The sequence below is a fragment of the Zingiber officinale genome, chromosome 8B (assembly GCF_018446385.1).
Source record: "Zingiber officinale cultivar Zhangliang chromosome 8B, Zo_v1.1, whole genome shotgun sequence".
NCBI classification, from domain to species: Eukaryota; Viridiplantae; Streptophyta; class Magnoliopsida; order Zingiberales; family Zingiberaceae; genus Zingiber; species Zingiber officinale.
Window position 1 is genome coordinate 22,461,483 of NC_056001.1, and position 68,284 is coordinate 22,529,766.

At 39.3% G+C, this 68,284-nt stretch overlaps 2 protein-coding genes across 2 annotated transcripts; both read left to right on the forward strand.

The window, feature by feature from the left end:
• The first annotated feature begins 891 nt into the window (after positions 1-891).
• Positions 892-32,597, forward strand: LOC122013595 (sodium/hydrogen exchanger 4-like). Its single transcript, XM_042569851.1, has 12 exons — positions 892-1,000; positions 5,430-5,489; positions 5,661-5,707; positions 5,815-6,006; positions 19,053-19,099; positions 19,169-19,235; positions 19,512-19,612; positions 28,464-28,565; positions 31,251-31,392; positions 31,512-31,574; positions 31,643-31,726; positions 32,181-32,597. The coding sequence occupies exons 1-12, from the start codon at positions 892-894 to the stop codon at positions 32,424-32,426; spliced, it is 1,260 nt and encodes a 419-aa protein (XP_042425785.1). The 3' UTR covers positions 32,427-32,597.
• A 2,584-nt stretch (positions 32,598-35,181) lies between these two features.
• On the forward strand, positions 35,182-39,852 carry LOC122015208 (carboxyl-terminal-processing peptidase 3, chloroplastic-like). The gene is made up of 12 exons (XM_042571972.1): positions 35,182-35,595; positions 35,849-35,930; positions 36,316-36,446; positions 36,779-36,865; positions 37,158-37,236; positions 37,935-38,023; positions 38,388-38,417; positions 38,552-38,671; positions 38,768-38,854; positions 38,942-39,091; positions 39,245-39,352; positions 39,453-39,852. The coding sequence occupies exons 1-12, from the start codon at positions 35,263-35,265 to the stop codon at positions 39,699-39,701; spliced, it is 1,545 nt and encodes a 514-aa protein (XP_042427906.1). The 5' UTR covers positions 35,182-35,262; the 3' UTR covers positions 39,702-39,852.
• Positions 39,853-68,284: the final 28,432 nt, after the last annotated feature.

Here is a 68,284-nt window from a genome sequence, read left to right on the forward strand (position 1 = left end):
TTTCAAAAACTATTCAAAAACATCTTTTAAAGTTGATTTAAAAGCAATTTACAAAAATGGAAACAATTTTCAAAACATATGATTTGATAAGTATCAAAATTTTTCAAAACATGTTATTTTTTCAAAATGTGTTAAGAATGATTTTGAAGATGATTGTTAAATATCCTCCCCTGAATATGATATTTAAAGATATTTAAAATATTCAGAATAATTTCAAAAGTATATGATTAAATTTGCCTTTCAAATAAGTCTCCTCCTTAATATGACATTTCCTTAGGAAACTCTTATTAATCACCTATGTGTCTGGGGTCTAATTGTAATCATGATTCAATTTTCTTTTCCTAGCATCTAAACCATTCTAGATTTTCAAACATAGTAATCTTACGTGTTTAGAGAGATGCTTAATATGTATTATCTAAGGCGGACATAATTGATTTTTTTTTATTTTTTTAATTCTAACTTAAATAATCCAAAATTAATCGTGAATTAAATTTGATTAATTAATATCTTGAATCATTAATTAATCATGGATATATGCTTGTCCTATGCCTTAGAACTTTTATTCTTAGGATGCACTAATTTATAATTATACTTCTTTTCGTCTTTTAGACTTAGCTTCCACAGTCTACTTGAGTAATACTATACAGGACTTCCACTGTAGTGGTCTTCTGGGTTTTTAGGAGAGTTTCCACACTTAACGGTGAGAGCCACTTTACTCATAACTCAACTGCTCGGCCTGACTCTCTAAGACTTGGTCACGGAACAATCCTTTTTACGAGACGGCTGATCGGCTTGCTTAATAACAAATCACTGTCGCTTTCTTAATATAAGCCCTTAAGGCTTCCTTGACCCCTGCTTAAGTGAAAACAAATTCACTATCGTTTTCTGATAATGGCGGCGACTGGCAAAGTGCTGAAGGAAAGCCGCTTGGAAGTCCTTGAAATTGTTGATGGACTCGGCAGGCAGTCGTTTAAACCATCTTTGCGCCGAGTCGGATTAGGTAGTGAGAAATACTCGACATTTGACTCCATCGATGTACTGATGGAGTGTGGCTATATTGTCAAACTTGAGTAAATGATCCTTGGGATCCATCGATCCTCCATATTCTTTGATTGACAAGAGTCGAAAATGAGTTGGTAGCTGGTCGTCAAGGATTTCTTGGGAGAACTGGACGTCGGGAGAATTGCCAGTTCAGGGTACTTTGCCCTTACGAACATCGCGGGCTGGCACGTTTTTGAAGGACGATCCTTGTGTCCTTTCTGTAGGATCGAAAAGAATTTAGATATCTCCACAATGACATGATATTGTCCACTTTGGGCCTAGGTCCTCATGGCTTTGCTCTTGGGCTCTCCCCAAAAGGCCTCATGCCAATGGAGATATCTTTTCTCTTATAAACCCATGATCTTTCCCATGTGTTTCCAATATGGGACTATGTTTGCAACCTTCCAACCCCAACAATCCCCCCCTCAAACAAAGGACCATGGGCTTCCCACGTCCGATCCTCGACCCACCAGGTCTTCCTGCCCCTCGGTCTACCCGACCTACTAGGACTTCCTACCCCTCGGTCACTCGACCTACTAGGACTTCCTGCCTGGTGTCTGGTCCTCTTGATCCGAACATAGGAGCCCCCATTTTTTTTTGTTCGAGGTCAATATTGTACTCACATGGTTCAATCAGACCATAGCTCTGTGCACAGTCGGCGGTTAAACCTTCTAGCAGTCCGTGCTCTGATACCAATTGTAGGATCGAAAAGAATTTAGATATCTCCACAATAACATGATATTGTCCACTTTGGGCCTAGACCCTCATGGCTTTGCTCTTGGGCTCTCCCCAAAAGGCCTCATGCCAATGGAGATATCTTTTCTCTTATAAACCATGATCTTTCCCATGTGTTTCCAATATGGGACTATGTTTGCAACCTTGCAACCCCAACACTTTCCACTCGGACATGCTATTTTGAAGGCGTTCTGAATAATGCTCTATGGTATGAGATCGGTGCATTAGGCACTGGTGGCAAGCCGGTCGATGGGACGGGTGCTTGATGGAAAGGGCCCGTTGGCTGGTGGTTCGGCTGACTCCCTGCGGGACCCTCCACTCGGGTTCCATGTTTAGCGTGTTGGCCTGTATCAGATACGGCCGAGTCATTCAGGGTTCGTCACTTGGCTGCTGGTTGTTGTTGTTGTTGCATCATCTTTGCAGCTTGAGCGTTTATCAGAATCTCTAACTCTTCTGAGGCTAATGTCACTATGGTGAGCCGCCCAACGTCCTCCATCTTCACTTCTCAGATGCGGGTGAGGTTCTCATAGATGGCCCCAAATGATTCTGTCCGAAATCAATTAGCGTTAGCTACATGGATATTATTATCATTTCACGCTAGTATATTTAAATTTTTTAAATCACTTTTTATTTATGTTAACTAGTGTTTTTTAGTTTTCCTCTTACTCATATGGCTATAGCTTAAACTTTAATCTATTCATCTCGTGTAGTCATATACTCTTTATCCCTTTTTTGGCCATTCATTGCTCACATTGTGAAATGTTTAACTATAATATGCTTGGTTTTTCCATAGAAGATCCATAGCTTCTCATAGCTACAGTGGACTTGTCTTGGTAAATGTTTAAGGGTTCACTTGCTTCTCACCATAACTATGTGGTTCTCCTTACAGTTACTATGTACGTTGGTTGTTGGTAGTGCCATCAAGTTTGTTTTCTGATACACTAGCTGAAAAGCTTTTATCATCAAGGAAGTAGCAGGTTATCATGTTACATACGTATACGTCAGCCCTTCCCAACCGTTGTATGTAAATATCAGAAAATTTTATTTATTGCGGTTTATACACTATATTGTAGTTCAAAGCATCCACTTAAATCTAATACAATATTGATTAAAAACCATGATACAAACATGGAAAGCAACTATTTCATGTTGAAAGGTCACTTAACTATTTTATGTTAAAAGGTGATGTGGATGTGATTAAGATATGCAAATGTGAAGGAAGCTTCAATATTCGTGTTTGTCTATAAGGGAGGGTAAGTGAACAACTTTTGCAATGAAATCCTAAGGTTATAAGGCAAATTGTGTAGGATGTCTTCAACAATGAAGTATTCTTCTTATTCTAGCTTAAAGAGATTAAACTCATGAACAAGAGAGGAAAACATGCAAATAAAGTTCAATAAATCCCTATAAAGTTAATCCATCGCGTGCCACTACTCACTAGCTCTCTTGATTTTGTCCACTTTGTAAATCTCTATAATTATTCTCATTAGCAACTCCAATTTTTCTGTGCTTTACAAGAACCTGCCAACAACATTGAAAATCATCTATATCAAAGTAAAAAGTATTGGAATATCTGAATTATCATATTATGCCCTTATAAGTATTGATTAAAGTTTAGGTGTAAAATAATGGATATCCAAACTTGTCTTCTCTAACCATCCATTCAAGCCATACAACTTGCCTTTGATATTCCTTGTCTTATCAAACTCATTGATTACATAATAGCTCGAGATGAAAATAGATATATTTTAAGGATCAACTATATAGTAAATTGAAAAAATCTAAACAATGATCTTTAAGTGTGGTAGAATATTGATTCCAATTTGAACACAGAATTGTATATAGTAAATATGACAATGAACACACAATTTCACCAGCAAAAAACATACAAATCTATGTTGAGGCGAAATTAAAGATCCAGAATTGACACCTTTGAAGATAACATCTAAGTTCCCTTGTTCATCTAAAGAATTTTTAAGAAAGTCAAGTCACTTGCTTCTCCACTAATCATAAAATGTCCAATGCTACCATCCCTTAAGGGATGTTTCTTTTGATAATGAAAAACATTTGATTGAACCACGAGACTTGACTCTAGAAGAGCCTATGCTGACTTAATTGGTTTAGAGAACGTACAATCTAACATTAACTATGACTTACTTAGACCTACAGATAACAACATGTTTATGTTTCCCTTAAGAGGCCGAAAGAGGATATTGAACATGGTAAGCCTAACAAAATAAAGATGCAAGACATCTATTTAATAACAAATCAATTAAGAATTTTATTGCTATTTCTGTTTGTGATTATTTATGACTCTAAAGCTTGTAAACTTAAGATGGTTTTCTTGTGTGCCACTTGCCATCATGTTGAGATTTCTACTAGGAAGATGCTCACATTACAAATGAAATTGTATCCTGATTTATTATTAAGTTCCTACTAATATCATATATTATCCACTACATTCGTGAATCCAAGTTGCCTTATAACTACTATAAGAGTATTCTTGTTGATGTTTTTTGAAGTTATATTGCAAGAAAAATTAATTTCAATACATGTTTTATTTAACTTAGTAACTTATTTAAACATTAGGTTGAAATTTGAGTTAGTGCATATGCTAACTTATGGGGAGATATTTGAGCCTTCGTCTTTGTAACATCTTGATTTTGTAGCAAGAGAGCTACAAAGGACATTTTCACCTTTTGACAAGTTATATTGTTTTATTATTCTAAGGAGTGAACATGAAGAAAGAGGAAAAATCAAAGCTTAGTTTTTCAAAAATATAATTGGAAGGGACAATAGAAGAAAAATATAATGTAGAAATCATGTTTCTTGAAGGTCAAGAATCAAACGGCATTAGTAGTACTCTGAGTCATTGGAAATGACATCTAAATTGAAATGTTGTCAACTCACTTTGAGTTAAGTTTTCTTTGGTGGGGGAGATTGATGAGTTTAAATTAGGAAGTTTTAAATTTGGAAAGTGTTAGGAAGTTTGAGATTTGTAAGATTTTGGGGTAGTATTGTTCAAAGTAGGGAAATTTATATTTTATTTTCATAGGATAAGTTATTTTAGGTATTAATTATTTGTTTACCAAGACTATAGATATATGTTCATTTAGATTGAGTCATGGTTGACTCTTTAAAAGGGACCCCAACCTTGTCTTGTTGCTTTATCTTTCAAATTCATAAAAAATGATTTTCTACAATTGTTCTTTTGAGATTTTGGTTAAGGCACGCAACTCCATGAAATTAACAAGTTGAGGCTCACAGATTTATCATCTTCCATATTCAGCATCACTTTTTCTATCCTTCATAGCCATGTAAGGTTTTCACTGGCTCTTTTATTTGAATAACCATGACAGTTTTTGGTGTAGTATGCTTCCACAGTTCCTCTATGCAACAGATTTGTTTGATTAATTACTTACAAAATAGCCACATGTTGCTTGAAGAAGATAGTCACATTGTTTGATAGTTCATAGGATCTCATCTAAAATGCGTTGAAGTAACAACATTTTACATTTTGCCCCCAAAATCTGTACTGCTTGAAGCTCCATTTATTGTTGCACTCTATTGCTCGGGCAAACATTTCTTTGTTGATTAAATCGAAAGCTGAAAGTGTTATTTTTTTGTGTGTGATATATTATTTCATGGCTCAGGTAGCTGGAAGTTGTTTCCGAAAGTTGGGTTTCAAGGACTTAGTACTCGGGATTATCTAGGTTTGAATTAATTGTCTGTTGATATTTCTATTCAGTTAAGGTCATACATGAGGACATAAGTCAAATTAAACTTAATTTCTTTTGTTCTTATTTATTGTTTAAATTACATATTTTTGTAATAAAAATTAATTGACAAAAAAACAACTGAGCTCTTTCAATTTTCTTATTCAGCTATTGGAGCCATCTTTTCATCAACGGATACAGTCTGCACGTTGCAAGTCAGTATGCTTTAGAATATATATTTTCTTCTTCAAGTGCTTCAAGTTTAGTTTAAGTTGTTACTCGTGCTATGATGTTTCCAATTAAGCGTTTGCAATTTGACAAGGTTCTTCATCAAGATGAGACTCCTCGTCTATATAGCTTGGTATTTGGTGAAGGAGTAGTAAATGATGCTACATCTGTTGTGCTTTTCAATGCAATCCAGAAGATTGACGTTTCTGAGATAGAACAGATTACATTTGAAGTTCTTGGAGATTTTTTGTACTTGTTTTTTACAAGTACAATCTTGGGAATTGCTGTAAGCTTCTTTTCCTTCATCTCTACGAAAGACCTATATTACATGCTATGCTTGTCAGTCCAGTAATATTTTAATTTTTGTTAGATGAAATGGAATAACCTGTTAGTAACTAGTTGCACTGATTAGTAAAAACTAAATAGTACATGAAACTTAGGAGAGGGAAAGATACAAAGAAGGGAAAGGAGGTTGTGCAGCATTTTTTGAAATATTCTTAAATTCAAATTATTGAGGCACCACAGCAGAGAGTGGAGAAAAAGCGGCACAAGTAAAACAAGTGAACAGAGTCCGTTTTTCAACAACTTCATGACACTGAATTAGCTGACGAAAGTGGAGAGTTATCTGAGCAAGATAGGAAAATGAGATTATTTGTCAAATGTTGGTCAAACTAGGATTACAAAAGAACAAGTCCTAACTTGGCAGAGAGGCTAGGAAGCCGTGTAAAACCAACGGTACACCTGTGTGAGCAATCTTGAAGAGGAACTGCCCTGCCTTAATAAACTGGTACGTTATGTATGATAATTAAATATCTTAAATTTGGGAAAAAATCATACAAAACTGATATAGTAATTCCCGAACATCTGACCTTGAGTACCTTGACCTAGCCTCAACCCCTAAAGTTTCCTCTAATCAACTAGCCCATAATCTTTCTGTTGTATACGATCGCACTTGTTTATCATCAAAGGTTCATTTGAAAAACTTTAAGCTGATACTTGAGCGGCTCCAGAAGCTTGAAAAAGAAATATTTAAACTGCAAACTGCTTTGAAAAATTTAACAGTTGTCTATACAGAACATAGACCTCTAACAAAGCAGGAAGTACGAGAGCTGGTTGCGGAAATAGCCGAGCAACCAAAGCTAGTGGAGAAAGAAGCTCTGCAACTGACGCTTGGGAAAGTAGAAAGTGTTAAGTGGGTTGCTTCATGAGCAGCTACTCAATTACAAAGAGCACTCTTTCATGCAAGGACGTTGTAAAGGCCACAGAGCAGATCGAATCCCCTGCAATTGGATTCGCCAGACCAAGTGATTATCAAGGTCCCACCTCGGGAAATTCAGCAATAATCAGGCAGAACAACACACAAATTCAGCTATTGGTGCAGATAGCAGAAAACCTAAAAGACATACAAGCTGATCTGAAAACAATTATTGAACAGACAAAGGGAAGTGTCAAGGCAACCCCTATACCTGACGATTTAGTAGAGAAATTGAAGAATCTAACTTTAGGCCCCTCAGAGAATCCTAAAGAGGGAAGGAGAAAACTCTGAGTATTCAAAGATCCATACAAAATCCTTAAGGAAGAACAAGAAAAGTTGAAGAGCTAATGGCGACTAGAACCATCACGGAGCAACCATCTACTTCTACCCCTCTATTCAAGGACCAGATCAGAGATTACCGGAGGAATTGTATAACGTTCAGCAAGCAACAAGAAGAATGAGTCGACGCCTTACTGGTGGGTCTACACCTGCACATACCTTGGAACAACAGATAGATCCCCAAGAACAACTCCGACTATCTATGCAGGAAAGAGCAGCATTAGTTCCTGCAGAGATACTGTATCATTCCAGACGGGATGATGCACATTATCAGGTCTACATTCACAGATCCGAAGAAGCTATCTTGGTTACAGAAGGCAACCAAATCGATAGAACCTTCATCCAGGAAGGGAGTTTTAATCAGCTCCAAAGGAGTAGGATGCAGTATATACACATAGGAGTACTGCAGGTACGCATCCAGACTCTATCGATAGGAGGAAGCTACTATGGCCCTAATAGTGTTTAGGGACAATCGCTGGCTGGGAGACCAATCAATTTTGGCAACCATGGAAGTGGATTTAACTCAAGGCAGCCAGTTAGTATACGTAATACCTAATATTATGCTAACAATTGGCGACTTTTTTTAGAAACATTCAGGTATCTATTCTCACTCGAGGATATGAGTAGTGGCAGAACGGAGGCAAACCTTCTGATAACCAGGGGTTTAGTGGGAAGACTCTCTAACACTCCCAACGTAGGCTTTGCCTATGAAATTCAGGGGATCATGGACTACCTGACAAGCCACGGTGTACGTGCTCTACCAGGCCGGCGATACTCCACTGCCAGTCTACAAGGACTAAATTGGGTAATCAAACCCACTCAAACTTGCATCCCTATGCAACCATCTGAAGTCAATAGCCGTAACTTAATAGATGGAAGGATCTCCTTAAGTTTCACTAATTATGCGGCCGCATCATCATCAAGGCAACCTCATTATAATACAAATGATGAGGAAATACCCAGTGATGAAGAGAGTTTGCATACACTGGTTGTCCTTATTGAACAGGCTCTGGGAGTTTTTTGCCTATACGGAAGATGAGGGTGAGACCCAACAACTAGGACTGCACGGAGAATATCCGTTCATACTGGTACATAAACTTTCCCCTAATGCTATTCTTCCTCAAAGAAAAACTTTTGGTGCAGCAAGAATCGACCTGGCAGCAAACCAGCCCTGCGTCATACCAACAAGGGGACGGGGCAAAATCCACACCGGCATCAGCATGGAAATCCCATGGGGATGCTACGGGAGAATTGCTATTAGATCCAGTGCAGCCTGGAATCTAGGGCTTGACATTGGAGCTGGGGTTATCGATAGTGATTACCGAGGTGAAATCATCATTCTTGCTTTTAATCATTCTGATGTTCCTGTTCGCATTTCGCCAGGACAATGCGTCGCCCAGCTCATTATTGAAAATATATCATTACCTGAGGTCTATGAAACCCCACAATTATCTACAATAGTCAGAGGACAAGGTGGCTTTGGTTCCACTTCTAGTCAAACCAGCACATCGGCTATTTTTGATAAATTATTACCCAAGGAGAAGCATATCGTATCTGTGATTGTGGAAGAAGAAACTCTCAAGGAAAATCAAGGGGCAAGCCATGCAGGAGATACAAGCCCAGGGCCTTGTACTCCAGCCCATGGAACCATCCTTTGAGGACCTTGATGACGACTTCTTTGAACATATACAATATACGACCTCTCTAACTAAACCGAATACACCTATTTGGGATTCCTATGATACCGATTCAGAAGATGATGACTGGATCAACCCTTTTGCAACAGAAGGTGATGGGGGAGAGTCATCATCCCACCTAATTGCTGCGAATTGTGAAATGGAGTACCCAAGTCTGAGAAGACTTGTGGATAATCAACAACAACAACAACAGATTTACTCCACCAGCACCGTAATCTCCCCATACAATCCACCCCAAGAACCCATGATGGGACCCCCTGGATATCCACATGCGTCAAGAACAGATCTAGGGCCATCTCAACCTATTTTTGAACAAAGAACCCCCAGTACATCATTCAAGAGGGGCAGAAACAATGAGATGTGGACCCTCCCCTCTGCACAACAACAGGGAGGAGCAATATTTGTTATCCTAGAACATCTCGTCTTGTTTCATGATGTATTTTCAAGATGGGAATCCATCACCAAAAATCATGTCGCAAGTCAGGGATTTACTGACCCAAGAGATAAAATTGAATATATGGAAAATCTCTTGGGAGAAATTTTAAAATTAGCATTGATCCAGTGGCGAATGAATAATCCCACATAATATGAAGCCCTAATAAATATAGCAGATGGACGGGAAGGTACGTAGAATATCTTATCCCAGATGCGAAGAGTTTTCTCTTCTGAGGATCCTACTCAAGGCTCTACAGTCATTCAAGATGCTGCATATAGAGACCTTGAGAAGTTATCATGTGATAATATGAAGAATATCTTTCAATATATGAATGACTATATGAGACTGACATCCAAGACAAGTAGATTATACACTGGACCAGAATTATTTGAAAAATTCTAGCTCAAAATGCCAGGAGACTTAGGGAACATGATCAAAGCTGCGTTTGACGAAAAATATGCAGGCTTAACTATTGTTGTTTTCCCTAGAGTCTTATTTGCTTATAAGTTCTTAGAGCAGGAATGTAAAGATGCCGCGTTCAAAAGGTCCTTGAAAAATCTATCTTTCTGCAGCCAATACCAATCCCAGGCTACTACAAGGGCCAAGGACAGAAGAAGTTTGACATCAGAAGATCTAAGACGTACAAAGGCAAGCCGCATGAATCACATGCTAGGATTGAGAAAAGGAAGCATCTAATCTGCAATAAGACGTGCAAATGCTATTTATGCTAACAAGAAGGACATTTTGCGAGGGAATGCCCAAATGACAGAAGAAACATTAAAAGGGTAGCTATGTTTGAACAACTTGACATTCCTTACGACTATGATATCCTGTCTGTTCATGAAGGTGAAGCTCAAAGTGATGCTATCTTCAGCATCTCGGAAGGGGAGGAAGACTTCGAAGAACTGCATAGGTTTGTCCAAACCCTTCACATTTCTAACGAGTTGGTTTTGATGCTTGGCCAGGTGAACAGAGGCTACAGACAACAAGAAAAAGTAACTGATAAGCAGTTAAACTGCCTCCACGAATGGCACCATAATGAAATTATCCACCCCCTCAACCAAGCAACTGTACCTGCTGCAAGAGAGGTACCACACAAAGGCCAAGGATCCATTGTCCTAATTGCATGATCACTTCCTGTAATCTCTGTGGACCATATTATTTTAATAAGGAAGTTCCAGTGGCTCCAGCAACACCTGCCCCCTTTTTCCCGCAGAACCTCATCCACGAGCAATAATATTATATTTCATGGTGCAAAGGAGAAATGGATAGGCTCAAAAGGGAAGTGGAGTATTATAAGGCTCAGTATGAAGCCTTGCTACTGGAAAAGGAGTTGAGGGAAGATTTCAATCAGCTCAATGGTCAGCTTAATGAAGAACCCTCAAACGAAGAAGCAGAAGCAGTTAATATGTTATTCAAGGAAACAACCCAACGAATTACTGCAACAGCAGAAGGACCCAGGTTGGTCAAAAATATGCTATACAATCTGGTGGTTGAAATGGATATTCCTGGAATTCCCAAATTCCCGTTAAGAGTCATACTGGACACAGGAGCAACTACTTGCTGTTTAGATCAAAAGTCAGTCCCAAAGGAAGCATTGGAAGAAATACTTATATTTTCCAGTTCAGCGGGATCAATTCGACCAAAATGAAATTAAAGCAAGGCAAAATGTTCATTGGGGAAAATATTTTTCGAATTTTATATACTTATAGTTTCCCTATGCTCCTAGGAGATAACATATAGATGATAATAGGCCGCAACTTCATAAGGGTCATGCATGGAGGAGTCAGAATTGAAGGAAATGTGGTAACCTTTTATAAGAACCTAACCACAATTAATACTTTACCCTCCACTACTGCGGCTGCAACTATTGAAGAATTGGACCTTGAAGAAGAGGAGTATATACAGATAAAAGAAATGGTTTTCTATTATGTTGGAAAAACATCGCAAAAGTTCTCTGAGCAATTCAGAGCCCTCTTAGAAGACCTCAGAAATCAAGGTTTCATTGGGGAAAACCCCTTGCTACATTGGTCCAAAAACCAGGTCCTCTATTACCTGGATTTTAAAAATCCTGACCTAATCATAGAAGATCGACCGCTCAAACATCTTACTCCTCAACAGAAGCAAGCCTTCACAAAGCATGTTGAAGTTTTATTAGCGCTGGGAGTTATACGGCTTAGCAAAAGCAGGCATAGGACAACTGCAATAATCGTCAATTCAGGCACAACAGTTGATCCTGTAACCGGTAAGGAGGTAAAAGGCAAGGAGCGGATGGTCTTTAATTATAAACGTCTCAACGACCTAACAAACAAAGACCAGTACAACTTACCAGGAATCAACACAATATTGCGAAAGGTCAGTACAAGAAAGATTTATTCTAAGTTTGATCTAAAAGGCGGTTTTCATCAAGTGGCCATGTACCCTAATTCAATTGAGTAGACGGCATTATGGGTACTAAACAGTTTATACGAATGGCTGGTTATGCCCTTTGGCTTGAAAAATGCCCCAGCCATTTTTCAAAGAAAAATGGACAACTGTTTCAAAGGCACCGAAGACTTCATAGCCATATACATCGATGACATCCTGGTCTTCTCCCCAGATGATTAATCACATGCACAACACCTGAGGACCCTGCTCGATATAGTCCAAAAGAATGGGCTCGTATTAAGCCCTACAAAAATGAAGATCGCTGTCCCAGAAGTGGAATTCCTTGGAGCTATACTTGGAAATCAGAAGATCAAACTACAACCACATATTATAAAAGATTTCTGATTTCAACAATAAAGAATTATTGACAAAGCATGGTATGCGTTCATGGTTGGGCCTTCTAAATTACGCCATGAATTACATCCCAAATTTGGGCAAGCTGCTAAGCCCATTATATGCAAAAGTAAGCCCGGAGATAAGCGCATGAATTCTCAGGACTGGGCCTTAGTCCAACAAATTAAAGAAGCAGTCTAAAACCTGCCAGACCTTGAGGTCCCACCAGAAGACTACTTCATTATTATTGAAACTGACAGTTGTATGGAAGGATGTGGAGACATCTGTAAATGGAAGAAAAGCAAGTTTGATCCTAAAGCCACCGAGAGGATATGTGCTTATGCCAGTGGCAAGTTCTCCCCTATTAAATCAACAATTGATGCAGAATTGCATGCAGTTATGAATTCCCTGGAAGCTCTAAAAATCTATTATCTTGACAAGAAAAAGCTAATTATCAGGACAATTTGCCAAGCAATTATTAGTTTCTTTGGCAAAACTACAAACAATAAACCATCACGAGTTAGATGGTTAGCTTTTACAGACAACATAACCGGAACCGATATCTCAATCCATTTTGAACACATTGAAGGAAAAGACAATCAGTTAGCTGATGCTTTATTAAGGCTAATAAATTGTCTTATTATTTCAGAATGGCCGGTGAAGATTCTCGGAGGCCTAGAACTAGTTGTTGGTGCAACCTTAGGTCAAGGTTGACCTGGGTAACCCGACTCGAGTTGACCTGACTCGAGGTATATTTTGATGTTTGACAAGAATGGAGAAGTTATATTTTGATGTTTGACAAGAATAGGAACTTGGGGGATTGTGGGTGCAACCTTTGGTCAAGGTTGACCTGGTTGACCCGGCTTGAGTTGACCTGATTCGGGAAAAGTCCAAGTATGGAGACTTGGCACGGAAAAGTCCAAGCAGGGAGCTTGGCACGGGAAAAGTCCAAGCAGGGAGCTTGGCACGGGGAAAAGTCCAAGTATGGAAGCTTGGCATGGGAGGTCGGAGAGGGCTCGGTAGCTCGTTCTCCGGACTAGGTCAGAGAGGGCTCGATAACTCGTTCTCTGGACTAGGTCAGAGAGGGCTCGGTAGCTCGTTCTCTGGACTGGATGGAGTCGGAGAGGGCTCGGTAGCTCGTTCTCCGGACTAGGTCAGAGAGGGCTCGGTAGCTCGTTCTCTGGACCGGACGAAGTCGGAGAGGGCTCGGTAGCTCGTTCTCCGGACTAGGTCAGAGAGGGCTCGGTAGCTCGTTCTCTGGACCGGACGTGGAAGTCGGAGAGGGCTCGGTAGCTCGTTCTCTGGACTGGATGGAGTCGGAGAGAGCTCGGTAGCTTGTTCTTCGGACTAGGTCAGAGAGGGCTCGGTAGCTCGTTCTCCGGACTAGGTCAGAGAGGGCTCGGTAGCTCGTTCTCTGGACCGGACGAAGTCGGAGAGGGCTCGGTAGCTCGTTCTTCGGACTAGGTCAGAGAGGGCTCGGTAGCTCGTTCTCTAGACTAGGAAGACGTTAGGGTTTAGGGCTGGGAAGCTCTAAAACCAACAGAGGCATTGGATCGATCTGTTGACCGATCCAGTCGGTCTCGTGACCGATCGATCCACACCGAAACGATCTATGGTTATCCGATCGGTCTCGTGACCGATCGGTAACCTGATAGCTCTCATGGGTTATCGATCGATCGGTGACCGATCGCAAGCGATGAGATTCGAACAATAGGGGATCGGCCGTGGACCGATCCATTTATAGCCGATCGGTCCACGCATCGATCAGATCGCAACCAACTCTGCGAGTTGGGATCGTCCGGGACCGATCGGCCTGATCGGTCCCCCGATCGATCCAGACCGCTCGGTGGAGCCGTCGGTCCAGACCTAGCCGTTAAGTCACAACGGCTAGATTTCTGCTTCTTCTTTGTCTTCTTCGCAGGTTCATATAAGAGGGCCACTACAGGGAAGAGACAGTATTCTTCTTGCTTCTTCTTGCTCCTGCGATCTGAGCTTTGTTGAGCTCTCTACTGCTGAAGCTTCGTGTGAGCTTCCCTCGGCTGGACTCCAACTGATCAGTTGCTGCTGTGGTTGGCATCCGTGAAGTTGCTGCTTCATCAACAGTCGACAAGAAGGCAAGCAAACTAGTGTTTTTACATTCATATTGTTCTTGGCTTCTTGCTGTATTTCTTGTACGCTGATCTTGCTGTTGCAAGAGAGATTGTGGCGAGGTTTCTCCACCCAGAAGGAGTTTTTATTAGCCGGTTTCCGGGGTCTCATCCACCAACGGATTGATAGGATTCGTCCACCTTACGGACACGAGTAGGAGTATCATCTCCGAACCTCGTTATATCGTCATGTTTGAGGTTTGATCTTCTTCATTTTCGTTTCTACTTTTTATTTCCGCTGCGCTAACTCAAATTGTAGGAAGAAACGTGAATTTGGGGTCGGCTATTCACACCCCCCCTCTCTAGCCGCGTCCGAAGGTCCTAACACTAGTGGCACTAGCTCTGCAAGAGTTACAAGAGAAGCCCAATAAGGAAGCCCAAGTTCAGATGATACAAGCCCTCACAACCCTCTCCAGCTCGCTGAACAATATCAACAACTTCTGCACCGACAATACCCAATCTCATTGGAAGACAACAACAGAGCTAACCAGCAACTCCATGCATTACAACAAGCTGCGGTTCAAGCCGCAAATGCCCTCTAGCAGCTCAAGCTGCTCCACTCCTTGAAAAGACAGGAGTGCCAGAGAAGGAGTACCTCCAACAACTAGTGGTTGGATTGGTATCCAGCCACAGAACAAGTGGATAAACAGCTGGAAACCACTGCCAACCTTCTACATGACGCTATTCGGAGGATGCCTTCTTTTCGCCTATAAAGACAACTTTGCGGAAGTGGTGGATCCGTAAAGAATCAATGACTCAACCCACTAAACTTTGTCGGGTAAATTATTAAGTAGGATGTGCTGTAAAGTAATTAGCCCATTAGACTTTGTCTGTAGGATGTGCTGTAAAGTAATTAGTGTTGGGGTTGCAAGGTTGCAAACATAGTCCCATATTGAAAACACATGGGAAAGATCATGGGTTTATAAGAGAAAGATATCTCCATTGGTATGAGGCCTTTTGGGTAGAGCCCAAGAGTAAAACCATGAGGGCTTAGGCCCAAATTAGACAAAATCATGCTATTGTGGAGATATCTAAATTCTTTTCGATCCTACAATTGATATCAGAACCCGGACTGCCAGAAGGATTAATCGCCGACTGTACACAAGAGTCATGGTCCAATCGAACCATGTGGGTGGAATATTGACCTTGAACGAAGAAGTGGGTGCTCCCGTGTCCGGATCAAGAGAACCAGACACTAGGCAGGAAGTCCTAGTTGCGGCTAGGCAAGGAAGTCTTAGTAGGTCGGATGGACCGAGGGGCAGGAAGTCCTAGTAGGTCGGGTGGACCAAGGGGCAGGAAGTCTTAGTTGCGACTAGGCAAGGAAGTCCTAGTAGGTTGGGTGGACCGAGGGGCAGGAAGTCCTAGTGGGTCGAGGATCGGACGTTAGGGAGCCTGTGGTCCTTTGTTTGAGAGGGGGATTGTTGGGGTTGCAAGGTTACAAACATAGTCCCACATTGAAAACACATGAGAAAGATCATGGATTTATAAGAGAAAGATATCTCTGTTGGTATGAGGCCTTTTGGGTAGAGCCCAAGAGCAAAACCATGAGGGCTTAGGCCCAAAGTGGACAATATCATGCCATTGTGAATATATCTAAATTCTTTTCGATCCTACAATTAGCCCGCTAGACTTTGTCTGTAAGGTGTGCTGTAAAGGTGATCTAAATGACGATCACGATAATAAAGGTGGATTCCTTCTTATCGGAAGACAAAAGACATGTGACGATGGGCCCAATGAGCACCCGGCGTAGTTTTTTCTCTTCTATATAAGGAGTATCAAACCCTCTATAGAGACATAAGAGATCCTTAGTCTCTACTCGGAAGTGTTTGTAAGCCTTGGGAAACAAGTAATAGAATCTGTGAGTTCTACATCTCTTCTTATTTCTGTTATTTGTTTCTTCTTCCCCCTGCACCCTGCATTCACTAATTTCTGGTATCATAGACTCCACTCAACACTTCCTTTTGTACTTTGTAAACGTCTGAATAAAGAACTTCCTAATGGCCTTAAAAGCACCTAAGATGGAGAACTACTCTCCAAGCAAGAGGAGTTCCAGGAATGCTTTTATGAACACTTCTTCCAACTGCAGGGCACCAATCCATATCATATTCTGATTTTGGTTGACATCTTTTATATTCTAACCAAACTAGTGTTATCATGGGGATTGCTTCTTACCTTTCACTGAAGGAAATTTTTCCTGTTGTAAAAGAGATGATCTCTCTCACAGCATTTGTGCCAGATGAATTTTGCTCTAATTATACGAAGATTCTGGATGTTTATGAAAGAGGATATACTACGGTGGTTTAGTGCATTTCTTGAGATGAGATCGATCTGAACAAATTGAATTATGCTTGGCTATCTCTAATTCCAAGTTAGAATGTGTTTGCTCAGCAAACCAATCAGTCCCATCAGCCTTTTACATTTTTTTTTGAGGGCAAAGCCTTATACATTTCATTCTGAAGCTTATCACCAAGGTGCTAGTGAGGCACATCAAGCCTCTCATGACCACAAAAATTGGCAGACATCAAACAATTTTTCTGCAAGAAGGAAGAATTGGAGACATTTTTATCAACAAACTCTGATGATCTAGCGCTATCACAGATCCAAGAACCACTATGTTGCTCTAAAATTTGGATTTGAAAAAGCCTTTGACAAAGTCAAATGGGAACTTGAGGCTGTTTATATTGATAATATGACTGGAGGCTGACTCTTATCATCGAGCGAGAATAGCAACTATTATCGATGGTGGACAAATGGAATCACTGCAGAGGTGGATTGAGAAAAGGTGACACATTGTCCATTCTTGTTCCTCATGGTTGTTGATCTGTTAAAAACTGCTTAAAAGGACTCAACATGGGCTAATAATGGGTGACACTACTGAAAATTCATGAAAAGATCCATAATCTATAGTCTTCAATATGCAGATGATGTGCTTTTTGTTATGTAAGGATGAAGTCCATTATTTATGCCACTTAAAGATTATATTGCAGATATTTGAATCAATAGTTGGACTGAGAATTAACTTCATTAAAAGCTACCTTATTTATTTAGGGAAGTACAATAGCTTCCATATAATTACTCATTTCCTATGTCTGACATCCATGTAATTTAGTTGTCTTATGGCAAGCATATTCTTGTGAAGTACAATAGTCAATTTGGTTGCGTAAAGAATTGATCACCTTTCTTTGGTCTAGGCAAGCATATTCTTGTGGAGTAACTTCAATGTGTTGTCTTATGGCCAAATACTATAATGTAAAAGTGAAGGGTTGATTATCAAGGTCTACATTTAGTTTGTAAGTACCTAGGCAAGGCACAACACAGGCCTGCTTCTACTTTGCCGTGGTTTGTATGGTGCTAGGTCAACAAGGACCGATTGGTCATGCTAGGCATGGCTACATCATTTGAACCCCAAGCCTAGCAAGAGCCTAGGATGCTAGGGTTGTGAGGATATATAAATATTTTTTAAAAAAATATCTTAAGAATATTAGCTTTGAATTTTTAGAAAACTAATTTAGGTTAGAAGGGATTATTTTTAAATTCATAATAATTTGATTACGAGTTGTGCTAAGCTTATAGGATATGTCCAACCTTACCCACAATTTGTGCTATGCCTAGCACATAAGCTATTCTTGGCTTGGTCCACAAGCCAATCATGGATTGGCTAGTGCTTGGTTCAATATAACTTAAAATTTGATAGTATTGTTTTTGGCCCACAAGAAGAGGGCTCAGGGCTCAACATGGACTTGGGTATAGATTCGTTGTGATTAGCATGACCAACCCATTCTCAGTTGGGTCTTTCCATTGCTATTTAATAGGTAGTACCATTTGATACAGATGCAATAGAACAGAAGAACAAAGAAATTGTCCTCATATAGATGAATCAACTCGCACACAAATTACAAGTGAAAATTCTCTTAATTCAAAGATCCAAATACAACTTTGGACTTCTTTTATGCACTCAACACGACAACCAAAAAAATCAAATATTTAATTTATTACAGAGACATCAAATCTTGAATACTCTATCAAACAAGTTTGAGGCCTAGAGTGTCACAAACTTCCTGAGATACATTGTTGTTTCTTGGAATCAAGCTCCCTTTTGGAAAGATAAATGAAGCCATGTCCAATTAGTTTTACTTGGTGCATTATCAAGAGGTTTCCATGTAGAAGTTCACTACATCCAAATGGGAAAATAAGCTTTTGGGGCCATGTTGACGTCTTCAAACTCCAATCTGCATTGTCCAGTATCAAAATGCACATGCCCACAAGAAAAATTGGCAATGTACAATAGAAATGGATGGAATAAACCAATGTTATATTCAAGGTGCTGGTTGTTTAGAATATATTACTTCAACATTGAGGTTCGGTTATGGGCAATCTGGAGAATTCCTACCAATAAGGAACTTAAAAATGGAAAAAAAAAAATATGGCGGGTCTTGTCAAGTAGTGATATATACCTATTTATCCATTATAAATTTGGCAAATTCAGGACAAAGATTGGATGTCTCATTGCAAACAGTGTGGGTAAACATGAGAACCAGCCATTTTTTGTGTCAAAATAGCACTCTATGATGTTTTATTAAGTAAATACATGCATTTGAACCTTAGTATTCATTCTGCTCATCATTACATTTTTTTTAAAATTTATGTTATCTATGAGTTACTTCTGATTCCTTTTGATTGTTGTACCTTGTTTTGCAGGCTGGGTTATTGACTGCTTATGCTCTTAAAACTCTTTACTTTGGTAGGTGAGTGAAAAAAAACACAAAGGATCTATACGTATGTGTTTTTCATTTTAATTAAAAGCTTGTTATCAGGCACTCAACTGATCGTGAAATTGCTTTAATGGCTCTGATGGCTTATTTGTCTTACATGATTGCTGAGGTTAGATTGGAACCACTATCTTCAAATTTTTATGGCATGTTCCTTACTTTTTTTCTCAAGAAACTTTGCTTTATCAATCGTATCTCCTTGCAGTTTTGCATTTTTTGTAATCCTTGCTCAGTTCCCAAATCTGGCTGTTATCCCTACAAACCATCTTCTCTACTTACTAAATATTATGATCCATTACATACAATGCTGATCTTATCTTGCTGAAAATTTTTGTTATTATTTCCAGGAATAGGCTTATTTGTCTAAATTCATAAATTGCTTGTGCAGCTCTTTCAGTTGAGTGGTATTCTGACGGTTTTCTTTTGTGGAATTGCTATGTCACATTATGCATGGCATAATGTAACTGAAAACTCTAGAATCACTACAAGGTACTATGTCTTTACTTGCTGTACGGAGGGTCTAATATACATATTTCTAATACATAGATAATTCTAAATAGTTGTTTTGCTTGTGTATTTTTCGAAAATAGAAAAAGTGAACCATAGTTCACCCGATTGTCTTGAAAGGGAGTTGGGGGATTACAACAATCATCTACTTTAGCAACAGTAGGCCTACAGGTATCAACATGAAGCTACTTTAGCAAAATGGTAAGAGCAGAAACTGATCGATAGAAAGCAATGATCAGCCAGTGGACCTAACTATGATAACAACATTGATTATTTTGCCCCACGGTTGTAGCCGAGTTGGTATTCGGGTGGCAGAGTTGCTTCATTGGGTAAGAGTCGATTCCCGCTGGGTTCATTCCCCCGACGATTAAATGGCCTCCCACCTAGGAGGCTGCTTGGTACTGTGATTTACCTCCCTTCATCTCGTTGTGAGGCCGGCGATGAGGGGCATTCGAGGTGAGTGAAATCACATTTTTGCTTCATTGATTAGTTGCTGCCTGGGCTTACAAAACACCCTCTAGTCCGCTTCATTGGTAACTGATAATGAGAAATGAGACTGATGAGAGACCCCCTGAAGTACATGGAATGCAAATCAGCCAGGATTGAACCATGTCTGATTGCGAGACTACAAGCTCCTAAGAGATAGTTTCACATCAGAACATTCAAGCTACAAAGAGCAACACATGGATGAAGGTATTGCCAATTGTCTTTGGATAAGCTATCCCTTACAAAGCAAAAGTAGGACAAATGAGCATCGATCCCAACTTCAATCTGTAGTTGAAGAATAAGTGCAAGGTTGACTCCACACAGCTAAAGGCAGGTGATAAACACAATAAACAAGAGAGTTTGGGTATATCTATCCTCTTCCTTTTAGGCACACCATTTATGTTAAGCTTCCCTCACAATGCCAGCCAATTGAAGGCCTTGATGTGCAGTGGAGCACAAGAGTAACACGTGATCTCTGCTAGATCGTCAATTTGGCCTTGAAAGGATAATGTGGTGTAGATAGATTGAATGGTGAGCTGAGTTAGAGTGCCAACCTAGGTGAATGCTTAGAACAAATCATGCATTACCTGGATATCACTTTTGATAAAAGGTCTTGGATATGAGGTACTTAGAGCATGATTGAACAAAGTAGAAAGCAGACTCTGCATAGTGAATCCTCAATGCCAAACCCCACACCAAAAGGGTACTTTAAATTGACAAGAAACGTTGTGGATGATGCTCATGTGGCAAAAATATTGGACATGCCAAATATTTTTCCAAGAGAAGACCAACACCGATTAAGTGAGACCACCTTCATAGACAGTGAGCAATGTATAAACAACTGAAACCTAAGTTTCTAATAGTTAGAAAATCAAGGTCCACCACAGTTTGCACCAGAATGCAAGACTAAGAGTTCTGAGATCAAGTATACCAAACCCTCCATGATCCACAGGCATATGGCACTCTAGGCTGCAAGGTTCCACACCAAAGAATAAGAGGGAGTTTTATGATGCCACAAGAAGTTCCATCAAGGCTGATCAATAAGACCAATCTCCTAAGAAGGAAATAGATATACCTAAGCTAGGTAGAAAACCACTATGGAAAGGGGATTGTCCTAGTAATCTTTTGTTGGTTTATGAATTCCTAGTTAAAATCCCAACTAGGGGCAAGCCTACAAGTGAATGTTATGGCAAAGCTTCTCCACTTTCCTCTCTAATCAGCCCACATACGTAATAGGAAAACTTTGTGTAATTGATTCACAAGCCACGGAAAGGGAAGAACCCTACTTATATGATACGATAGTTTGCTGAGGAATTATGATATTTGCAAACTGTTTCTAAAGACCAGCCGGTAGCAATCAGGAATGCTACACACTAGTCCAGCACTATGCACAAGAAGTTGCCAAAGGTAGTCCGAGAGAAGAATGAACAAGTATGATAATAGGGTTTCCTTGGCACAACCCATCCAAAATAACAACAATCAAGCCTTATCTCAGTAGGTAGGGTCAACTATATGGATCCTTCTACACCATTGGATTCTATCCCCTACTATATCATCATCTATATTTAAATAACTCTTTATCTTATTTTATTGTTGCTCACCAAATTTTTTTTGGTCTACCTCTTGTTTGATATGCATATTTTTCATAGTTTCATATCTCCTAACTGGAGTATTTATTGGTCCTCTAAGTACATGTCTATACTATCTTAAACGTGTCTCTAGTAGTTTTCCCTCAATATGTACAACTCTAACTTTCTCTCTAATGTTCTCATTTCTTATTACGTTCTTTCTCGTATGTCCACACTTCCACCTTAATATCCTCATCTCTGCAACTCTCATTTTCTGCTCATGTGCTTGCCCAACATTTAGCTTCATATAACATAGCAGGTCTAATCATTATTTTGTAGAACTTTCTTTGAAGTTTTAAAGGTATTTTACGATCACATAGAACACCCGACGCTTTCTTCCATTTCAACTATCTTGCTTGTATTCTATGTAAGATATCTCTCAATCTCTCCATCCTTTTAAAAATGATCCTAAATACTTAAAGCTCTCAGTTCTAGACAACTCTTTATCTTCTATCTTAACAATTATTTCATTATGTTAAATATTGTTAAATTTAAATTTCATATATTCTGTTTTTACTCTACTAAGTTTAAACCTTTTACTTTCGGGTTTAACATTTACTGCTTCACGTGTCTCATCTAACAAAATAATATCATCTGCTAACAACATGCACCACGGTATTGTACCTTGAATGTGTCTCGTGAGTTCATCATGATTAGTGTAAAAAGATAGGTATTTAGAGTTGATCCTTGAGGTAATCCTATTTTTATGGAAAACATTTTGGTTAACCTACTAAAGTCCTCACTCTTGTCGTTACATCCTTGTACGTATCATTAATTAGTTCAATATATGCTACGTTAACACCTCTTTTCTAGAATTTTCCATATAATTTCTTTTGGGACTCTATCATAAGTTTTTTCTAGGTCAACGAATACTATGGGTAGATTTTGCTTTTGTTCCCCATGCTTTTCAATTAGTTGCATGGGAAGATGTATAATTTCTATTAGGCATGAATCTAAATTGATTTTCGGTCACTGTTGTTTCATTCCTTAATATTTTTTCAATTACTCTTTTCCAAAGTTAACTCCGCCCATGACGATCGATCATGGCCGGTCCCAAGCCCGGATAAAGGAGGGTTGCGTTAAGTTGTCAGCCAGCGTCAAAACTGTGACAAATATTCAATGAATGGATCCATTAATTATTGTGCTAATGCTACATGTTCCTCGGAAGGAATGCGTTGCAGGGTCTGACTGTAACGTCTCGGCAAGGACTGCTACATCTCCAGAATTCGGGTGTAGTGCTTAATATACAAGAGTTCGCGTTTCAGGGTCCGACTATAACGTCTCAGCAAGGACCGCTACATCTCCATGAGAACTCGGGTATAATGTTAAATATGCAAGAGTTCTCACACTATAGGTTGGATAAGAACAAATATGATAGGAAAACTAATAATCTAAGATTTGGAACATGGAACATAGGAACTCTCACTGGTAAATCAATAGAGGTAGTAGATATGATTATTAGGAGAAGAATTAGTATTTTGTGTATACAAGAGACAAAATGGACAGGCGAGAAGGCAAAGATGATAGAGAACTCGGGTTTTAAGTTATGGTACACTGGAAAGAATAAAATAAGAAATGAAGTGGGTATTATTGTAGATAGTTTGTTAAAGGATGAAGTTGTAGGACTAGTTAGAAAAGGGGATAGAATTATAGCCCTTAAGATAATAGTGGTGAAAGAAACTATGAACATAATTAGCGTATATGCACCACAGGTAGGATTAGATAAAGCTACCCAATAAAGGTTTTGGGAGGACTTACATAAAATATTACAAAATATTTCACCAAATGAAATGATTTTAATAGGAGGTGATAAATGAGCATGTCGAAGTGAAAAATGAGGAATATGAGAGAGTACATGGGAGTTATGAGTTTGGAACGAGGAATGAGGAAGGGAAAACTATATTAGATTTTGCGATAGCATATGACCTTATATTAGCTAATACGTTTTTTAAGAAAAGAGAAGAACACTTAGTCACATTCAAAAGTGGGAATAATAAATCGCAAATTGACTTTCTTATAGGAAGAATGATAGAAAGATTTATAAAGATTGTAAAGTCATCCCTAGAGAAAGCTTAACTACCCAACATAAGTTAGTAGTGTTGGATATACGCCTCAAACATAGTATCAATAGAAAGAAAATATATACGATTCCTAGAATTAAGTGGTGGAAGTTAAAGGATGGGAAACAAAATATATTTAAGGAGAAGGTAAAAGTAGAAGCATTAGGTGAAATATACGATGACTCTAATACAACATGGGATAAGATGGTATCAAAGTTGAAAATAGTAGCTAAGAGTGTATTCGGTGAGTCAAAGGGACATGCACCACTAAGTAAAGAAGCTTGATGGTGGAATGAGAAAGTACAAGAGAAAGTGAAGGTAAAATGATAGCTTATAAGGAATTATATATTTGTAAGAACGAGGAAAACTTAAAAACATATACAGTAGACAAGAAAGAAGCTAAGGAAGTAGTGAGTGAAGCAAAAAATGAAACTTTTGAACGATTATATCAAAAATTGGATACAAAAGAAGGGGAAAGAGACATTTATAGAATAGCTAAAGTGAGAGAAATGAAAACAAGAGATCTTAGCCAAATAAAATGTATTAAAGATGAATGTAATAGGGTATTAGTAAACGATGGAGAAATAAAAGAACGGTGTAAAAGGTATTTTCATTAACATTTTAATGAAGGTTTAGGTGACCAATTTAACTTAGGTAATTTAAGTAGGTCAAATAAGCATAAAATTTTTAATTTTTATCATAGAATTCAAACTTCAAAAGTAAAACAAACTTTAAATGAGATGCACAATGGAAAAGCCGTTGGACCAGATGATATTCTGATAGAGGTGTGGAAGTGCTTAGGGATGCTTAGGGAAACAAGGTATTGAATGACTTACAAAATTATTTAACATGATATTGAAAACGAAAAAAATACCTGATCAATGGAGGATAAGTACTCTAGTTCCCTTATATAAGAACAAGGGAGACGTACAAAATTGTGCAAACTATAGGGGTATTAAACTAATAAGTCATACTATGAAACTTTGGGGAAAAATAATAGAAAAAAGATTAAGGAAGGAAACCACAGTGACAGAAAATCAATTTGGGTTCATGCTTGGAAGGTCGACAATAGAAGCTATACATCTTCTTAGACATTTAATTGAAAAATATTGGGAGCAAAAACAAGATCTACACATGGTATTCATTGACTTAGAAAAAGCTTATGATAGAGTCCCAAGAGAAATTATACGGAGAATTTTAGAAAATAGAGATGTTAGCGTAATATATATTGAACTAATTAAGAATATGTATGCGGATGTAACGACCAGAGTAAAGACTTCAAGCAGAGTAACTGAAGTATTTCCAATAAAGATAGGGTTACATCAAGGATCAGCTCTAAGTCCCTATCTTTTACACTAATTATGGACGAACTCACTGCGCACATTCAAAACACAGTACCGTGGTGCATGTTGTTTGCAGATGATATTATTTTGGTAGATGAAACACGGAAGGAGTAAATGCTAAACTAGAATCTTGGAGGGCAACACTAGAAGGGAAAAGTTTTAAGCTTAGTAGATTAAAGACAGAATATATGGAATTTAAGTTTAGCAATATTAGAAGTAATGAAATAATTGTTAAGATAGGAGAGGACGAGTTGCTCGGAACCGAGAGATTTAAATATTTAGGATCATTTTTGCAAAACAATGGAGGGATTGAGAGAGATGTCTTACATAGAATACAAGCAGGATGAGTGAAATGGAGGGGAGCGTCGAGTATTTTATGTGACCGTAAAGTACCTCTTAAACTTAAAGGTAAGTTCTATAAAACCGCAATTAGACCTGCTATGTTATATGGAGCTGAATGTTGGGCTATGACTCGAGTACATGAGCAGAAGATGAAAGTTGCAGTGATGAGGATGTTAAGGTGGATGTGTGGACATACGAGGATGGACAAAATAAGAAATGAGAGCATTAGAGAGAAAGTCGGAGTTGCATCTATTGAGGAAAAACTCCGAGAGACACGTTTAAGATGGTACGGATATGTACTAGACGACCAATAAATGTTTCAGTTAGACGATGTGAAACTGTGATAAACATGCATATCAAACGAGGAAGAGGAAGACAAAAAAAAAGACTTGCTTAGCAACAATAAAACAAGATAAAATTTATTTAAATATAGATGATGATATAATAGGAGATAGAGCTCAATGGCATAAAAGGATTCATACAGCCGACCCCACCTAGTGGGAAAAGGTTTGGTTGTGGTTGTTGTTGTTGTTGTACTCTTTCCCAAAGTTTCATGGTATAACTCATAAGTTTAATATCCCTATAGTTTGCATAATTTTGTCCGTCTTCTTTGTTCTTATATAAGGAAACTAGATATTTATCATTGTTCATTTCCCATTTTAGGTTAAATAACTTTGTAAGTCATTCAATAACTATCTCCCTAGGTGGTTAGACCTCCACCAATGTTACTGTTAATTAGAACAACTTCAGCAGAGGTGACAATTCCTATGACCTATGAAATCCACCCCATTGGGAACCCCTGAGCAATGAGAACCTGCCTGACAGCTTGCCACCTGATACAGTTGAAGGTTTTCTTTAAGTCTAGTCTTAGAACTGCCACTCTCTCATGATCATACCTACACCCATTTAATTGCTTGGAAGCACACATGGAATTGTCAGCTGTGCCTCTGCATTTGATGAAAACAAACTGATTGGTAATTACCATTTTTGTATTAATAAGATAAATCAACTTTATATTATCTTATTGATATTCTTGTGAGAACGATAGCATTTATCTTGCTTTGTTATTATAAAAATGTGAAGTTGTTTCTTTCTAGCCTTATTTAATTGGATTGGTCAGGAATCAAGATCTAGAATCAAGGACAAGGCATTTTGTTAACCGAAAGAACGTGAGATAACAAAAGGAGTGATCCAATTTAATCCTAGGAGATGCCACTTGACTGGATTTGGTTTCCTCGAATCTCTTAGCGATTGTACAACCTATACATATAATAACAACTTAAATTCTATGTTTATCCTTTGGTGAACTTAAATTTCTCATTGGTTGATACTTGAGGAACTTGTGCTTGGAATAACTATGGTACCTTCCATTCCCAATTCTATCAGGTAACTTAGACAATTAACATTCTTTCTTAATTAATTATAATCCTTTAAAAAAATTACATAGACTTAAAGTTACGGGTATAAAATGTATTCTAGAAATCACTGATTTTAAATAACAAACATGTAAAAGAAACTAGTGTCATGAGAACTATCTACTACAGAGAAGTGAATGCAACAAGTAAGTTGAGATCATTTTGCTAGCAATGCATCTGGAATCCATGAGGTTAGACATATGATCCAATCTTATTGTCTATGTGTTAAGAAAATTAGCATTCCAGTCCAAAGAAGCCGCTTTCCGCAATCTAAGATGTTTGACCAATAAGAATGATCACATTTAGTCAAGTAAGTTCTCTGGTTGAGTATATTGTTTCTACTTGCATACTATTCTTAAAACAAGGAATCTGAATGAATTTGGGAAGAATAGAATACTGTTAAAGACTCACCTATTGCTTTTGCCTGAGATGCATGGCACTCATGGAGCTGCTTCATGCTTGAGACGTGGAAGAAGCCACAATGTAAAGTAGAGGCTGTCTTCTTTGGAGTCTTGCTAGCAATCCTATTAGTTTGGCTGACAGCATTGCTATGTATAACATGGTGTAAAGCTTTTATCATCTGATAGAACTGTGACAAGTCTTGTCAACTACTTATATTTATAGAGGTATGTCACCTACAGAACAATATTTACATTTTAGATTGCATGGTTTTTGTTCACGTTTAGTTCAATCTTCTTGGATAGTTGTCCTCAGGCTTGTCAGTATAGTAATATTTCTAGCTAGAATTCTTTTTAAACATTACCTTTTCTTCATTGATTATTTTCTTGTTATTGGTTTCATTGCATCTTCTAGATTATCCTGAAATGAGTTATATATGATTGAAAGGAAGGCAAAACAGAATCTTTCAAAAGTGTAGAACTTGTGGTTGAACTGCCCATGGTTAAACAGTTCTTCCAAGAGTAAATTGGAGCTTTATGGTTCATTGAGTTTGCTTCCTAGTGCTTTTTGTGTTTCCAAATATCCTTTTTGACTGCTTCTTTGTTTAAAAGAACATAAGTTTCATGAAAAATTAACTTGATTTAGTATAATTGAGCAGGAAGGTGTCGGTTATGTTTGAGATTTATCATTTCTCAGTTGATGTAATTTGGAACATTTAATATACCAAGTTCTGGTCTAGTTCAAATTAGTGGACCTAATTGGGTTGCCATCACAACTTGCCAATGCAATGCAGTGAGTCACCTTGTAGCTAGTTTCACATGCCATCTGTAATTGTCATTTTGTCACAACTGTAGACATCATTGTTTGCTAGTGCCAAGATGCTTTGCCTCAAATTAGCCTCTCGATTGTAAGCTCAAATGTGTATTAAGAGAGAGAACAACATTGTATCCACTGGAGCACTGAAGTCAATTTTCAGTCTTTTTATACTGTATCCTTTTCTTCATATTTTTTTCAGAAAAAATGATCTTCCATTCAGTCTATCAAATGATGCTGTAGATAATCACTGTCAGCCTTCATCACATCTAATTTGCAAAATTTCGTTTTGTATTTGATTTACTATAATTTTATAACTTAAATACCTTATGCATTGTTTTTGTCAGGCATATTTTTGCCACTCTATCTTTCATTGCAGAAGCATTCATCTTTCTTTATGTGGGAATGGATGCTCTTGATATTGAGAAATGGAAAGCTATGAAAACAAGGTACTGTCGTTTGCTTTATCTCTAAATATTATTGATGCAACATGAAAAATTGTACCATACAAACTCAAGAAAGTCAATTCATTAAAGAAAAAAATATTATTAAATTGAAAGATGGTCTAATATATGTGATCTAAACCTCTTTTGTAAATTGATAGTAGTACTCATTTTTAAGGTTCTAAAATTCGCTAAGTGCCAGACCAACGCCTAGGCCGCCTAGGCAGATTCCACGGTATCAACATAAATTACATAATAAATCACATAATGTAACTCCGACATAATAACATCAAATTTAAAATGAGTTTCAAATTTCACAACTAATAAAATATCATATATTTATTCTACTTCTTTTCTATAATTTTCAACAACTTGTTCTTCATCGAATACAAACTTAATATCATCATTGGGATCCTCCTCTTCTTCTTCTCAATTATTGAATAATTTAATATTGCTAGAAAGATAATTAAATATAATTTTCATTAAAAAAATTGATCTATCAATAACTCGAATTAAAATTGATACATCATAATTATATAAATTAATTATTTATTCATTTAATTAATTATTAATTTAAATAATATATATTTAAAATAGTAAAAAAATCAAAATATCAATTAAACAGTAAAAAGATACAAAATAATAATAAAAAATTATCAAAATATAAATATGATCTATTAGAATTTTTTAGAATTTTAAAATACAATTTACAACAGTAAAAAAATAATTTTCAAAATATAAATTAAAAAATTATTATTATTTTAAAATTTTAAATATATTTTTTATATATTTTACTAGGATAATTTAATTAGAGTTTATTAAAGACTATTCGAAATATCACACTTTAGTTGAGAATTGTTTGAATTAATTAAATCTTTTTCGGTAACAGGAACGCAACATCGTGCGCATTGGTCCCGTGACACGGCGCCAAAAGCATCCCGCATTGCTTATGGCAGTGTCAAAGGCGTCCCGTGATGCTTGCGTTGGTGGAGACGTTCCACGACGCTTTAGTGCAGCTAGAAGCGTCCCAACGCCGCGAGACACTTCTGGCGCCATTAGAAGTGTCCCATGACACTTCCGGTGGTGCGGAGGTGTCTCGCGATTGATGCTCGCATGCAATTATGTTGCGGTGACGCACTGATGATGCACGCTTCTGCGACGCTTATGGCGGTGTCGAAGGCGTCTCGCGATGCTTGCGTCGGCTTAGACGTCCGGTGACGCTTCAATGCAGCTAGAAGCATCCCAGTGTCACTTGAAGCGTCGCGGGACAGTGCTAGCGTCATTAGAAGTGTCCCAGCGCTGCTGGAAGCTTCGCGGGACACTTCTAGCGCCATTAGAAGCGTCCCACGACGCTTCTAGTGGTGCGGAGGTGTCTCGCGATCGACGCTCGCGCGCGATTCTCTCACAGTGACGCACTGATGATGCACGCTTCCGCCTAGGCTGGTGGCCTAACAATTTTTTGGTTTGGTTGGTGGTCGCCTAGCTCGAAATTTAGAACACTGCTCATTTTACAAACTAACAATAAAATAAAGATTTATTTTTCATAAAATAAACTTAATTCATTCCAATAAAACTCTGAACAACTTTTTAAAATAACTTTTAGAAATTCTCCAATAAAATTTCAAAAAATTTCAAGTGCATTATTCTCCCTAGGGGGAACTCAATTCTAGGTGAGGCGAATTGTTAACCCTTTTTAAAGTTGTCGTTTCCATGAACAAGGAGCGATGACCTCATGAAGTCTTTTGCTTTGCTTCTCTAGAAATCATCTTCATTTTTTGCTTTGTTTCTTAGGAAGTCAAGCTTCATTATCAACTTCTTTAGATACCCTTTCTAACCGGAAGGAGTAGTTGTATCTTTTGACTTATCCTGATTCTTGATGAGAAAAGCTGGATTTTCTGTCTTTTTAGTTGCCCTTTCAATGAATAAGATAATAGTACAACTTATCTAGACATGGATAGTCTCTGTGTGGCTCTCCTGTTGCAAAATCAACATACAAAAATGGATGCTTAAATGTCTCCCAACAATATTGTTCTATAGCAAAGGTGAAACTGTCACCTTGGCGGCCCCTCTAAGGTGCCCCACGTTTCTTGGAAGGGGATAAATCACGGGAAGCTTCATCCAGCAACAATAGTGCATGCAGGGAGAGGTGAGGCAACCGGGCCATTGCGCACCCGTAGGGAATCGACCCCGGGCTTATCTGTGACAACACCTTTGCATGAACTATCTGCACCAGCCCATGGAAGCCTCCCAATAACATTGTTGAAGTAGCACCCGTGTTAGTTGTGGCAGTAATACATATGCTTACTTTTGTGACAAGTTTGCATTGTATTGTTTAGATCTACTTCTCTCTGTTTTATGTGACCTTAGTTGTCTTGGCCTGGTGGCAAACTATTTTCCCAAAAATTGATCGACGGGAGGTGAACTGTTGGAGAACCTAAATTAAATGGCAGATTAAATTATTGAACATAGATAACTGTGCTTGGTTTGAGGGCCATGCTCGCATGGGCTTGGTGGTTGGCTCTCAGCCCTGCCAGACCTTGCCAATTTCCTCTTCTACTTGCAATTACCTTTGTCTTTCCTTGGAAGAGGTCAATTTCTCACTGATCTTCAATTCTTGTTATTTTCAAGAAAATCTGTGGTTTTAGATAATATGATACTTTCCACTCTGATATTTTTTTCCCTTCATGGCAGTTCAAAAACATGCTTTGGTATCTATGGCATTCTTATTTTGCTAGTATCGCTGGGACGCGCTGCATTCATTTTCCCTCTCTCAGTTTTGTCTAATTATATCAGTTCACGTTCTGAAACAGCATTGATAACCTTCAAACACCAGGTAACATATTCTCTCTTCATGGTTGCTAATCATTTAACTTTGTATAGCTAGAAATATGATATTTTATCTGCAAGATTTGCTACTCAACAAGCAAAGAAATAGTAATTTTGAGTGTTCAGGTGGTAATTTGGTGGGCTGGTCTTATAAGGGGGGCTGTGTCTATTGCCCTGGCATTTAGTCAGGTATTTATCCAGTATGTTATTTTTTAAGCGAATCAATTGATGCAAGTGCTATCCAAACTTTATCTCAGTTTACATTCTATGGCATCACACGGGATCCCGTTTACGCGACAATGATCACTAGCACCATAGTAGTTGTTCTGTTCACCACTCTGGTAAGTAATGATTTTCACATACAAGAACTTCTCTGTATACCAGGTCCATAATCTATTCTCCTTTAGCAACTACTAAGAGAATAGAGCTATTTACATATCTGTCATTTGATTTTTAATTGCCTTAGATTTTAGTAGTCACTACTTATCACATCATGTTAGCAAAATTTAAAAAACTTGAGAGGCTGTTGTTTAGCAATTTCTATTTAAATATTGTATTTGTTCAATGTTCTTTCAAACATCTTTCCTGAATGCTGACAAGTAATCTTCCGCACATGAAACCGTTGGAGGCTTGGAGAGATTGATCCTCGCAACAAAGTGACTCGTCTAATCTAATTTCTTCATCATGTTGCAGCAGTATTCTCTTTGTTGTGACATAATGGTTTATCAGCCATATATTTTTCCTTTAGAGTTTGGGTTTCAGATCTCAATTTTGTTTTCCCACAATTTTTTTTAGGTGTTCGGAATTCTGACAAAGCCACTGGTAAACATCCTTCTGCCTCAAAACACACACACACGACGATGGAAGTCGGACGACCTTGGCCTTCCCTTGGTTGCTCCAGAGGAACCTGCCACTTCCGGGCTTCAACAAGCCAGGAGAAGCTTGTCAATGCTACTTGAAAGGCCTGTCCACACGATACATACATATTGGAGAAAATTCGATGACACGTACATGAGGCCAATATTTGGAGGACCAACTTAGTTGGTCTCCGTATACTCAGAAAAGCAGAAAGCATTTACCAGTCAATAAAAAGCAAATATATTTCTGTTTAAAAAAAACAAATTCACAAATTCTGGCTTTAACTGTTATTTTTTCTTTTTCTTGTGTGCATTATCTTTAGTTGTGACTTTTGCAAAAAACAAAGAGCATCAGAGAAATTTGAAGCCAGGGAAATTTGTTCGATCGCTGTATTCTTGGCACTTCCAAGTGTACGATGAGCATTTGGTTCCAACCTCTGGACGTGGCGTTTAAATTGTGGCCTCTCAAATACTGCCACGGCCGTTTTGATCACATGCGCTTTTAGGTATTTCTAGCACTCTTCCATGCACATTTTCAGACGTGTTAAAAAAAATGATAATTTAGATATTTATCCAATTAATCTCAGAGATAACTGATTTAGTTCAAGCAAAATTTTCCATCGGCCCTGGATAAATCAGAAGTGCATATAGATCGAGTTTGATGGATAATTCCTCACAAGCAATTCAAACTCCCAAAGTATGACGTGCCCTTGGTTTGTCAATCCATCTACAAAACATTAGCTCAATAGCACTTGAAAACATTAGCAATGAAAACAAAATAATAAATTTAATTAGCCTTATTAGCTAGTCTGAGTAATCGATCCAAAATTTTTCAGAATTTTTTTACCAGCCTAGCATCCTTGAATTATACGCCCCATTTAAAGAATTTTTTTTTATAAATATGTTATAGTTGGAGATCGAATCGCAGATGATATCCTACTGTTGCACCATAATTCTAGGAGCGTATTTAGTTCAGTGGTATGATATATAATCAAGGTTATTTGCTTATGGTAATCCAAAATAATCGTGTTTGGATCGAGGTTTTTATGGATTCTGAAATTTTTCTCGATTTCGAAATGTTAGCAAATGTCATCAATCCCAAAATCAAAAAACCATGGGTCACCCAAGGTTTTTCTCAATTTTTTTTTCTAAAATTATCCTATGAGAGATTGGAGCCGTTGAACAAGCAAGATGGCAGTGCGGAGGTGGCAGCAAGCAGATCGACGTAAAGCTTCATGTGGCATGTGGAGGAGCAATGGTGGCAGCGGCAGGTGGTGCCGGCAGTGACGGATTCAGGAATTCAAGTATGGAGGGGCAATCACGATGAACAAAGGACGGTATCCTCTATCTCCATCGGTGGAATCCCATAATACTAGGGGTTCCACCGCCGGCAAAAGGGGGAGGACGACCGCCGGCCGCAGAGGGGGGCAACAGGGATCCTCTGGTCTGCAAATTGCGGATCACGGGATGGTCCACTGATGAGGACCTTTGATTTGGATGAACCCCATCTTTAAATAAGTAGAGTCCATCTAAATCAAAGGTCCACATATAGTTGACCATCCCCTGGTCCGTAATTTGCGGACCAGAGGATCTACTCTGGGGGGCGACCGCCGATGCCACCCCCTGGGTGCCGGATCGACAATGTGACTGTGCGGAGGTGGCAGTAGGTAGCGGAAGCAGCCCAACATTCCTTCACGCGTGTAGATCACCGCAAAGCTTCCTGTGGCGGCCGGAGGTGGCAATGGCAGCAGTGGTCGGTGGAGGTAGCAGTAGCAGCAACGGCAGGTAATAGCGGTGGTCGGGCAGTGATCAACAACTACAGTGTGACGGCCGGAGGTGGCAGCAGGGGGCGGCAAGTGGCAAGCTGCGGCAGGCGGTACGACAAGAGGGCGGCGACAGCTGAGGAAGATGATGAACTTTTTTTGCTTTTGTTTTATTTTTTAATTTCGGGCGGTGGGCAACAATGGAGGTGGGCAGCAACGGTGGCGGGCAACCGCGGTAGCGCGACGACCGAAGGTGGCAACAGCGGCCACGGTGGGCGGCAGGCGATAGCTGCAAGAGGACGACAATCTATTTTTTGTTTTTTTAATAGGTATTTGATTAAAATCTTATTTAATTAAATCAGTTAGCTGTAGTCGTAGTTGGAATAAATTAAATTGACATAATACCCATGAAATTATCTAAAAAAATTTAAAATAATAAAAAATATCCAATTTTAATTATTTATATATATCAATATTAATAATAATATTACCATTATTCAACCAAGGGCAATATAGTAAAATATCACACTAAATTATATATAAAACCTCCAAATAAATAAAATTTTATTACATTATTTAAATTGAATTAAACATCTTTTAATTATATTTTATATATCATAATCTTACTTATGTGATTATTTATTAATCACATAATAAAATTATACTTAATAACTTCAACCAAACACATATTCTAGGGCATAACATTAGGAATGAATATTCTATATGTTGGAGGTTTAAATAATTGAACGTTAGCATATAATCGAATAACATTTTTTTTCTGAAAATTATAGAATTGAGGGAGGAAAAACACGATACGGTAGTATTGTTGTTCCTTTTCGAAGGTTTATATGCGTACACGTCTCCGTTAAAAAAGCCGTGGCGCTCTTCTGCCACTGCCGACCGCTACTTGTCATATTTTGCACCAGCTTCCATTAGAACGTAACCTCACCCTGTCGTCTCATTCGCTTAGTGAAAAGTCGATATGGGACCCACCTCTTTTAGCGTCTTCCACGTAGAATTGCAGTCTGGGTATCGAGAAAGGGTAGCCATTGTGCTGCCGTGCAAATAAAACCCGCAATGGAACGCATCTCCTCCACCACAATTCAGATTCCGAGCGGGTCCCACCGGAATCCTTCTCCTTTTCTTATTTAAGATCAGTCTCGTCTCCGGCGAGCACAACTCTTTCTTCTTCCCCTCTTTTTCAGAAAGAGAGAGAGAGCGAGAGCGAGAGAGAGAGAGAGCGAGAGGTCTCTACGCATGGAATCCCTCATCGGCGCTAAGCCGGATCTCGCCCTGCGACGTCCCGCTCCTCTATCGAGGTTTTCGAATCCGGTCTCCGGAACGGGAGTATTCCCCGTCCCCCGCAGATTCATCGGCGGTTCCAAGCTGCGAGCTGTGCCGGAGAAGCAGTCGGAGAGTCGGTGCGAGGTCGAGGGATCCGGTAGGACCTCTCCCTGGCTGTGGGAGAAGGCTGCTTCTGGTTTCGCCGCGGCGGCGGCGGCGGCCGCCGTTGTATGCGCCTGCGGGTGCGACGCGCCGGCACTCGCCGAGTCTCTCACCGTAGCCTTTCCTGTTTCTCGAGCGCGCGAGGTAAGTGTGGATCTCACTCCTGATGCTACTGTCGACTGGTTTAGGGAATCCGCAATTCTAGTCTGAAATAGGCATTGGCATGCTATATCTTTGTTTGCTATGGTTGATACAGAAAATGTATTGGCGAATTAGCCTGAGAGTTGTCTTCTTGTATGGAATGGATGATTAGAATGCTGATGAGTAGATTAACACCTAAATGAAACCTCGCTCTGTTTTACAATTGGTGATTTTTTTTTTTTTGGCCCATCTCCAGGTGAACACGGTGCAGAGAACGTTGGTGGAGGCTTGGGGCTTGATTCGTGAAACCTTCATTGATCCCACGTTTAACCATCAAGGTATTGTTTTCCCCAGACAAGAGATAGCTTTAGGCTTTTCTTCATATCTTGGGTTGATTTCTCAAAGGGTCTCCCTTTCAACTATTATAAATCTTCCTTGTGCAACTCTGAAAAAAATTTCACCAACTTTTTTATTTGGCATTACTATTACATTATACTGAGTTTCAATGAATTGGAGCAATGATATTTCTTAAATGATGAAGCTCCAGAAGTCACATTTTCTGATTAATTTTCCATGTTGTACTGATAGCTATCATTAGTGTCCCTTTTACAATCTTCTACTTATCAGTATACCCTTTCTTACATAATAACTCCTTCACTTGTGCTAAAACTTATATGCAAATGCATTGAGATTGTTTACTTATCTAAGTGTGTTCTTGTATAGATTGGGACTTGAAGTTGCAACAAACTATGGTCGAAATGTTTCCGCTTAAGTCAGAAGATGCAGCATACAGTAAAATCAGTGGAATGCTTGCAACTCTTGGTGATCCTTTTACTAGAATTATCAGCCCAAAGGTAACTGACATTTTTCTCTTGTCTGTCACTTGTATAGATGATTGCATTTATGATGTGTGATTCTCTACCCCAAAGAGGATGCCCTAAATCATAAACCAAACTCAATGTTTACTTGATCTATATATATTCATATACCCCATAAATGATTTATTTCTGTGCTAATCGGTCATGAAATTTACTGCTTCAGCACACACATGGTTGTGCCTGCTTTCTTTTGTGCAGCAATTTTGATTCCATAGCACTTCTGTGTTCATCGCACCAGTTAACTGGAAGCTATCTTGGTTATGTCATTTCGCAATATCTGATTATTTCCCAAACTCCTTATTATGCAGGAATATCAGAGTTTCAGAATAGGAAGCGATGGAAATTTGCAAGGAGTTGGCCTATTTATAAATGTTGAACCAAAATCTGGAAACTTGGTAGTGAAATCTTTGCCGTGTTTGTTTTTTGTTTTATTGATATGTTTCTGTAAAATTTTCCAATTCATATTGGTTAAAGCTTTTATAAGATAATATCACGTATATTAGGATTATGACCTGAGTAGCAAGTGGAGTTGAGAATTTATATTGTTTTGACAAAAAATAAACAACTAAAATTTACAGTTGCTGTAAGATTGTTTGTGTTTGTGAAAATAAAGGGAACGACTTGAATCCCTATGCAATTATTAAAATAAATTTTACATGAAAAGTTTAAACATTCCATATTTCATAGGTTGTTTTGTCTTGCATTGATGGAAGCCCTGCTGACCGAGCTGGTATTCATGAAGGAGATGAGCTAATCGAGATTGATGGTAAGATTATACAGAAATTTTCTCAGCTTGAGGTATCAATTTCAGAATATTAGCTTCAAACAGAGCTATTGATAGTGAGATGCAATTAAAAAAAAATTTATCAGCACTGGGTATCTATAGTGAAATGGATTCACTTCTAATAATGTTTTGAACAAAAAAATCAAACATATTAATAATCACAAAGAAAGGGGCATTATGTTCCTCCTGACAACTATTCTTAAGTCATACAGATTCATTTCTTTTCAGTCTACATTTGATTCTTTGCTTATTTATGTTGATTCCTATGCTTACTGGTCTTTATACTATTGGGAAATTAACACTTCACTTGATTTATCAACTAGAATAAGAAAACAGTATTTCACCTGATATAAGGTCCTATATTTATGACTACGATATTCCCCCAGATAGTTCCTGACTTTTTATTAAAAAAAAAGATAATCTGAAAGATATATTCTTCTTAATGAAGATATTGATTTCTAGTGTATGATGATTATATTTGCTTTATAATGTTCAAATTTATTTGCATAAGCCAGATTTTGCCTGATTTAGCAACTTGCACCTACTAGTCGCATTTCAATTCTACTATATTAGGAAAAAATTTACGATGAAGTTCAAGTCCTACACGACAAAAATTGTATAAATTACATTAGGGCTTTTCTTGATTAATCTCATCAAACCTCTGTTTATCCTCAATTTAGGAGAGCAGGTCACCGGGTTAGATAGTGAAGCAGCAGCTCGCAAGCTTCGAGGGCGTGTTGGTAGCACTGTCAGAGTGAAGCTTCTTACTGTAATGTCTCTGTATCTTTATTTCCCAGTTCGTGTGATTTAGTAGATCATCAAATTTTTATACCAAGACAGCTTAGAGTTGGGATCACCTAGACTTATTAATGCAACATCTTAATGACTATGTAATTCATTCTTTAGGATTATTCATTCTTTAGGACTATGTAATTCACCTAGACTTTTAAACTCAATGATCTGTAGTTTGTTTATTGAAGTACCACCACTCACACTATCTTTGTTGATCAAACTTGGTTAGTATCTTTTAGTCATATCTTATCGAACTTTCAGAGGACTCTTCTTCACTTAGTAATACCATTTCAAGTTCAGATTAGAGTTTAAAAATCTGATGCCAGAATCTAATTTTTCAGGGAGAACAAAGTGGAAGTGAACTAAGAGAGGTATTTCTTCTTTATTTCTCTAGATTATTAAGATATGTGACTATCAAAAACACTGTTTTTTCAGAGTGTTTGTAGCATCTTCCTGTATCTCGTTGTTCCTAAAGTCTAATTGTAGCTTATGGTTGGGATTCAAGGTACAAATATCTCGCGAGGTCATTAAGCTTTCTCCCCTTTCTAGTACGATCATAAGACACAAATCAAATGATGGCTACGAGTCAAAGATCGGATATGTTAGGCTCTCCGCATTCTCCCAGGTGTGGCATACGAGTTTTAATTTGTTACAGACAAACCTATTTGTAGTTTTAATTTGTTACAATTGGGAAATGCCTTTCTGGATCATTGTTGATTAGAATGCTGCCACTGAAATGGAGAATGTTATCCAACAAATGGAAGATGAAGGAGTACAGTCATACATACTAGACTTGCGGAACAACCCGGTCGGTGATCATGCTTACCTGCCATTTATCTTACTACAACTTTGAAGTTAGACATCTCAAAATCCCAACTTCAATGACTTTTCACAGGGGGGATTGGTCAAAGCAGGATTAGATGTCGCACAAATATGGCTAGATGGTGACGAAACTCTTGTAAACACAATTGATCGCGAAGGAAATATGTTGCCCATCAATATGGTCGATGGGCACGCTTTAACACACGACCCACTTGTGGTGCTTGTAAGCTTCTCCAGTAATTTCAAAGTAGTCCTGAAGTTACCTCTCGATATATTGCTTCTGTTTTTTTTATCATTGTTGAAGGGAACAATTCGGGTCTTCATTCCTAAGACACGCTATACCCTGAGCTGAGTGGTTCCCACTTTGTCGATGCAGGTTAATGAAGGGAGTGCGAGCGCAAGTGAAATTCTCGCTGGAGCATTACATGATAATGGGCGTGCAGTTCTCGTCGGGCATAGAACATTTGGGAAAGGAAAAATTCAGGTACTTTTTTTTTTAAATCTTTTTGGTGCATGAAAGCATTCAACACTCCTTAAAGACAGTTTGTTTGATAACTTTGGTGGGCTACCTTTTCTCGACGCAGAGTGTGACTGAGCTGAACGACGGATCAGCTCTTTTCATCACGGTCGCCAAGTACTTGTCCCCAGCACTGCATGACATCGATCAGGTCGGCATAAATCCTGATGTGCAGTGCACGCCTGATGCACTAACATCCTCGTTAGCATCTTTTTTGAGAGATAACAATACAGCCTCCACTCTGGAGTCCGATTCTTGCATCATGGTAGCAGAACACGAACTTGAAGTCCAGAAACTGAAGGGGACTGCTTCATGAGAGCGTCTGTTTACCATCAGCAAATGTAGCAAGCCACCGAGTGGTCTTATAGTTGTGGCCTGTGGGCAAAAATCATACGGATGCCCCCTCATTTATCGTTGAACGAGCATCCATCATATATTTTATATCAAAAATACTTCTTTTTTCAGCATAGCATTGGTGTAGCATCCACTTATAGCAGCTGTTACAATATAAAAATTAATTATTTTATTTTAATTAAAATGATTATATATAAAATATTATTATGATAAAATGTTCTTTACAATTTGGTTAAAAATATTTAAATTTTATCAAAATTATTTAAGTTAACCCAAATCATTTTAAAATAGTTGTTACATCTACTTTAGATGGTGGTTATATAATATAAATTCTAAAACTTTAAATCCTAAATGCTATTATATCTCAAAAATTATTTAAACTTTATTAAAATTATTTTAAATTAATTAAAATTATTTTAAAATTATTATTATTACATATAATAATATAACAATGTTATATTAGATGTTAGAGTAGTTGTTATATATTATAATAAATACATTAACGTTGAAAGTACAGTATAACGTTGTAGTAGATAATTTATAGTTGATGTTATAATAGTTAGTCGTAGTTGTTATAACAAAGAAAAATTATTCTCAAGATAAATACATATGGAATGCCCATTTGATTATTTTCATAAAAGGAAAATTTATTAAATATGGAATGTGATTTTAAATTTTGCCAGAATTAAACCAATTAAGTTTGCTTTTTTAGTATTTAGAGATTGTGTTACAGTGTTCAAGCTAAATAAATTTAAATAAAAAAAATTTAAATGCTCATGGTATAATATATAGTATTTAAGATGCATAATTTATTTTTAAGCTTTGTATTTAAGATTTAAAATCTGGAATTTATGATCTAATGTCTAGAATATAATATTTAGGAAGCGATTTTTTTTTTTTTTTTTTTGGAGTATAATATTTAGGAGAGTAGGATTTAAGAAATTTAGAATTTTTAAAAATAAAAGAATAATAAAAATTACGATAAATTTATATAATTCTTCTAATGTTTGAAAATTTCGTTTGAACAATAGAAAATGTTGATATATTTTAAGATATTTTTGAGGAAAATAATTTATTTGAGAAAGAATATAATATTTATAAATCATGGGAGCAAATAATATATTTGTAAATCATTATAGTAAAAGAATGATTAAATTGATCCCAAATGTATCTCATAGTCCATCCCTAAATTATATAAAGGGAGATGATCCTGTCTAAAATCGAAGGAGATGAAATTGCAAGTATCCCCAATTAATTTTAATACGGTTAAGTTATATCCTGTTGTATTTGATTCTTGTATCTAAGTGTGCAGGAGCTTATAAATATAAGAAGTCAAGCAGAAGACGCAGCTAGGGAGAAGGATAGCACAGGAAGGAAGTTGACGAGTTCGGTGTATCCGCGGGATGAAATGTTGTGGAAGAGTACACCAGTGAACGAGAAGGACGCAGGCGACGGTCCGATGGACGAGAAGTCGGGAAGGAAGCCTACTCGAGGAGAATATCAAAGTTGGGTTCGGGTGAGCTCAACTCCGATTAACTGGAGCATCAACCATGAGAAGAGAATCAGCTTGGAGGTTGATCTACTTCATGGAAACTGCCTCCAAGAGGCTTGGAGGCACCCTCGTGCCTTCTTATGGAAAGCGCCTCCGACAACGTTGGAGGCGCCCTAGACCGAGAAAACAGTAGCTATTAGGCTACTATTGTGAAGAGGATAAAACTCTATCCTCTTAGAGGCGTCCTAGACCTCTTTGGAGGCGCTTCTGAGCAACGACTACATTCTTCCAGGGCTATAAAAAAACCCTAGAGATAAGAATTCAATAGAACTTGAACAACAACTCTTGTAATCATTTTCCTATTATTTTCTGAGCTTTCAAAGTGTGTAAGAGGCTTCTTTGCGTTCAACGAAGGAGAATTTTAGTATGCTTTTATCTGTCTTGGATTAACAACCACCTAAGTTGCAACTAAGAAATTCATATGCATTTTTTTTATTTTATGAGTTGTTTATTTTATTTTATGTAATTTATTTTGATTAATTAAATTGTACATCCTTGTTAAGAAAAAGCAAGAGATATTTTTTTAACTCTGATTTCAGGCAATTCACCCCCTCTTATCAGTCAACCATGTCCCAACAATTGGTATCAGAACCCAACCATCTCAGAAGCACTAACCGACGACTGAAACAATAAGATGATAGCCGAACCAAACATCAACCTGCCTAAGTTCAAGAGGGAGTTTGCACTCTGGAAACATTGGATGGAAGTATTTTTCAAAACTGATTTCGAAATTATTTTAATAATGAAGTATTGTTTTGTAGCACCTAAAGATCAATAAGGAGCTGAAAAAAAAGAATGCCTATGGGCCAAAAAGGAACAAGTTGATTTCGTAGTGAATGGACAAGCAGAATTCTACCTCTTAAGCGTACTACCGCCATAGGAAGTCAACAGAGTCGGCACCTACGACTCGGCAAAAGAACTCTGGGAAAAGTTCTTAGAGTTGCACGAAGAAACCTCGGAAGCTAAACTCACAATACGGGATCTGCTCTAGAACCATCTCATACCTCCGGCTAAAAGGAGAGTTTGTCACTCAACTGGATGCCAAACTAAAAGAGGTCATCACCGAACTCACGAATCTCAGAGAAATGGTAACAAATCAAGATTTACAAAAGTATGCATTGAATGCTTTTTTGAGAACACCCAAATGGTCCTCAATAATCGACTCGTATTATATTTCTAATGATTTAGAGATAAGTTCATTAGAAAGTTTATTTTCTACTATAGAACTTCACAAATTTAGATGTGCAGAACTAAGGAATAAACCAAATCAGAATATTACCCTAAGGGCAAAAATGGACGAACAAGACTTTAAAGCCTTTATCGACGAAGATGAAGCAGCCTTAATGGTAAAAAAAACTTTAGTAAATATCTCAAATCTAACAAATTCAACAAGCTGCAAGCTAGAAAACACGTGCGGAGCAAAAGGAAGGTACGATGCTACAATTGCCAAGAAGAAGAATGCATCAAGGACAACTGTCCTAAACTAAAGAAGAATGAGAAAGAAAAAAGCTAAAGGGCCAAGACGAACGAAGCACAAGAACTTAAAAGCTACGTGGGATGAATCATCGTCCTCTGAGTCCAAGATCGAGGCTTATGTCGAACTGACGCTAATGACAGACCATTAGAAGGACAAAGAAAGTACCTCAGGAATGAGCATCGACGAAGAGGAAGAGTCTTCGGAAGAAAGCAACGACGAAAGGGGAGCATCAAATAACGGAGTCATCACGGTAAGTAAGGTACGTTCCCGATATCCTAAAAAGTTATTTGAGTTTATTAAAATACTTACTATAAATATGGTTAGATTAGAAAAAAAAATATATAAAGTTAAAATTAACCTTAGCAAATGTATGCAAATTAGAAGATTTTGATAATTTAAAAATAAAAAATTAAAAATTAAAAGCACAAATAAAAAAAATTAAAAACTGATTATATATGTGTAAATTCGAATATTCTTCAAAATTTAAGAATTACAAAGGATTGAATTATTATATCAGGAACCATAGGGGTGAAATTATAAAAAATATTTAGAAATTATATTCCATCAAAATTCCTGATAAATCTAATAGATAGGAACTTTTATTGGGTTCCAAAAATATATTTAAATTAAATCTTTATTTTTTTTAAATGATAGAATTTTTAAACTTAGCAAAATATTTTATCTAATTCTTTTGTTAGAATTTTCTATTCAAATTTTGAATACTGATAGGACAATAGACTCTTTGTTGAAATAAAATTTTTCTAAATTATTATTAAATAATAATTTTTTCATGAATTTATTACTAAAAATATTAATTTTTAATATTAAAAGTTATCAGAAAATGAATTTTTAAAAAAATATTTTTTAACAGCAATCCATACTGTTTTACATATTTAGAAAAATTAAGAGAATTTTTAGAATAAAAAAACTAGTTTAAAATTTATGTCTCTAAAAATAGGATTCTATCATGAAATAATTTATTTCTATTAAAATAAAAAAACTTTTTTCATAGAAAATTTTGTATTGTTCTAACTGCTTCTGTTTGACATTAACAAAATCTTTTAGGATTTTCGAAAAATCATTTTAAATTATTTTTATCAAAACAAAGAATTAATTAATAAAATTGGGATGTTTTTTCTAAATTTTCTTTGAAAATTTTCTATTCACAAACCCCTAGATTTTTTTAAAAAAATTTATAACTAATTTTTGTATTTTTTTTATGTGATCAAAGTGGGAGAAATGGAGATTAAGTTAAGGGGGAGATATTTTTTTATTTTGTACTTAATTGTAAAATTCTTGTTATAATTGTAATTTTGTTTACTTAGTACCAATTATTTCATTTTTGTTTAATTCTAACTTAACTTGGATTGATGCACATAAAAAAAAAGGAGAGATTATAAGTACCACGGGTTAATTTTGATATGGTCAACCAAGTTAAGTTACGTCTTATTGTCTTTGATCATTGTATCTAACTGTGCAGGAGCTTAGGAACACAAGAAGTCGAGCGAAAAACGTAGCTAGCGAGAAGGATAGTACGGGAAGGGAGTCGATGTGCTCAATGCATCTGAGGGACGAGATGTTACGGAAGAGTACACTAGTGGACAAGAAGGACGTGCGCGGTGGTCTGAGGGATGAGAAGTTAGGGAGGAAGCCTGCTTGAGGAGAAGGTCAAAGTTGGGTTCGAGTGAGCTTTATTTCAGTTAACCGGAGCATCACCCATGCGAAGAGAATCAGTTGGGAGGTTGATCTACTTTATGAAAGACGCCTCCAAGAGGCTTGGAGGCACCCTCGCTCTTCAAGGAGAAGGCGCCTCCAAAAGGCTTGGAGGCGCCCTTGTTTTTCAAGGAGAACGCACCTCCAAGAGGCTTGGAGGAGCCCTCACGCCTTCTTGTGGAAGGCTCCTCCAACAACGTTGGAGGTGCCCTAGACCGAGCAAACAATAGCTATTAGGCTACCGTTGCGAAGAGGATAAAACTCTATCCTCTTGGAGGCACCTCCGAGCAATGACTATATTTTTCCAGGGGTTATAAAAAGACTCCTGGAGCTAGAAATTCAATAGAACTTGAACAACTCTTGTAATCATTTTCCTAATCTTTTCTGAGCTTTCAAAGTGGGTAAGAGACTTTTCCACCATCAACAAATGAGAATTTTAGTACGCTTTCATCTACCTTGAATTAACAACCACCTAGGTTGTAACCAAGTAACTCCTGTGCCTCTTTTTATTTTATAAGTTGTTTATTTTATTTTATGCAATTTTTTGGATTAATTAAATTATACATCCTTGATAAGTTTTGCTAAGTAAAATCAAGAGATATTTTTTTTTAACTCTGATTTCAGGCAACTCACCCCATCTTGTCAGCCAACCACGATCTAATAGAAACATTGGGCATGTGACTCTGATATTGACTGTGAAAAGACTCTGCATTGGAAACAGTAGATGTCGTGCGATCCTGCATGTCAAAAACAAAAAGTAGAGGAAAAGAACGTCAGCAACCGGACCAGGGAGGGGTCTCTGACGCAGATACTCCGACGCTCAAGCCAAACAGGTATCCGAGAGGAAATGCAATGAACAGTAGTGAAGAACAATGGAATCTAGGTGTCTTAGGTTTCATCACGTAATGTAATGTACCTACGTCTATAGATGTAGACCTCCCTTTATAGTGTTAATTTTAGTCTCTGCATGAATCTTGAAGCATTACCAAAAAAGGACTGACCCTTCTGTCATTCTGACAACTTTCTAAAAATTGGCCCAGCATTTCTTAAATGTGTTTTGCAGTATAGAAGCTTCCTCACATAAATTACACAAGAAATATTCTTTTGATTCTCTGACAACTGTTATACAAAATGTTAAGAAGGAATATTAAGTTGTTGAGTATTGGGCCACTTATTGTAGGATCGATTACATGTGAGAGGGAGGAGGTGAATCATGTGTATTTTAAAACTTCCTTTTCGGTTTTTTAAAATGAGTGTGCAATGGAAAAATAAACTAAGAAAAATAAAAAGAAACAGAACATGATTATTTTTACTTCGTTCAGAGCCTTTGGCGACTCTTACTCCAAGACTCAGGTCTCTCAGACCTATCGATGAGTAATCCACTACAATCCTCTATCGGTAAACTTCTGGTAGAGTAATCAAGTATAAAGCATAATACAAGTGTAACACCCTATACTTTCCTAAGCAATAAAATAAGTAACTGTAAATTAAATTTTACCAACACAATGATGTAGAAGTTGAAGTGTTTGTGTGTTAGTGTCAGTGGCAGCGATTGAATATAGAAGAATAGCCGCGCAACAGCAACACAACAATATGCACGTAGTTGGAGCAGTTAAATGATGAAAGGATCACGTAGAAGTGTTGATTTTTTTCTTGGATATCTAACTTCCTTTTATAGATGAACCTGTTCTTATCAAATCCATTGAATTTGGGATAAATTTTCCGACTTTGGATCTTACGAATAATTCTGTAGAGAAAACTAATTAAATAATTCAGATCTTATCCATTCCTTCGGTTCGGTCTGATTTGGTTCGGTTCGGTCCAGTCCGGGTCAGTCCGGTTCAATTCACTCCATCCACTTGAGGCGTCTCCAATCACTAGTTCGACACAGCAATCTTCCGGAGGTCATATCTTGTGACTCCGGACTCGGAATCTAACTCTGTCAGTGGCCACAGATGGAGAATTTGAAAATCTGTGTATGTATCTACAGTATAGAGTTAGAAAAGTATATGCACAAATAGTTTATTTATGAGTTAGATCCTATCTTACCAAGATCAGAATCTAGTCATGGGCGCAGCTTAGACTTACAAAATGGATCTAAGCTGGACCAACGTCTACAATCCCATTGGGGCTCGTCATCACTGGATCACTCTCCTCCAGTTGACTTACCTCACTTACCATTTACAGCCTCTTGACTTGCCTCTTGACCCACCAGGTCTTCTTGCTAGAATCGCATATCCGGACTTCAACTAATCGTCTGGAATTGAACATCCTGACTGGACTTCAGCTAGCTATCAGGTCCTGCAAACCCAATTCGACTTTCTGCTAGAATCACACATCTGGACTTCAACCCGATGTCAGGTCCCCTAGACCCGTCAATTCCTACACACTGGGTAAAGAGGTTAGACAAACATAACATCTAACTTTAAACCATTTGTCATTCATCAAATTCTAACTTTGATCATTAGTACTTACTACACCAACACCTATATGCTTAATGGATTGGCTGGCCAACCGACCGAGTCACCTTTGTAGTCTGATTAGCTCTTGTTTGCAAGCGCGATCAGGTCAGATAAAGGATGGATGCCACTCTTAAGGACTCGGCCTACACTTGGCCTTCACACTTGTATAAAGAGTCTGATATGGTCGGGCCATGTGTCTAACATGTCCAAGGGGCAACTCCACCAAGCTAGATGACGAGGAGATGGATGCTCATGGTGAGGCCGAGCTATAAAGCCACGGGCTTGCGCCGATCAACTCCACCGAGGGGCTTATGCCGATCAGCTTAACTCAGGGGCCGACCGACAAAGAGGGCGCTAGCCAAGTCATGGGGAGTGACGCTGCTGCAAATACCAAGGAAATGTCACCCCCTCAACCGTCTTTGCTACCCATGAAGGTTCCCTCCAAGTTCGTCACCTCGGGGGAACCTCTAATTCTACATCAGCAGTGCAAGAGGCACCGATCGGCTACCCCCACTGAACAAATCTCCTCTGTACCACTGGCCCTGCGTCCACTATCCAAGTGGGGAGAGAGCTCTTCCTCTATTCATTCGGCACTTGAAGCTAACCTTCAAACTCCAGTCTCATCCGAGTGAACGCCATCTATCCCTAAGCTAACGACCGGAGTGATTCCCGTGCGACCTGTCTCCTTTTTGCCGCCACCTCCGACCGAACCCTCGCAGCCTAGATCCAAAATATCCTCCACTCCCTAGTCGAAGTCCAAGTCTAAGTCCGTCGCACAGGGGTCGAGAGGACAACCTAAACCCAAGAAAATTATTACGACTTTAAGGCTCCCTTCACAAGAGTGGCTCTCCACCAACCCTTCAGAGCCACTTACCCCCAAGCACACGATCAAGATACAAGGCTTACTGGCCTAGACTTGGGCTAACTCCCAGGCGCGCATGGCCGAGTGCTCTCCAGAGGAGCTAGCCGATCAGTTCTCCCAGGATATCACAGAGGTAAACTTTCTTCAATGTTGTACATTCATTTTTCTCATGTGTCTTTCTTTAATTCCTCCTTGCTTTTCTAGTTTGGGTGGCTAACTTGTCTATATGCCAAAAAATGACAAAGCTGAGCCATGAGCACTAGACCCTGCAGGGCTCGATAGGAGGAGCAAGTACTTCTCAAAGATTTGCCGAGTGACTCAAAGGTGAAGTGGCCCAACTGAAGGGAGAACTTGAGAGCCAGTCGAAGTTATTTCTAAGAGTCGGCCGAGCTCTTACAAAAGAAAAGGATAAGGGCCATGACCAGGAGGTACATATTAAGAGGTTCGAAAAGTAACTGAACACTTCTAAGGCCCGCCTCCGATCGGAGAACATTCGAAAACTCCGAGCTATAGTCGATCTGGATCTGAAAAATACTAAAACTCGAGCCCTCGCAAAGAAGCTAGAGGAATCAGAGGCCACTTTCACCTCTGAGCTGGTCGGCAAGATGACCGAACTGCCGGTCAAGGACCTCCAACTCGAAGAGAAACAACAAGCCCTAGAGGCAAAGGTTGTCGAGCTAGAGGCCTTAAAGGCTGAGCTGGAAGCTTCCAAGGCCAAGAAGACAAACTATAAGGCGGGGGAGTCCGATCGACTCGAGGTCTTCAAAGTGGAGTATCTGCGCTCCAAGGACTTCAACGTGATGTTGGTCAATTGTGTTGGTGCAACCTTAGGTCAAGGTTGACCAGACTCGAGTTGACTTGACTCGAGTTGTGTTTTGATGTTTGACGAGTTATGTTTGACAATGTTTGACGTGAACAGAAAAGTTGTATCTTGATGTTTTACAAGGATACAAGCTTGGGAGAGTGTGAGTGCAACCCGTGGTCAAGGTTGACCTGGTTGACTCGAGGTGAGTTGACCTGACTCGGAAAAGTCCAAGCAGGGAGCTTGGCACGGGAAAAGTCCAAGCAGGGAGCTTGGCATGGGAAAAGTCCAAGCAGGGAGTTTGGCATGGTGAAAAGTCCAAGCAGGGAGCTTGGCACGGGAAAAGTCCAAGTATGGAGACTTGGCACAGAGAAGTCCAAGTATGGAAGCTTGGCACATGGGAAGTCGGAGAGGACTCGGTAGCTCGTTCTCCGGACTGTGGTCAGAGAGGGCTCGGGAGCTCGTTCTCTGGACCGGATGGAAGTCGGAGAGGGCTCGGTAGCTCGTTCTCCGAACTGTGGTCAGAGAGGGCTCGGTAGCTCGTTCTCTGGACCGGATGTGAAAGTTCTGGTGAGTGAAGCCAGGCAGTGGGAAAGTCCCGGTGAGTGAAGCCAGACAGTGGGAAAGTCCTGGTGAGTGAAGCCAAGCAGTTGTGAAAACCCTAGTGAGTGAAGCTGGGTGAAAATCCTAGTGAGTGAAGCCAGGCAGTGGGAAAGTCCTGGTGAGTGAAGCCAGGCAGTTGAAAAGTCCTGGTGAGTGGAGCCGGGCAGATTGGAAATCCTGGCGAGTGAAGCCAAATGAAAACCCTAGTGAGTGAAGCTAGGTGAAAGTCCTGGTGAGTGAAGCCGGGCAAGGGAAAATCCAGATGGATCAAGGGTGATCGGACATCTGGTGTTGAGAAGGTCAAGTAGGTCAAGGGAGTAACCGGATACTTGACACGAAGAGAAAAGTCCAAGTGGGTCAAAGGGATTGACCGGACACTTGGTGAGGAGTCTTAGCAGGTCAAGGGAGTGACCGGATGCTAAGCATGATGTGTCAAGAGGTCAAGGTTGACCGGATATTGGTTTGGACTTGGTTTGGGCAAAAACCAAGACTTGGATCGGTCTGGAGACCGATCAGAAAGCGATCAGTGTGCCTCTGTGAGCTTACTGATCGGTCTGGGGACCGATCAGCAGGAAGCCTGATCGGTCCCCGGGACCGATCAGGGTACGCACAGAGAGTTGGGCAACTCTCTGTGAAAGCTTTCTGATCGGTCTGGGGACCAATCAGCATAGAGCCTGATCGGTCCCCACGACCGATCAGGGTGATGCCTGATCGGTCTGGCCCTAGCCGTTGAGAGACAACGGCTAGATTCTTCTGCTGTCTTTGGCCTCTGTTCTTCTCGCAGGTGGATGCAGGCTATAAAAGGGCTGAGGGCTTCTACAGTGTACTCTCTCGATTGCTCTTCTTCTTGTCCGAAGCTTCTGCTTCTTCTTCTTCACTGCTGTGATTTGAGCTTTGCTGAGCTCGCTTCTGCTTGAAGCTTTGTGTGAGCTTCATCGGCTGGTTCCTGCTGTTGTAGGCGTCTTGTGAAGCTGCTGCTTCATCCAGTCGAAGAGAAGGCAAGTAAGCGAAGGTGTTTTATACATTTGTATTGTATTTTGCTTCTTGCTGCTTTCTACTCCTGTATTGCTTTTGCAAAACATTGTGGCGAGGTTTCTCCACCCAGAAGGAGTGTTACATTAGCCGGTTCTCCGGGGTCTCATCCACCGACGGATTGATCGGATTCGTCCACCTTACGGACACGCCGAGGAGTAGGAGTTTCATCTCCGAACCTCGTTACATCGACGAGTTTGAGGTTTGCTATTCTCCGCTTTCGTTTCTATTCGTTTTATTTCCGCTACGCTAACTCGACTTGTAGAAAGAAACGAATGATTTGGGGTCGTCTATTCACACCCCCCTCTCTAGCCGCGTCCATCGATCCTAACAAGTGGTATCAGAGCGAGGTCGCTCTTCGTTGGATCAACACCCGGGGGAGCACGAGCTAGAGAATGGAGTTATTTGGAGAAGACGTCACAATTCCACCTTTCTACGATCGCGACGACTTTGCGTTTTGGAAGGTAAGAATGAAGTACTTTCTTATGACTAACCTTGAAAATTGGAGTTGTGTTCAATTAGGTTTCAAGCCTCCGATGGACAAGAAAGGAGAAACCCTAGAGAAGAAGGAGTGGACCAAGGAACAAGTCCACCAATCCCTAGTCAACGATGAGGTATTGAAAATTTTTGAATTTTCTTTACCTAATGATGTTTTGTGTAGGATAGGTGGATATAACGATGCCAAGGAGTTGTGGAACAACTTGACAAAGTTCCATGAGGAGAACTCCACTTCAAGTTATGAAGAGGAGTCAAGTGAGCCAAATAGCTCATTTCATGGAGGAATGGATTTAGAAGTTGAGGGCCACTCAACATCTAAAGAAGAAGAGGAGGAGAGTTCTTCAAGTTCGGAGCAAGAAGAAGAAGCTTCTACCTCCGGAAGGGATGAAGGAGAGAGCGTTCATCCATCTTCAACTCTAGGTAACTCAAGCCATTTAGTTTCTAGCAAATTACACATAATGTGTTTTGAGTGTAGGGAATTTGGACATTACAAGAGTAAATGTCCAAAGAGGGTTAGAAAGACTCCACCGGCGCCAAAGGTCAAGGAAGCCGGAGTCCCAACACGCAAGGGCAAGGAGCACGTGGTGTGCTTCCAATGCAAGCGAAGGGGACATTATCGGAGCCAATGTCCGAGGGGGAGGCAATCTCACAAGGACAAGAGACCGAGCACATCGATAGGGGGAGCTAAGGCAAACCCTAAGGTAATCTCTAAGGCACATTATTGCAATACTAGTAAGATGCATGCTAGTAGTTTGATTGCAATTGACAATAATGATAAGCATGATAATTATAGAAATCGATACACATGCTTAGGTGCCAAACATGTGAGCCTAGATAAGGATAACACTAGGAAAGCTAACCCTAGGATCAACTCATCTAAGGTTAAGGATAACCTAGGTAGAAATCCCAAAACAACTAGACATATGCCTAGGAATGCCTCAAAGACAAATGACAAGTTAAAACTTGAGGCCTTAGAAAAGGAAAATCAAGTCTTGAAGTCAAGACTTGACATTCTAGAAAAGACCCTTAAGAATTTGGAGAAGTCAACTCTAGGGTCTAAGGGTCAAAAACCAAAGACAAAGGACAAGAGAGGTTTGGGTCACAAACCTAAGTCCCAAATGGTCAAGCCCACTTATAACAATGTTCCATTCGATTATGGAACAAAATCTAGGGCTAGGAAGACCATCACCAAGGTCACAAGGGGAGTCACCCCTAGAGTTGATCTTGTTGAGTCCCGAATGACCAAAGGCTTTAAAGCCTAGAAGGGTCATTAGGAGGGTTGCTAGGGAAGTCATCCCTAGTGAATACTTAGTGAATCCAATGAGCTCAAATAGGTATTGGGTTCCTAGGAGCGTGATTCCATCACGCTAGATGGTTTAAGGTATGTCAACCTCACTTGAATAGGTAGTTAACCTAATCATGGCAAAAGATGGCACTTTAGGAATTTTCAAGGTGTAATCAAGCCTTGAAAATGAAATGGAAAGTTATTCCTAAGGTGATTAGGATGTGCCAATCAAATTTGAGGAGTTTTCTAGAGTCAATCTAATTGGCACATAGTAATCTAAAAATCTTTGGTATAAGATGCTAGGTCTATTACACTTAGGAATATAGAACCTATGGAAAAATGATCAAAACTATAAAAAATGGCAACTAAGGCTAGAATTAAGTATTTTCTATACCTTTACATGTTATTTGCCATATATTGTTTGCCATATGTCATGTCATGACATCATATTTAATCTATGATCATTTGAAATGTCATGATAATGCTTAGGTTATTTATATGTCATGCTTTATTTAAATTTCATACTTTATGCCATGACATCATGACATTGGCACATGTTATTATGTATGATATCATTTTATGCCATGTCATCATTTCTTGCATTTATAATCAATGAAATTGATTTAAGGTTAAAAACACAATTTGATATGGAGATCAAATTGATGTTTAGAAAATACATGAGACCTTAGCCTAAGATAACCTAAACCCATATCTCACATCAAAATTGACTTGGATGTGTTTGATACACCTTAGATGTGTGTGAGATATTAGGATGATGAGTTAGGAACAAGGTACATAGTTCTTGTACCTAGATGAGCCTAATTCAAAATTGGGGATCATAGGGAAAGCTTATGTACAAGTCATGTACATTTAGCCCAAAGATTGTGGTCCTAAATTAAATGGTTTAAAATCATTTCAAAATTGATTTGAAAAACCTTGATGAAGCTTTTCTAGTGATAGCATTCATCATTGAGCAAAGTGATACAAAGATGAGTTAACTTTGAGCTATTTCAAAGACTTTTGAACTTTGTATCAAGATTTGAAAATGGAAGATATTTTCATAGAAAACTATTTTTCCATGATAGTATGTGGTATGAGGAATGTATCCTCAAAATTTCACAATTTTTCGAATTTTATGTGATTTTCTAGAGGTTTCTAAATTTCGGGAGAAGAAAAATTTAGAAATCAGAAATCAGAGGTCGTGGACCGATCAGGAGGTTCCTTGATCGGTCCAGGTCTGTGTGGATCGGTCACTGGACCGATCCAGAGGGAGCCTGATCGGTCTGGTGACCGATCAGGGCGTGCTGAAATTCGACTGGTTGTCTGAAATTTCAGCTCGGGAGTTGGTATTTTGAAGGTTTGAAACTCTCCAAGACATTGTTGATGCAATGGTCAAGGGGGAGTTGACCTTTAGGGGGAGTTTTACCTATTAGTCAAGGGGGAGTTGACTTTTAGGGGGAGTTTTTACTCCTAAAGACTTGAGTGATATGAGATCATCACTAAGTTAATTGTTGACCTTAGTATCAAGGGGAAAATTAAGAGTTTCAATGAAAGGTATGAGACCTTCATTAGAAAGAAACTCTTGACCTTGATTCACTCTTTTTGATGTGTGTCAAAAAGGGGGAGAGTGTAGGTTTGGGGAGAATGTTCAAGGAAGAACATTAGAAAACCTAAGTTAGGTTATCGGGTTAACCTAACTTGATTATGGGTTTGATTATGAATTTTGTCAAACATCAAAAAGGGGGAGATTATTGGTGCAACCTTAGGTCAAGGTTGACCTGGTTGACCAGACTCGAGTTGACTTGACTCGAGTTGTGTTTTGATGTTTGACGAGTTATGTTTGACAATGTTTGACGTGAACAGAAAAGTTGTATCTTGATGTTTTACAAGGATACAAGCTTGGGAGAGTGTGGGTGCAACCCGTGGTCAAGGTTGACCTGGTTGACCTGAGGTGAGTTGACCTGACTCGGAAAAGTCCAAGCAGGGAGCTTGGCACGGGAAAAGTCCAAGCAGGGAGCTTGACATGGGAAAAGTCCAAGCAGGGAGTTTGACATGGTGAAAAGTCCAAGCAGGGAGCTTGGCACGGGAAAAGTCCAAGTATGGAGACTTGGCACGGAGAAGTCCAAGTATGGAAGTTTGGCACATGGGAAGTCGGAGAGGACTCGGTAGCTTGTTCTCCGGACTGTGGTCAGAGAGGGCTCGGGAGCTCGTTCTCTGGACCGGATGGAAGTCGGAGAGGGCTCGGTAGCTCGTTCTCCGAACTGTGGTCAGAGAGGGCTCGGTAGCTCGTTCTCTGGACCGGATGTGAAAGTTCTGGTGAGTGAAGCCAGGCAGTGGGAAAGTCCTGGTGACTGAAGTCGGGCAAGGGAAAATCCAGATGGATCAAGGGTGATCGGACATCTGGTGTTGAGAAGGTCAAGTAGGTCAAGGGAGTGACCGGATACTTGACACGAAGAGAAAAGTCCAAGTGAGTCAAAGGGATTGACCGGACACTTGGTGGGGAGTCTTAGCAGGTCAAGGGAGTGACCGGATGCTAAGCATGATGTACCAAGAGGTCAAGGTTGACCGGATATTGGTTTGGACTTGGTTTGGGCAAAAACCAAGACCTGGATCGGTCTGGAGACCGATCAGAAAGCGATCAGTGTGCCTCTGTGAGCTTACCGATCGGTCTGGGGACCGATCAGCAGGAAGCCTGATCGGTCCCCGGGACCGATCAGGGTACGCACAGAGAGTTGGGCAACTCTCTGTGAAAGCTTTCTGATCGGTCCCCACGACCGATCAGATCAGCCCCATACCGATCAGGGTGATGCCTGATCGGTCTGGCCCTAGCTGTTGAGAGACAACGGCTAGATTCTTCTGCTGTCTTTGGCCTCTGTTCTTCTCGCAGGTGGATGCAGGCTATAAAAGGGCTGAGGGCTTCTACAGTGCACTCTCTCGATTGCTCTTCTTCTTGTCCGAAGCTTCTGCTTCTTCTTCTTCACTGCTGTGATTTGAGCTTTGCTGAGCTCGCTTCTGCTTGAAGCTTCGTGTGAGCTTCATCGGCTGGTTCCTGCTGTTGTAGGCGTCTTGTGAAGCTGCTGCTTCATCCAGTCGAAGAGAAGGCAAGTAAGCGAAGGTGTTTTATACATTTGTATTGTATTTTGCTTCTTGCTGCTTTCTACTCCTGTATTGCTTTTGCAAAACATTGTGGCGAGGTTTCTCCACCCAGAAGGAGTGTTACATTAGCCGGTTCTCCGGGGTCTCATCCACCGACGGATTGATCGGATTCGTCCACCTTACGGACACGCCGAGGAGTAGGAGTTTCATCTCCGAACCTCGTTACATCGACGAGTTTGAGGTTTGCTATTCTCTGCTTTCGTTTCTATTCGTTTTATTTCCGCTGCGCTAACTCGACTTGTAGAAAGAAACGAACGATTTGGGGTCGGCTATTCACACCCCCCTCTCTAGCCACGTCCATCGATCCTAACAAGTTGGACTTCTAAGATGTTCGATTACGGTACAGAGGGAGATGTAAAGCAGCTCAGAGAAGGGAGCTACTTAATTATCGAGATTCCTAGGAACTTCATTCTGTGCCAGAAGATTTTGGAGGGCATTCCAAACGATGCATTCCCCAACTTTGCTTAACAGGAGCTTCATCCCCCATCATTGTAAAAACTTAAAGACTTATGTTGCTTTGACTATATATATTTTTCCAATCCTCTGATTGCCTTCGAAGCTTTTTCCTTAATCTCAGGTTATGTCTTTTTTTTCTTTAACGGAGTGTCACTTCACTTACTTAAATACTGGTAAGTAGTACTTAAACTGTTGTCAATTCATGGCAGTAACACTTCGACTGTTTAAAAATCTTCAAACACAGACGAAAAATCGCGGACTCGGGGAAACTCGCTCATAGCTCAACACTAAGGCTCGAGAGTCCAGGAGTTAGGCGTGAGAGAAAGCTCGATTATAACTCGATCGAACGACGTGAGAGACTAAGACTTAGGCATGAGAGCAAGCTCGCTTACTGTTGGTGCAATATTCCCTAGGTCAAGGTTGACCTGGTTGACGAAGCTTGGGAAGGCTCAAGCTTGAGTCTTGATGTTTGGGTTTCAATGTTTGACAATACATGAAGACTTATAATACATGGAGATTGCAGGTGCAATCGTTCATTTGGACAGATTGTTGGTACAATTCTCCTCTGGTCAAGGTTGGTCAATTAGATATGAAGAATAGTCAAGTAGATCAAGACCGACTGGATATTTGACTGGGAAGTTCTGGTGAGTTAAGCCAGGAAATTCCTGGTGAGTGAAGACAGGTGAAAGACCTAGTGAGTGAAGCTATGCGGTATGAAAATTTTAGTGAGTGAAGTTAGGTGAAAGTCCTGGTGAGTGAAAACAGACAGATGAAAGTCCTGGTGAGTGAAGTCAGACAGATGGAAAGCCCTGGTGAGTGAAGCCAGGAAAATGGGAAACCCTAGTTAGTGAAGCTAGGTGAAAGTTCTGGTGAGTGAAGTCAGGCAGATGGGAAACCCTAGTGAGTGAAGATAGGTGAAAGTCCTGGTGAGTGAAGCCAGACAGATGGGAAGTCCTAGTGAGTGAAGTCAGGTACGTGGAAATCCAGGTGTGTCAAGGTTGACCGAACACCTAGTATTGAGAAGTCCAAGTAGGTCAAAGGGATTGACCGGACACTTGGTGAGAAAGTTCTAGCAAGTCGAGGGTGACCGGATGCTAGGGATGATGTCCCAACAGGTCATAGTTGACCAGATGTTGGGTTTTAGGGGCTTAGGACTTGATTAGGACAAATCAAGTTGAATTCAATCGATCAACCGATTGATTAAATCATGCACAATCGATCGGTTGATAAATTGGGTGTGTCCCGCGACAAACTCTCCTCCCAATCGATCAAATGATCGATTGGGAAGCTGGGTTTGTCGCACAGAAGCTCTCCCAATCGATCACCCAATCGATTAAGAGCCTTCAATCGATCGGGCGATCGATTAGAGTGATGGAAAATCACGAGACATGTTGAATCGATTGGACAATCGATTCAAATGATTTCCAAGAGCACAGAGGCGCTCTGGATCGATCGACCGATCGATCCAAAGCTTTCCCAATCGATTGGGAGCAATCCAATCGATTGAGATCCGACCGTTGGCGCTGGATAAAGTTGTTGCGAGCGTTTTCTTCAGCAAACTTTCGCCCGATTCTTCTCCGATCTTCACAGCGATTTCTCCACAGCTCACAGCCAGTTCTTGGAGGCTTTTGGAAACAAGTGCCGGTGCACTTCCAAGGTTCAAGAGGTAACAACACGCAAGAAGAAAGGCAAGCTAGGGTTTCTACCGTGTAAATCTTGTAAGGTTTAATATTGTATCAGCTTGTATTTTGTTCTTCTTATGTATCTTTGTGTGTGAGTCCCGTACATGCTTCTCCGCCTTCGGTAGTTACCATAAAGGAGTGTTTTCATAGTGGAGAGTGTGTGTCGTATGTGGATCCTTGGATTAGTCACCTCTTCTTGAGATGGATACCAAGTAAATTCTTCGTGTTAGCGTTGTATTTTTATTTCTTGTATTTTTCGCTGCCTATCATCACCAAGAAGCAAGACGACGAGCGCACGATGAGCTATTCACCCCCCCTCTAGCACATTTCGACCCTAATAAGTGGTATCAGAGCGAGGTCGCTCTTCACCGGAATCATCGCCGAAAGGGATAACAAAGCTAAAGGGAAAAGAAGTTGAAGCAAATTCAAAAGTCGAAGACTTCATCAAAAGACTCAACTTCAAGATGAAATTTCGAGATAGACTCGGATTCGACACAAGGGTGTCTCCACCATTCACAATGACGAGCTTCGATTCTTGGAAATCAAGAATCGAAAATTTTCTTATAATGGAGATAGAACAATTGTTTGCTCTAATGGAAGGCTTCGAAGCTCCAAGAAATTCAAAAGGTAAGATTCTAAAGAGGAGCAAGTGGAGCAAATTTAAAGGAGCGAGGCAAACGACAAAGTGACCAAGCTATTGGTCAATTTATTGCCAAACAATATTTTAGCTCAAATTGGTAAATTCAAGGATGCCAAGGAGCTTTGGAGCAAATTAGCAAAGATTCATGAGATCTCCTCCACTGTATCAGATCAAGAAGAATCCAAAGAGGGTGACTCATTGGATCAAAATCAAGAGCAAGAGGGCTCCGAAGTTGAGAGATGCTTAACTTCCGAAGAGGAAATCCAAGAAGCCTCATCTTCAAAGGAATGCAATGAAAAGGGCAAAGAGAGAGCATACTCTTTGTTCCATGTACAAGATGAAGATGAAGAAGTCTCCACCTCTAGGATTGAGGGGGAGTGACCTTCATTGACACCGGATCAAGAAGAAGGGGAAGCTTCTACTTCCGGGTCAAGCAAAGAAAAAGAAGAAGATGATGCATCCTCCAAAAATCAAGAGACATCAAATGGAGGATCGAGTGACATCCCTACATGTGAAGGTATAAATGTTACAATTAAAAATAAAAATCATATTATATGTTTTGAGTGTAGGGAACATGGGCACTATAAGAGTAAGTGTCTTAAATTGGTCAAGAAGAAAGGTCAAGTGGCACCAAAGGGCAAGGAGAAGCCCAAAGAGACCGTCCCTATAACAAAGAACAGCAAGGAGCACATTGTGTGTTTTTTGTGCAATCAAAAAGGGCATTATCGGAGTCAATGTCCAAAGGGAAAGAAAGCGGTCAAAGTCAAGGGAGGAAGCACAAGTCAAGGAGGAACTTCCAAGGTAAAACCCAAGATATCATTTATTGAGTCTACCCCTTTAAATAATGGTAAAAAGCATGCTAGCTCTAATTTATTTCATTTTAATGCTATTTACCATAAAAATAGAAAGCATGATAGCATTAAGGAAAAACATATAGCTCTTCATGCTAAAACTACTACACCTAGGATTAGGAAGGTAGATAAAAATCTAGGCAAGAAAACTAAAGATCGTAGTTATAAGCCTAGAAATAAAAATGCTCAAAAATTTAATGAAAGACCAAAATCTGGGGATTTATGGGAAGAAAATCAAGTCTTGAGGTCAAGGCTTGATAAAATGGAAAAGATCCTAAAAAGGATGGAAAATATCCTAAAAGGGTAAAAATAACATAAAATATGTCTAGGAGCACATAAGTCATCCAATGGTCATAGGGGTTTGGGATACAAACCTAAAACCAAGAAGGATGTGCCTTCTTATCATAGGGTTTCATATAGCTATGGAACCAACCCTAGGTCTAGCGGTAGAGTCAAAGATACAAGGGAAGTTATCCCTAGGAGTATCTTTGCAATAACAAATGTGACTAAGACTTCTAAGAGGTCTAAGAAAGTCACTAAGAATGTCACAAGGGAAGCAATCCCTAGAGTTGACCTAAAAAAGGTGACCAAGGCTTCTAAGAAGCCTAACAAAATCATTAGGAAGATATCTAGGGAAGTTATCCCTAGTGAGTACCTAGAGCATCCAAGGAGCACCAATAGGTTTTGGGTTCCTAGGAGCATTTTCTCTACCTCTTAGATGGGTTAGAAAGTGTCAACTCAAATTGGGAAGGTAGTTAACCCAACCTTGATGAAGTTGGCACTCGAAGAGCATTTTCAGGGTTATTTTTAATCTTTGAAAATGAAGTGGATTTTCATTTAATCTTTAAAAGAGTAAAATATGCCATAATTTAAAATTTTTATTTTTATTTTAAATTGGTACAAATTGGGAAAACATAAGAAATACCAAGTTGAGATTTTGATATTTTCTTAGGGATTTAAAGGCAAATCTAAGCCTTAATTTAAAGTGATTACTCTTTGAAAGAATAAAAATGTGTCAAACCTTGAGGAATTATGGGTAATTTTAATTGACACAACAAATTAAGAGTAAAAGAAATGTCAAGTTGGGCTTGGGCATTTTCTTAAGAAAATATGGCCAATCTAGGATTACTTTTAGGTTTAACTAAGAATTTAAGGACACTTAGATAAATAATCTAGGTACTTTATTTAAGCTAAACTACCATGCTTTGTTTGCCTATCATATGTCATGACATTATGTTTAGCATTCATGCTTTATTATGAAAAATAATAAAAATACCATGTTATCTCATATATACATCATGTAGTCATAGCAAATTTTCTTTTGAAAATTATTCATTTTGATGTATGTCATAACTCATCATGCATCACTTGCAATTCCTTGCAATTAAGGATAAATGACATTTATTAACAAGTAACATTCTTGGTGGATGTTCAAAATCCCAAAATACCTAGATAGATATGCATGATCCCTAGTTTAGGGCAAAACCAAACTTTACATCTCACAAAGACTTATAAGGTGACTTGTATGTATTTTAATACACATTAGATATAAGTGAGATGTTAGAATGATGAACAAAACTCAAGATGTTGATTTAGTGCATTCTTTTGAGTTTTAGGTTCATCAAAACACATAGTTATGTGTTTTCCAATCATTGGGAAAGCTAATATACAAGTCATGTGCATTGAGCCCAAAGAATATGATTGGATATTAGTTTTGACAATTATTTTAAAATACTTTTGAAAAACTTTGGTGAAGGTTATCTTTTGATAGTAATCATCATTGAAAAGTTAGACACAGACTTGAAGAAAACATTGAAATTTTTGCATGTTTCCAATTTTGTGTCAATCTTTGAAAATAGGAAGTATTTTCATAGAAAACTACTTTTCCTTGATAGTATATACCCTAAATAATGTCTACAATAATTTTCATGATTTTTAGAATTTTGTAGATTTTTTGGGGAGTTTATGAAAATCACTGAAATTGAATTTCAGATTTTCAGGTCTTCAATCGATCACTCGATCGATTGAAGTGCCTCAATCGATCGAGTGATAGATTAAGAAGGTAGGTATCGCGAACAGAAGCTTAATGGATCGATCCATCGATCCATCCACACTTATTGAATCGATCAGTGGATCAATTGGGTCAGGTTCAATCGAGTCAAACCCTAATTTCAATCGATTGAAGTGCTCATTTCGGCTGGCAAAGCCTAATTTCAACATTTTTAGTCAAAGTAATCATTCCTAACTCCTTTAAACACATTTGTATACATTTAGATGGAGTTTTCATGATGAAAAAAGGATGGATTGGTTAAGGAAGACTAAGTAGGAGTTTATGTTAAGGTTTGATTTAATTATTGAATTTTTGAACCTCAAAACTTCTAAATGTGAGTTTCCTAAAGATTTAGGGATTCCAAGTTATTGTTGGTGCAATGACAGAAATCTGAAGCATGTTTTCAGGGGGAGTCACTCACTAAGGACATGGAAATTATTTTCCAAAACCTTTGAAGGTGGTTAAACCTTCATTTAGAAAGACAATTGCTCAAGGTTGAGCGTTGAAAAGCAATGGAGAGTGAATATCTTCATTGAGAGGTTATGGATGCTCTAGGATGAGCATCATAACGTGGAGTACTGCTCCAGGGTGAGCATTTAATACAATGAAGCGTATGTGACCTTCATTGTTGAATTGGTTAACGCTCAAGAGTGAGTGTTGAAGATAATGAAGGGTATAAGACCTTCATTGTAGTGTTGTGTCCAACAAGTGAAGTTCTGAACAACGGTGACTAACTCTTCAGGGGGAGAGTTCTTTTTGATGTGTGCCACTAGGAGAAGAATGTAGGATTTAAGTTAGATCTTCATTACCTAAAGAGGGAATTTTTCCTCTAGGAAATGGGGAGAATGAAGGAAACTCTCATTCATGCCTTGACATGAAACGAAGTTTGAGGCTATGAGATTAGCCTAACTTAAAGATATTGTCAAACATCAAAAATGGATAGATTGTTGGTGCAATATTCCCTAGGTCAAAGTTGATCTGGTTGATTAAGCTTGAGAAGGCTCAAGCTTGAGTCTTGATATTTGGGTTTCGATGTTTGACAATACATGGACACTTATAATACATGGAGATTACAGGTGCAATCGTTCATTTGGGGAGATTATTGGTACAATTCTCCTCTGGTCAAGGTTGGCCAGTTAGATGTGAAGAAGAGTCAAGTAGATCAAGACGGATTGGATACTTGACTGGGAAGTCCTGGTGAGTGAAGCCAGGCAGTTGGGAAATCCTGGTGAGTGAAGTCAGGTGAAAGACCTAGTGAGTGAAGCTAGACAGTATGAAAATTCTGGTGAGTGAAACTATGTGAAAGTCCTGGTGAGTGAAGGCAGACAGATGAAAGTCCTGATGAGTGAAGTTAGGTAGATGGAAAGTCTTGGTGAGTGAAGCCAGGCAGATGGAAAATCCTAGTGAGTGAAGGTAGGTGAAAGTCCTGGTGAGTGAAGCCAGACAGATAGGAACCTTAGTGAGTGAAGCTAGGTGAAAGTCCTGGTGAGTGAAGCTAGGCAGATGGGAAGTCCTAGTGAGTAAAACTAGGCAGAAAGGAAGTCCTAGTGAGTAAAGTCAGGCACGTGGAAATCTAAGTGGATCAAGGTTGACCGGATACCTGGTATTGAGAAGTCCAAGTAGGTCAAAGGGTTGATCGGATACTTGGCACGAAGAGAAAAGTCCAAGTGGGTCAAAGGGATTGACCGGACACTTGGTGAGGAAGTTCTAGCAGGTCGAGGGTGACCGGATGCTAGGCATGATGTCTCAACAGGTCATGGTTGATCAAATGTTGGGTTTTAGGAGCTTGGGACTTGATTAGGACAAATATAGTTGAATTCAATCGATCAACCGATCGATTGAATCATACCCAATCGATCGGTTGATCGATTGGGTGTGTCCCACGACAAACTCTCATTCCAATCAATCAGTGGATCGATTGGGAAGCTAGGTTTGTCGCACAGAAGCCCTCTCAATCGATCACCCGATCGATTGGGAGCCTCCAATCGATCGGGCGATCGATTGGGAGCCTCCAATCGATCGGGCGATCGATTGGAGTGCTGGAAAATCGCGAGACATGTTGAATCAATTGGACAATCGATTCAAATGATTTCCAAGAGCACAGAGGTGCTCTGGATCGATCGACCGATCGATCCAAAGCCTCCCCAATCGATTGGGAGCAATTCAATCGATTGAGATCCGACCGTTGGCGCTGGATAAAGCCGTTGTGAGCGTTTTCTTCAGTAGACTTTCGCCCGATTCTTCTCCAATTTTCACAGCGATTTCTCCACAACTCATAGCCAGTTCTTGGAGGCTCTTGGAAACAAGTGTTGGTGCACTTCCAAGGTTCAAGAGGCAACAACACGCAAGAAAAAAGACAAGCTAGGGTTTCTACCGTGTAGATCTTGTAAGGATTACTATTGTATCAGCTTGTATTTTGTTCTTCTTGTGTATCTTTGTGTGTGAGTCCTGTACAGGCTTCTCCGCCTTCGGTAGTTACCATAAGGGAGTGTTTTCATAGTGGAGAGTGTGTGTCGTGTGTGGATCCTTGGATTAGTCACCTCTTCTTGAGGTGGATACCAAGTAAATTCTTCGTGTTAGCGTTGTATTTTTGTTTCTTGTATTTTTCGTTGCCTATCATCACCAAGAAGCAAGACGACAAGCGCACGACGAGCTATTCACCCTCCCCCCTTTAGCACATTTCGACCCTAACACTTATAACTTGACCGAACGATGCGAGAGTCTAGTACTTATGCGCAAGAGCAAGCTCGCTTATAACTTGGTCGAGCGGCATGAACATCTAGGACTTAGGTGCGAGAGCGAGTTCACTTATAACTCGGTCGAACGGTATAAGAGTCTGGGACTTAAGCACGAGAGCAAATTCGCTTATAACTCGTTAGAGCGGCTCGAGAGTCTGCGACATAGGCGCGAGAGCAAGCTCACTTATAACTCGGCCGAATAGTTCGAGAGTCTGGGGCTTAGGCATGAGAGCAAGCTCACTTATAACTCAGTCGAACGACACGAGACTCTGGGACTTAGGCGCGAGAGAAAGCTCGCTTATAACTCTACTGAACAGCACGAGATTCTGGGACTTAGGCACAAGAGCAAGCTCGCTTATAACTTGGTCAAGCGGCTTGATAGTTAGGAACTTAGGTGCGAGAGCAAGCTCGCTTATAACTCGGTCGAACGGCATGAGAGTCAGAGACTTAGGTACAAGAGCAAGCTCGCTTATAATTCGATTGAGAGGCTCGAGAGTCTGTGACATAGGCGCGAGAGCAAGCTCGCTTATAACTCGATCGAATGGTTCAAGAGTCTGGGGCTTAGGTATGAGAGCAAGCTCACTTATAACTCGATCAAATGACGTGAGAGTCTGAGACTTAGGCACAAGAGCAAATTCGCTTATAACTTGGTCGTACGACACGAGAGTTTGGAATACATAGGCCTTCCAAGTAGAGTTTGCCTGCATTTTCATTGAGCACAAATATTCGACAAGGTACATATTTATGCAATACAAGCATACCCTCAAGCCCAATAAAGTTGCAGATAGTTTGCATTAGAGGAGGAGCTGGCAGGAACCCAATCGACCCTTCCACTCTGGTCCCTCGCTCAGTGTGAGGGTCTGTCATTGATACAGCCGAGTCATTTGGCAAAGGACACATGTCTGCTGCTTGTTGCTGTTGTACCAATCTCTGTGCTCGGGCGACTATTAGAAGCTCCAAGTCTTCTTGCAATAAAGTAACAATAGTGAGTCGTCCATTCTCTTTCATCTCTGTGTTTCAGATTTAGGCTAGTATTTCCACAGACGATGCCAAATTTGATCCTGTCTGAAATCAGAGAAGATGAAACACTGGGCACGTGACTCTGATATTGACTGTGAAAAGACTCTGCACGAGAAACAGAAGATGTCATGTGATCTTGCGTGTTAAAATCAAAAGGTAGAGGAAAAGAATGTCAGCAACCGCACCAAGGATGGGTCCCAGACGCAGACACTTCAATGCTCAAGTCAAATAGGTGTCTGAGAGGAAATGCAATGAACAATAATAAAGAACAATGAAATCTGAGTGCCTTAGATTGTGTCACGTAATATAACTTACATGTGTCTATAGATGGAGACCCTCTTTTATAATGTTAATTTTACTCTCTGCACAAATCTTGAAGTATTGTCAAAAAAGGACTGACCCTTCTGTCATTCTAACAACTTTCCAAAAATGAACCTACCATTTCTGTATTTCACAATGTAGAAGCTTCCTCACACAAACTGCACAGGGAATATTCCTTTGATATCTAACAACCATTACACAAAATACCAAAAAGGAATATTAAGCCATTGAGTATGTGGGCCACCTATATGCTTAATGGATAGGCTAGTCAGCCAACTGAGTCCTCTTTGTAGTTCGATCAACTCTTGTTTACAAGCGCGATCAAGTCGGATAAAGGATGGATGTCACTCTTAAGGACTCGACCTACGCTCAAGCTTCACACTTGTGTAAAGAGTCTGATCCGATCGGGCCATGTCCAGCATGTCAGATCAGACCTCTGGTCCGATCGGCCAGAGCACTCGACGGAGACCCCTGAATCATCTCTGAATGTCACTGTTACAGCTAGAGATTTTGTCAACTCTGAGAGGACTTGGGGTCTGATATGCCTAGTGGCCCGATCAGCTAGACCACTTGGCTGAACCAAATGACCTTGCTAATCCCGAGTGTTGACCCCTTCTTGACTTTGACCGCCACATCAATCTTCTTGACTTCGACCCCGCCCCAAGACCCCACCTTATTTACCGTATCAAGAGGTAAATCACGAGGTCAGCTTATAGCAAACCAACAAATGGCTAGGGGTGGAAGGAGTAATATATTTGTAAATCATTATAGCAAAAAGGTAATTACGCTCATTTCAAATCTCTCATAGTCTATCCCTAGATGATGTGAAGTGAGGTAAATCATAAGGTCAACTTATAGTTGATCACCAAGTGGCTAGGGGTGCAAGGAATTTTTTTCCGAGGGCATGTGTCCATCAAAATTTAATCTTTGCTATATTGTAATAAATCTGTCACCTTCTAATTAATTGAGCCCCAAATCATTGACTCATTAGTAGGTTATGACGTTGTACCCTTTGACTGAGGTGCCAGGTTCGAGCACCCCCTGCGCAGGCTCTTATCAATTAAGTGGTACCGTTCACCCAAAAATCCCTTCGGGGGTTTCTGATAAGGGGTCGTTTCAGCGGTAGTGTTTGTCACTATAAAAAGTGTACCCATACAGTTTTTTAACCGAACCAGGGGTGCTCTGGTTATGACATTGTACCCTTTGACTGAGGTGCGAGCACCCCCCTGCGCAGGCTCTTATCAATTAAGTGGTATCGTTCACCCAAAAATCCCTTCGGGGGTTTCTGATAAGGGGTCGTTTCGGTGGTGGTGTCGGTCACTATAAAAAGTTTACCCATACAGTTTTTGAGTTCCCTCGGATGGGTCTAGTGGCTAGCGCATGAGATGTTGCCACAATGAGGTCTAGGGTTCGAATCTCGGCAAAGCCGAGGTAAATACCTCCCTTATGTGCTAGTCATTATTGCAAAGGTTAGTAGCCGTCCGTGATTTACCTCCTCCGTGTTGGCCTTGAAACAGGTTGGTGGGGGCGCTGGGGGTAAACATATTCGTCTTTTTACCATAATTAGTAGGTTGATCATATTGGGCCTTCGCCCAACTCATTAGCAGGGCCATTAACTATGAATTTTATAAGAAAATAATTAACAAGAGAATAATTATTATCTTACTTTTTTCACAATTAGTAAGACTTATTATTATTATTTTTTTTTTACTATAGTGGCTACTCTGTTTATATTGAACTAGCTACAAATTATTATTATTATTATTATCAAATACCCCTACTAAAACTCATCAATACCTGCTCTCTTTTTTTTTTCGTCAAAACAAGAATACCTAGTTTGAATCCTTATTCTTCTACCAAACTTAGATCACTACTCAAGATTTTAAGTAAATTCAAACTAAATTTGAACTGCTCTTGCATATATCATATAATTATTTGAAATTCCAAATATGATTATTTAAGTACTTCAATCTGATTTAATCATGTTAGAGGTACTCGTATATTATTAGATACTCATTGCTCTAATTGGTTGCCTCCAATACCTTTAAATAGTTGAAATCTATCACCTTAATTTCTCTGAGTTGTCTTATGAAACCATCTCCTTCCAAGAATTCAGTGACAAGACAAATACTCACTTAAACCCACCTATGACACTCTAATGGTCTTTCCATAGTGCCCAAACCAATAATTGTTCCAAAATTATTCAAGAAGGGTCACTGATCAACATCACTGGGTGGCCCATTTGATGATTAAAAAAAAAAAACTCTCTCTAACAAGATGTTTCCCTTTGTACGCACCATAACAATATTGTAAGCACAAGTAAGCAAGAGCATATGATGGCCGACAGGCATATCAGGACGCAACCACACTCCTTTACTTTGCCTTGAAGCTTAAAAAGCATGAAACCCCGACCAGCCTCTCTTTATTTTTCATCCTTTGGTTCTAACAATGGTGGTTGGGACTTAAACAGCACTTAGATGAACTTTTCTAGGTGGAAACTGAAGCAGCTCTGCGTCCACTGTTAGGATTCCAAATGATGGCCGACCAAGTTCACTAACCACATAATTAAGTACAATATGACACCTTTTACACGGTAGCATTTTTATCATTAGAACTGCCAAGTTCAACTGTGGCATCCTATTTAAATTAGTGTGCCTTTTTATCAGACCAATCTTTTCAACGGCTATTGTGAGGCCTTTTTTTAGGTCTTGTACGCCCTTTCTTCCATCTGTTCAAGAATTGTTATCTAAGATTGAATCATCTGCTAAAACATTATTGAGATGACGATTCGTACAGTACGAACTATGACTATTTAGCATCTATAACTGTGGAACGCATTCCCATGGCTGGCATATTTCCAAATGACAGTGATGCATATATATCTTGTCACTTTCATATTAACGAAAAAAACACTTAATGGGTCTTAATTAAGACAAAAACGCTTTAGGTCATCGTCATAAAAAAGAAAGGATTAAGCTTTTGACGTTAGTGTAGATCTACGTAAAAGAAAGTTAAACTAATAGGTGTAAAAGAGGATATCACGGGATTTCAGGCTGAAATCCGGAGTCCGATTATAATATTCAGCGATTGAAAAAAAAAAAGAAAGGATAGATAAGTGATACACTCCAAAGATTTAATTAAATAGAGTCATTACTCTGCTGTCATTTAAATATAGAACTCCAATTTCTTATAAAAGGTATGACATGTGACAAAAGCGATTTGCTCGTCCCAACCTCCCTGTCAATTCGTTTCTAGACCAACACGTAAGAGTTAAATTACAAATGACTACTAGTCATTATTACAAATAGTCAAGGCTCAGGGGAGGACATGTTCGTACATGCCCAA

What these genes read in the sequence shown, in the direction of transcription:
- LOC122015208 (XM_042571972.1), top strand. Translation starts at nt 35,263, where the DNA reads ATGGAATCCCTCATCGGCGCTAAGCCGGATCTCGCCCTGCGACGTCCC. An exon ending in CTGTTTCTCGAGCGCGCGAG is followed by an intron (nt 35,596 to 35,848) that starts GTAAGTGTGGAT and finishes GCCCATCTCCAG; the next exon opens with GTGAACACGGTGCAGAGAAC. An exon ending in CTAGAATTATCAGCCCAAAG is followed by an intron (nt 36,447 to 36,778) that starts GTAACTGACATT and finishes CTTATTATGCAG; the next exon opens with GAATATCAGAGTTTCAGAAT.
- LOC122013595 (XM_042569851.1), top strand. Translation starts at nt 892, where the DNA reads ATGGCGGCGACTGGCAAAGTGCTGAAGGAAAGCCGCTTGGAAGTCCTT. An exon ending in AAAACTCTTTACTTTGGTAG is followed by an intron (nt 19,100 to 19,168) that starts GTGAGTGAAAAA and finishes GCTTGTTATCAG; the next exon opens with GCACTCAACTGATCGTGAAA. An exon ending in TTGCCCTGGCATTTAGTCAG is followed by an intron (nt 31,575 to 31,642) that starts GTATTTATCCAG and finishes ACTTTATCTCAG; the next exon opens with TTTACATTCTATGGCATCAC.